Source organism: Leuciscus leuciscus (genome assembly GCF_965113295.1).
Source record: "Leuciscus leuciscus genome assembly, chromosome: 25".
In the NCBI taxonomy this organism is placed as follows: domain Eukaryota; kingdom Metazoa; phylum Chordata; class Actinopteri; order Cypriniformes; family Leuciscidae; genus Leuciscus; species Leuciscus leuciscus.
In genome coordinates this window covers 1,241,766-1,313,854 of record NC_138724.1, presented here as the reverse complement: position 1 = coordinate 1,313,854, position 72,089 = coordinate 1,241,766, and the positions used below count along the sequence as shown (strand labels likewise).

The 72,089-nt window shown below is 39.5% G+C and overlaps 2 protein-coding genes and 3 long non-coding RNA genes across 8 annotated transcripts; 2 read left to right on the top strand and 3 right to left on the bottom strand.

Moving 5' to 3' along the window:
- Positions 1-18,208: 18,208 nt before the first annotated feature.
- On the bottom strand, positions 18,209-22,368 carry LOC309490598. Of its 2 annotated transcripts, XR_014202744.1 has the most exons (4): positions 21,974-22,368; positions 21,409-21,572; positions 20,083-20,177; positions 18,209-19,537 (listed from the first exon to the last, which is right to left on the bottom strand). It is a non-coding gene; the product is annotated as an uncharacterized lncRNA (long non-coding RNA). The 2 variants fall into 2 exon arrangements; XR_014202745.1 differs by lacking the exon at positions 20,083-20,177.
- Positions 22,369-25,616: 3,248 nt separating this feature from the next.
- Positions 25,617-27,618, bottom strand: LOC309490934. Its single transcript, XR_014202885.1, has 2 exons — positions 26,537-27,618; positions 25,617-25,794 (listed from the first exon to the last, which is right to left on the bottom strand). It is a non-coding gene; the product is annotated as an uncharacterized lncRNA (long non-coding RNA).
- Positions 27,619-29,504: 1,886 nt separating this feature from the next.
- LOC309490946 (uncharacterized protein) lies at positions 29,505-35,492 on the bottom strand. Its single transcript, XM_082160274.1, has 8 exons — positions 35,411-35,492; positions 32,805-32,864; positions 32,157-32,378; positions 31,560-31,711; positions 31,152-31,326; positions 30,796-31,013; positions 30,286-30,496; positions 29,505-30,174 (listed from the first exon to the last, which is right to left on the bottom strand). Exons 3-8 carry the CDS (start codon positions 32,371-32,373, stop codon positions 30,053-30,055), a joined length of 1,095 nt encoding a protein of 364 aa, XP_082016400.1. The 5' UTR covers positions 32,374-32,378; positions 32,805-32,864; positions 35,411-35,492; the 3' UTR covers positions 29,505-30,052.
- Positions 34,289-38,193, top strand: LOC309490948 (uncharacterized protein). Of its 3 annotated transcripts, XM_082160280.1 has the most exons (8): positions 34,289-34,459; positions 34,893-35,169; positions 35,799-35,858; positions 36,583-36,642; positions 36,795-36,854; positions 36,953-37,012; positions 37,145-37,204; positions 37,936-38,193. In XM_082160280.1, coding segments are annotated over exons 2-8 (351 nt in total). In that variant the 5' UTR covers positions 34,289-34,459; positions 34,893-35,167; the 3' UTR covers positions 37,985-38,193. The 3 variants fall into 3 exon arrangements, with proteins under 3 accessions (XP_082016406.1, XP_082016407.1, XP_082016408.1); XM_082160281.1 differs by lacking the exons at positions 34,289-34,459; positions 34,893-35,169 and having other exon boundaries at positions 35,781-35,858; XM_082160282.1 differs by lacking the exons at positions 34,289-34,459; positions 34,893-35,169; positions 35,799-35,858 and adding an exon at positions 36,343-36,448.
- Positions 38,194-51,106: 12,913 nt separating this feature from the next.
- On the top strand, positions 51,107-55,376 carry LOC309490615. Its single transcript, XR_014202767.1, has 4 exons — positions 51,107-51,227; positions 53,939-54,040; positions 54,796-54,921; positions 55,076-55,376. It is a non-coding gene; the product is annotated as an uncharacterized lncRNA (long non-coding RNA).
- Positions 55,377-72,089: the final 16,713 nt, after the last annotated feature.

Genomic DNA, 72,089 nt, shown 5'->3' with positions numbered 1-72,089 from the left:
TCTTTTTCTAATCAAACTTTATGTAAGATTTCACTTTCAACCGTGTAATTTATACAGCGGTCCTAGTGTCTATCCAACCCCTCTGGGTTATCTTAATATTTCACTTTTCTCCACTACAAGTACGCGAGGATCACTCGTATTAACTTGAATGAAGAGTCTGGCTCTGTATTAAGGAGGCTTCCTTCCCCTTCACAGAAACCCTGTCTCTTTGGCTTTCCTAGCCTCTCTGAGACCTGCCGTATAAGATTTATCTCACATCTTTATCGGCTAAATAAACCTCCACAGCTCTTTATTGCTTTTAGGGTTTATTATCCTTTCCTATTTAGCTCTACACTCTCGTGTATATTACACGACTATCTTAGTTTTTTGAGCAATTGATCACCGATCTTGGCCAGGGATCGATAATCAATCTGCCCCTTTCACGTTGGGCGCCATGTTTTATGGTGCTTAATTTAACCCCTTGTTCGGGTCTTAACCCTCTGAGGTCGAGAAACGCGCCGACGCGTTTTGCTGGATTTTTTTCACATAGCAGCAACATAAACTTAAATTACTCCGTCATTTATGGTTATACAGAAAAAAGAAATATAAAAAAATAATCTGTGATATTTCTATTTCTTTTGTATGTGTCCACTTACAATCAAATCAAAACATTGTGCTTTTGTAAAATAAAGAAAATAAACAGGGTGTGCGTTCTGCCTCTCCGTCGCGGTGAACTTTTTTTTCTTGAGCACGTCTATAAACTGAAACATAACTCAGCGAATACTTCTCACACATTTATGAGCCATATACCTTTATACACATTTAAGTGTGTACTTTTAAATGATCGGATTCAAACTGAAAACAAATATTCTCTGTTTAAGTAATTTGTATAAAACCAACAGGATGTCCAGTATCTCAAACGCTTGCTAATTACTTTTTAATTCGACACGCCCACTCGCGCAAAAGAGATTCACATGCAAATCTCCACATGGAACGCGAACGCCCTCGTTACCTCAAACACAAAACACCAAAACACTTCACAAGTCTCTGCTTTTCGTCGAGTTTGGAAGACACGTCTGAGCTTACATTGGATTTAACTCAGAAGAAGAAGAACGCGATTTGAAGACAAGAAAGATGTAAGGTAAGAAATTCTTACTTATTAGTTTGTTATTGTTGCATAAATTTCACATTGCAGTTGAACTGTTGCTAGATATATGGTGAATATTATACTATTTAGACCCGTGTTTCCTGTTAAATACTGTTTGTGGATATCTGCTCAAACATAGATATGTATAACCATAATGTTTAATATTTTGGAGCGCGATGGCGTTTGAATGTATCATATTTTGGAGCGCGCTGTGGGTTTGAATGTATCATATTTTGGAGCGCGATTGCGTTTGAAAGGAAAAATGCACCAAACATTAGGCTTTATGTTTGTACTATTATCTCATTTCATATCATCATAACGAATGGAAACATTTGAAGTAACATATGATAATCAATATATTTTTCTCTAGCGTAGTTGTTCTTGAAATCTTTTGGAAGATTTAATTTATTGTTATTATTATTTTATGCAGCACTGCGTAGCCTATGCCTACAAGGCACAACAAACCTGGTGTTCATTATATATATTGTTGGAAACGTGTGTGTGTGTGTGTATTCTGTGAATTTTAAAAAGAAATTTTAACCAGAAAAATCTAAAATCTATTCCCAAAATCGTGCAGCCCTATAGTTTCTCTTGATATCAGTATGTGAACCAGCGTCTGACTTTGACATTCCTTACAATACTTTTTATAGTCCACAGGCCCTCCGCACAGATTCAGTCCTTTACAGACAATCTGTCCAATCCGAAGTCTTGAACTCTCCTCCATTCTGGAAACCCCCTTGCAAACTCCATATATAAAGCTCTTTCCTTTGTTCTTGAAACCCCCTTGCAAACTCCATATATAAAGCTCTTTCCTTTGTTTCTTGCATGTTTCCATTCGGGAGTGGGAGTGGCGCAATGGATAAGACACATGCCTTTGGTGTGAGAGACCTGGGTTCGAATCCACTGTGAGACACCAATGTGTCCCTGAGCAAGACACTTAACCCCTAGTTGCTCCAGAGGCGTGCGACCTCTGACATATATATAGCAATTGTAAGTCGCTTTGGATAAAAAGCGTCAGCTAAATGAATAAATGTAAAAAATGTAAATGTAAATGTTCTCCTTTGCTTTCTGTTCTGGACCCTCTGCCTTTCTCCTGCGCATCATGCTCCTCATCAAACGGGTAATGCTTTCCATTTCTACTTTGCTAAGATACATGCTTTTTACTGCTTAGTGTTACTTCTATCTACTGATTAAATGTTTTAGTATGAGTACATCATTGTCGTTTCTTGCATGCATTACTACAATAAAAGGTTATTACAAAAACAAGTTGTGATGTCTTTCTTAATAAAACAGATTCATAATAAAGACTTTTATAACACAAGTTGTGGTGTCCTTCTTAATAAAACAGATTCTCAATAAAGACTTTTACAAAACCAGTTGCAGTGTCTTTCTTATACAACACTCTTTCTTACTAAATCATAAACTTGGTTAATAACATACATAAGCTTATACATGAAAGTCATTGGTTAATACAGAATAAATTGCATATATATTCCACTTACAAAGTTAAAAGTGTGGATAATATCATGTCAGCCTATATATATGAGGCATTATAAGAGAATAAATTGCATGTTCACTTAAAGCTGCCGTCGGCAAGTCTGGCAGATTGGGTCGATTAGCCAAAATTTTGAATGTTTACAACTCTCATGCCCCTCCCCACTACCAGCGAGCACCCTCCCATCGAGGTCGTGTTCGTCAGTGCGTCACTGTGCGTGTGTACCTGATTTTCTGTGAACGCGTCCGTCTCTTCAGCATCTATCAACACCATGGACTCGGAGGTAGGCTGCCCTGGCTAATCTATCCATAGATAGCAATAACCGAGGAATTGGAAGCTTGTTAGTAGATTTTCTCTCCGCCATCACGCTTCATGCAATCTCCAGGCGAACTTCAGGCGTGGCGTGTGCATGTGATATTAACGTGCGCGAGTGAGGGGGATCTGTGGCGTGTGCACGACCTGTGATTGACAGTCAGATCTCACACCCCCCTGCGCTGATTGGACCTGATGAAGCGGGAGCGCTGGATTTTTGCAAAACAAATAACATGCTCCAGGTGGAGTTAGAAGCTCGGGTTTTTTTCTAAAACCACCTTATTTATGTTGTTCTGTCGGATTATAGTGTCGATTACACTGAATATGATCAAAAAAATGTTGCCGACGGCAGCTTTAACAATGTGTATCGCTTATGTCATGTGAAGTTATGTAACATAAGCTTTTCAGCATTGTTAATACTGACTGAGGTAACGTCATAAAAGGGTTTTTATAAATGGCTATTTGTAATGTTGTTATATATTGTTATATATATATATATATATATAATATATTGTTTAATGTGGCCTTCGGCTTATGTTTGGGTTCGTAAGAGCTAATTTTATGTTATTTATCTGTCCTGTAGCTCTTAAGGTGTTTCAAGAAGAAAAAGGTGTAAGAAAATAAAGGCTTTTTGAAATATCAGTACGCTTCACCATTGTCTGGCTGGGGTTTTGCTACAGTAAGAGCTTGACCCGCATCGATACTGACGACGTGTTGTCTACGACGGGCTACGGAGGGTCTTTACGGCGCCGGCTACAGCTTCTGCTACATCGTGTCAGCATGGACTCATCAAGCTGCATCTTCACGCCTTGCGCCTGACCTACGTTGGACAGCGGTCTCACAGATTCGGTGCAATGGTCAAGTACAGCCTCATTCACGGACATTGATGCAGGACTGTGAGTATTAACCCACTATTATACAGTCTAAGAGTACAGCAATAAGGCGAACAACGGATGAACGGCTTCTCGGACTGAACATTTAATATTTACTGGCTCAGCAACGGGAGTAAAAAAAAAAAAAAGAAACTGTGGTTACATTCGCACTCATGCCTGCGTGCATCCACATGGACTCTTTCTAATTAAGGACAGAGAATTTTTTTGTATTTCTTTTTTGGACTTTGCATTTATCCACTTAGTTAACTGTGTTTTTTGAGGATTTCACATTTTCATTTCTTGCATTTTGGATTTAAGAACCTTGATAATTTTGTTTATTGATAACTTTGTGGTATTTACACAGTTATTACAGTTATTTGAGTGTCTATATGTAAATGCATATGTGCTAGCCACTTTAAACTGATGTTCTGATATTTTATGATTATACAGTTCATAACGAGGGCTTTATTATATCTGCTAAGGGGTCTTCTTCTGCCATTAGAGTTTAAAATTTTTAGATGATAATGTCAGAGTCAGGTAATGAGATAGAGGTGGAGGAGCAGATGGGTGGTTATCAGCATGAAGATTTACAAGGTGAAGCCCACATAATGGTAGACTCCTCAGAGAGACCATGTCTGAAAGAAACAAATGAAGCTAAACAACAAAGTCTAACTGATCTCCAAGGCAAGCTTAATAAGGATGATAATGCTCTTGAAGGTCCAAGACGCTCTGAACGCACACGCCACCCTACCGAGAAGATGCGCGCACATCAATATGAAGAGGCCAAGAAAAAAGAGAAAAGGCTGTATGCCATGTACGAGCAGTGGAAGCTCCACACACGGGAGGCAAGAGATCAGCTAAAGACTTATATATCAGAGAGTCAGCTCTGGCCTCTCATTGAAGAGCTTAAGAAAGACAAAGAAGACGTAATGAACATTTATTATGAAATTCGAAATCTCACCACACCCTCCACCGACATAAGAAGAAGAGTTGATACATGTGAATCGGTGACCACAGAAATCATCAACATTGCCTACAGCAGAGCTATAGATGATGAAAGTGGGTTTAATGAGCAGCAGGAAAGACACCGCCTTCATGAACTGCTCCGCCATGACTATGCAAAGTCTGTCTATGGATCCGCAGCTTCTTTGATAAGTCACAGCCAGTCTGACCACTACTCCATAACTTCAGTCATGACAGCAAAACGCGCAGATGCTGCAGCTGAACTAGCAGTGAAAGAAGCAAATTATCAGATGCTGCTAGAGGAAGAAAGGCAAAAAGAATCCATAAGAGAGTTAGAGGAACAACAACGCAAGGCTCTAGAGGCACAAAGGCGTGAGTTGGAGCGATTGCAGGCAGAGAAAGAGATACGGGCAGCTCAAGCCAAGTTGAAGATTTACGAAAAGGAGACAGAACACAAGGATGCTAACTATGTTAAAAAGGAAAGGAACATGGAAGCAAAGAATGTGCCTGGATCTACCGTGCCCCTCTCTCAAGTTGCATCGCCCCGTTATACAGACATTCCCTCTCTCGCTCAGATCCTTCAAGACAACATAGCCTTAAATAGGCTTCCTGTTCCTGAGCCATTTGTCTTCAATGGCGATCCCATACAATTCATTGAATGGAAGGCAGCATTCACCTCACTCATTGACCAAAGAGTGATCACATCAGCTGAAAAACTATACTACCTGAAAAAATACGTTGGTGGCCCAGCACGGCAGGTTTTAGATGGCAATTTCTACCGAAATGACAATGAAGCATACCAAGACGCATGGGACAAACTGAATCGTCGCTTTGGCCAGCCATTCACCATTCAGAAAGCATTCAGAGAGAAGCTCACCAACTGGCCGAGAATTCCATCAAGGGATGCTGAAGGACTGAGACGCTTCTCAGATTTTCTGAATGCTTGTCAAGATGCCATGCCTTATGTCAAGGGTCTCGACATATTAAATGACTGGGAGGAGAATCGGAAGCTGGTTCACAAATTACCAGACTGGGCAGCTTTAAGCTGGAACCGACAAGTCACGCAAAGCCTAAATGAAAATCAAGAATTCCCAAGTTTCAAGGAGTTTGCTAGGTTCACGTCAAATGAAGCTGAGATTGCTTGCAATCCCATTACGTCCTTTCATGCCCTTCGTTTATCAGATTCTATCACTGAGAAGAGACATCTCAGAGATGTGAAGAAAAACAAGGCTAGTGTTCTTACCACTCAAACAGTCACTGACAATGAGAGCCACAAGCCAGAACAGAGGAAGGTTAAGACTTCATGTATCCTTTGTCAAGATAATAGACACCAGCTTCATGCATGCTCCAAGTTCACTGAGATGGTGTTGGTTGAGCGACGCAACTACATAAAGGAGAAGAAACGCCTCGGTTACGACTGTAACCTCGGTTCCCTGAAGAGGGAACGAGCGTTGCGTCGAATTGACGCTATGGGGAACGCTTTGCGTGATGACGTCTTGAAGCACATGTAAAATCAGTCCAATGGTGTGGCGGAACGTCAGAGGCGGGTGACGTCACGTACCAGGAAGCTATAAAAGCCGGCCCGAAACAGAAAACGAAAGCTTCGTAGAGTCTGAAGTCGTGCTGACAGGCATGAAGGAGATATGGCAAGGTGACGCAACGCTCGTTCCCTCTTCAGGGAACCGAGGTTACAGTCGTAACCGAGGCGTTCCCTTTCAAGGGAACTCGCGTTGCGTCGAATTGACGCTATGGGGAACGTCTATACCAACGCCACCATAGCTACAAATGTCTGTCCTGTGTGAAAGCAATTGCGCAGCACTAGGAAGACAAAACCTGAGACCCTGGAGTAGAGTCTAGGTCTAAAGAGTAGAACCTGACGAAGGTGTGCGGTGAGGACCAGCCTGCCGCATCACAAACGTCCTGTAACGATACTCCTGATATAAGGGCCTTAGAGGCCGCCATACTCCTAGTAGAGTGCGACCGGACAGCCCAAGGAGAAGGCTGTCCAGCCGCCTCATAAGCAAGTGAGATAGCCTCAACCACCCACTTGCTCATCCTTTGCTTAGACACTGGACCTCCTTTGTTAGGGGATCCAAAGCAAACAAACAGTTGATCACTCTTACGCCACAGGGCAGCTCTGTGGACATATGCGTCTAACGCCCGAACAGGGAAAAGCAAATTATTCGCCTCCTGGTCCGCTTTTCGAAAGGGAGGAGGACCTCCAAGTGCCACGAGGGAAACGAGATACCAAAGGGTCTTTCCCCACAGACATTCCACCCAAAGGAATGTGGTAAGCACCTATGGCCGCCACATAAACCTTTTAAAGTGGACGGGGTCAGACCTGCAGTGAACCGGTCCTGCAGGAACTCCAGAACTGTACCAATTGGGCAGTTGACTGGATCCAACCGACGGTCACTACACAAAGAAGTGAATACTCTCCACTTCAGGGCATAAAGTTTCCTCGTGGAGGGAGCTCTGGACTGTAGAATGGTCTCAGCAACCTCAGTTGAGAGACCTGACTCTATGAGCTGGGCCCCCTCAGAGGCCAAGCCCACAGGTTCCACAGTTCTGGCGGGGGTGAAATACTGAGCCCCCTGCTTGGGACAGAAGGTCCCTCCTGACAGGAAGCTCCAGAGGATGCCCGTCGAGGAGGGACACAAGATCGGGAAACCATACTCTGCCCGGCCAGCGCGGGGCTATAAGAAGAAGGCAAACCCGGTCCCTGCGAACTCTCTCCAGAACTCCCGGGAGCAGAGCCACTGGGGGAAAAGCGTACAGACGTAGCCTCGGCCACGTCTGTACCATAGCATCCAGTCCCAGAGGAGCTGGATGCGTGAGGGAGAACCAAAGTGGACAGTGAGACGTCTCTCGAGACGCAAACAGATCCACTTATGCTTGGCCAAACTCCCTCCATATCAGCTCCACCACCTCGGGGGTGGAGCTTCCATTCCCCGGGCCTCGGCCCCTGTCTCGACAGAGTGTCTGCTCCTATATTCTGGACCCCGGGGAGGTAGGCTGCCCTGAGTGACAGCAACTTCCCCTGGGACCACAAGAGGATATGGCGTGCCAGATTGGATAATGGGCGCGAGCGCAAACCCCCTTGGTGGTTGATATAGGCGACTACCGACGTGTTGTCCGTATGTACTAACACATGGTGTCCCCTGAGACCTGTGATAAAGCTCCTCAGAGCCCGGAAGACAGCTAACATCTCTAGGTTATAGAATGCCAGGAACGATGATGGTCTTCCCACAGACCTTGAGATGAGCGACCCTCTAGGATCGCTCCCCAGCCCGTGAGGGAAGCATCCGTCGTTAGCAGTTTGCGACGACAAGGAGCTCCCAGCACTGGGCCCTGGGACAGGAACCAGGGTTTCTTCCACATAACCAAGGCACGTAGGCATCGCCGCGTGACCTTGATTGTGCGAAATGGGTTGCCCCTCGGGGAAAACCCTCTGGTCCTGAGCCACCACTGCAGGGGCCTCATGTGCAGCAGTCCAAAAGGTATCACATTGGAAGCTGCTGCCATGAGACCCAACAGTCTCTGGAACTGTTTGACAGTGAGTAGCTGGCCTAGCTTTACACTTTTCACAGCTGCAAGGATGGAATCTATGCGTGGCGGTGACAGGCGCGCCTGCATCGACACTGAATCCCAAACCACGCCTAAAAAAGTGGTCCTCTGAAATGGAGAAAGCACACTCTTCTCGGCGTTCAGCCGTAACCCCAACTCTTTCATATGGGCGAGAACAACATCTCGATGTTGAACCGCCATCTGATGCGACTGAGCTAAAATCAACCAATCGTCGATGTAGTTCATGATGCGAACACCCTGGAGGCGCAGAGGCGCCAGAGCTGCATCCACGCATTTGGTGAAAGTGCGGGGTGATAAAGCCAGGCCGACTGGATGAACTCGATATTGGCATGCTTTTGCCCCCGAAAGCAAACCTCAGGAACTTCCAATGACACGGACGGATGGAAATATGCGTCCTTGAGGTCTATCGTGACAAACCAGTCCTCGGACTAATCTGTGGCACGATTGTCTCAATGTTAACATTTTGAACTTGAGCTGCATGACTGACTCATTCAGAACTCGAAGATCTAAAATGGGACGCAATCCCCCGTCCTTTTTTGGAACTATGAAGTACCGGCTGTAAAACCCGGTTTCCCTGTCGGAGGGAGGTACATATTCTATGGCCCCTTTCTCTAACAGAGTGTTTACTTCCTGTTCCATAACCAGAACCTGCTCGGGGCCCACCACTGTGGGCAGGACCCCCATAAACCGAGTTGGGCGTTTCTAGAATTGTATCTGATACCCTTTTCCCACGGTCTGCAGGACCCAACGAGAAACATTTGACAGTAGCTTCCACGCTGTCAAAGATTCTACTAAAGGTACCAGCCTCTCGAGACTGGTTTCTGGATTGTGTTGCTGTTGAGTAGTCGGTTCGTCGCCCTGTAACGGCGCACCGGCAGGGAACGACCGAACAGACTGCTCTAGCACCCTCCTCAGAGGGGGCGGGCATCCCGAGGCCACTACGTTTCCGGGTGGACCTTGAGATATGTGCTCGCCGGAGACCGCTGCGCCCTGTAACACCGGAGGCGGCAGGGTTGGCAGAACGGTCCCCTGAGGGCACCGAAGAGAGACGGCACCGTATTTTTCTCCTGCTGTTGAGTAGTCGGTTCGTCGCCCTGTAACGGCGCACCGGCAGGGAACGACCAAACAGACTGCTCTAGCACCCTCCTCAGAGGGGGCGGGCATCCCGAGGCCACTACGTTTCCGGGTGGACCTTGAGATATGTGCTCGCCGGAGACCGCTGCGCCCTGTAACACCGGAGGCGGCAGGGTTGGCAGAACGGTCCCCTGAGGGCACAGAAGAGAGACGGGCACCGTGAAAAGAGGTGTTAACCGCTCTGCTTCGGGGGGACTACCCTCATCTGTCCTGAGCCCTCAGACATCAGGACTTTTTCCCAGCAGCCTTCTTGGCGGTAATAACGGTCCGCAGATCCGTTTTACCCATAGACTGTAAAAAAATATGGACGTAGTGTCCGTGACGTCACCCGTAGGTTTCTGAAGAACATTTTTGAAGCCTAAAGTGGGCGGAGCCGGCCGTCGCCATCTTGGCCTTGCGTCACTCCCGGATAACAGAAAATAGGCAAACAGGCGGGGCGTGAGTGGAGCTAAGAAGCCTGGCCATAGATATGAGCCTGGCTATCTGAAATCACCTAGCTCGACGTGATCGAGTTAGCTGATGATGTAAAGCCAATTAAAAGTTCCTTTTTTTGCCCTTCGAAATATTATAATAGTTAAAAGACATGGCTACAAGTGAGACTGTGTATTACTTCGAGAGTGTTTGTGCGTGACAGTGATTTATGTGCATAACGTTACATGTCAGTCACTCTTTCATGGTCCGTCAGCGCGGCATCGCTCAAGTTCGTAGAGAGCTTATTCAGTCCATTTTAAATTCTGATTTTGGCCGCCTCTCAAATTGGTTAAACCGTTAAACCATAGATATATTGCCTTTGAAGTGCAAGTAAATGCGCTAGAAAATCCGCGCTCATTCATGTGCATTTAATGCACGGACGGAGAAAGCGCCGACGCCTGCATGATTTCATCTGACGGTACATAAGCATATTATAATCCATCTGTTCCATGATAGCAGAACGAACGAGCCTTTATTGACGTTTTAAATTTAAAAACCCCAAAAGGCAAAGAAATTGTCAGACATCCATCCATGTTCACAGAGGAAAACAACTGAAATACAGCGCTGGTTGTTCTTTCAAACGATAACGACGTAATCCAAAGACGTGGGCTTTGTACCCAAGTATTACATTTTATGAAATAATCCCGAAAAAAAGCACAAACACTGCAGAGAAGGCAAGTTCAGCAGCTAACATTTGCTGAGGTGAAGTGACGGCTAGTAACAGCAGACAAACGGCTAGCATTGACAGCGGCAATCCATCTGTCACTCAAGTGGCCACACCCTTAAATTTAAATATTAATCAACTAAACGGACGAGTTATAAAAAAATTCACCCCCCTCACAGTTGTTATGATGGGCAAAATTAGCTGTATAGACCAAAGCCACATAGAGATCCAGGCTGTAAACATGTTTTTTTCTGCTGTAAAGTTGGTCATTTTAACATGAGGGAGATACAGATTTGACTCACTTCTGCAGCCAGGCCAAGCGGCCAGTTAATGAATTGCAGTTTAACTCACTTCCGTGTTGGTTTCAAGAGAGAGACGGGGAGGTTGCCGCTTGGTTTTACCCCTCGAAGACTGCTGGGATTGAGAGCGCCCTCCGTGTCCCCGAGATTTTTGTGGGGGAGCACGGGAGGAAACGCTCTGTTTCTGAGTGGCGCGGTGCTCAGCGCTCTTTTTAGAGGAGTGAGGCTGCTCCCGCTCAGCAGCCTCATAGAAAGAACGGCGGGGGAGAAGTTTCTGAAGTGCAGCTGCCTGTTTTGAAGCTTCTTGTGACTTCGCTACAGCACTATTAACTGCGTCTCCAAATAACCCTTGCGTGGATACTGGTGCATCTAAAAGAACATGTTTTTCTTTGTCCTTTATGTCACTTAAGTTGAGCCACAGATGCCTCTCAGTGGCCACCAGGGCTGCCATAGAGTGGCCGATGGATTTAGCCGTCTCCTTGGTGGCCCTGAGAGACAAATCTGTGGCTCTACGCAGTTCAGACACCGTATCAGCACTAATACCCCCGCCCTCCTCAGAATCACCCAATAACTCAGCCTGGTAAGCCTGCATTATGGACATTGTATGTAAACACGCTGCAGCTTGACCGGCGGCGGCATAAGCTTTATGAACCAGGGAAGATGTAACTTTTACTGGCTTGGATGGAAGTGCAGGAGCCTTAGGAGAAGATGCCGTTGCTGGAGAGAGATAGCTCGCGAGCGTCTCTTCCACCTTCGGCATCTCCCCATAACCATGCTCTTTATAATTGTGAATGGATGAATAGTGTGATGTTTGTGCAGTATACACTCGATATGACACTGGTTTCCCCCACGATCTCGACACCTCGGTGTGGAGATCGGGGAAAAACGGAAGGCTTCTGCACTGAGGCTGTGCACGATATGGCAGGAAACGTTCGTCGAGCTTACTTTTCGAACGAGCGCCCTGCCTATCTTCTGGCCACTCAATAGATAATCGCTCGACAGCTCTATTGATAACATCAAGCAATTCTTCAAACACATGAGACTGAGGTGGCGAATCCTCAGACTCAGCGTCAATACTAACAACGTCCAACTCCTCAGAGCTGGACAATTGCAGTATTGGTGCCTCCATCGGGGGGGAAGAAACCGCAATGCGTGCTTCCACACCCTGATGAGAGGCACTGGATATATCAGAAGGAGGCTGAGATAAGGCAGAGCCCGTCTCAACATCCACTGATAGATCCATTTGCGAACCCCAGGTCTGTGATTGCCGCCGTGCCTCGGCAGAGGCGGGACCAGAGCCCTGGGGAACGCGATCGGGATTGAACCGCGCCAAGCGGGATCGGAGCGTACGCAATGGAAGCGCGTCGCAATGCACACAGTCACCACCCTCGAGTGCTGACTGGGCATGCTCCTCACCCAAACAAACAACACAAAGAGCGTGAGTATCACCTCCCGTTAAATAACGCGGGCAGGGATGGACACACACTCTAAACTGCTGCTTGCTCGCCATACTGAATATATATATATATGATATAGACAGACAACACCAAATATACAGAGACAGATTTCACACAGAGCGCAACTGAAGACTCAGAAAGCTTTCGTTTTCTGTTTCGGGCCGGCTTTTATAGCTTCCTGGTACGTGACGTCACCCGCCTCTGACGTTCCGCCACACCATTGGACTGATTTTACATGTGCTTCAAGACATCATCACGCAAAGCGTTCCCCATAGCGTCAATTCGACGCAACGCGAGTTCCCTTGAAAGGGAACTCTGCTATGGATGCCTGAAACCCGGCCACAGTGTGAAAGACTGTCGTCATCGTCATTTTTGTGACCACTGTAAGGGAAAGCATCCTACAGCCCTGCATGATGACAACTATAAAAGAGAAAGGTCTACAGCAGAACCAGAGACAAATCGAGGCGCTGCTGCAACATCACTCAGTGTAGCAGGTGAAGGCTCATTCAACACATCAATGGTGATACCAGTCTGGGTTTCATCTAAAAATGATCCAACGACTGAGAAACTTGTCTATGCACTACTTGACACTCAAAGCGACACTACGTTTATTGACCAAGAAGTGAGTGATGGTCTTAATGCTGACAAGTATCCAGTGAAACTGAAGTTGATGACTATGAGTGGTAAGGATACAGTGCTCACAAGCGAAGGTGTTTCTGGACTTCGTGTTAGAGGATATAGTTCTGCAGTTCAAGTTGATCTTCCGGTCGCCTATACAAAGGACTGCATACCTGTTAACCGCTCTCACATTCCCACTTGTGAGACGGCTAAACAATGGAGTCATCTTGCAGAAATAGTGGATGAAATCCAACCACTGAAGGACTGTGTAGTAGGTCTTTTGATCGGCTACAACTGCTCAAGAGCTATGGCACCAAGGCAAGTCCTTTTAGGAGAAGATGAGGAACCCTATGCTGTAAGGACGGATTTAGGATGGAGTATTGTAGGGCGCTCACTACAAACCCATGATGCATTGAGCACACATCATCTGTGTCACAGAATTACAGTTAAGGAGCTACCTCTGATAACTCCTACCGACGTCATTCGCATTTTAGAGTCTGACTTCAAAGATGGCAGTGACGACAGCAAAATTGTGTCACAAGACGACATCACATTCCTCAACATACTGGATGAGGGAATAAGGAAAAATATACATGGCCATTATGAAATGCCTCTGCCCTTCAAAACCAGACCCAGCTTGCCTGACAACAAAGGCTCAGCTATGACACGCCTCCTTCACCTTAAAAGGAAATTGCAACGGGATGAAAGGTATAAGAAGCATTATGTTGAGTTCATGGAGGAGGTCATCGGAAAGGGAGATGCTGAGCAGGTCAAGGACAGTGGGAGTGAAGGGGAGAGATGGTACATTCCCCATCATGGTGTGCATCATGCGAAGAAGCCGGATAAACTTTGTGTAGTGTTCGATTGCTTAGCCAGATACAAAGGAACAAGCTTGAATGATCACCTCCTCTCTGGGCCTGACATGTTGAACAACTTGAGTGGAGTTCTCATCCGCTTCCGACAGCACCCCGTTGCATTGATGTGCGACATTCAGAAGATGTTTCATCAGTTTCATGTGTACGAAGCTGATCGCAACTTCCTGCGCTTTCTTTGGTGGAAGCAAGGAGACTTGAACTCACAGCCCAGCGAGTTTCGCATGAAAGTGCATCTGTTCGGTGCAGCTTCCTCTCCGGGATGTGCAAATTATGGGATGAAACATCTAGCTAAGGAGAATCGCGACATCTACACTCAAGGCTCGAGATTTGTCATGAGGGACTTTTATGTAGATGATGGGCTTGCAAGTGTCGAAAACACTGAAGATGCTATTCAGCTTGCCAGGGAAGCTCGTGAACTCTGCGCCATGGGTGGTCTCCGTCTGCATAAGTTTGTGTCTAATGACAGAAAGGTATTAGAGAGTATACCACCCTCTGAACGAGCAACCAACGTGAAGGATATGGATCTTGCATTTGATGATGTGCCACTTGAGAGAGCTCTCGGGATTCAATGGGATGTGGAGTCTGACCGCTTCAGGCTTAATGTCAGCCTCAAGGAACAGCCTGCAACTCGACGCGGCATTTTATCTACAGTGGCTTCTCTGTACGATCCTCTTGGGTTTGTGGCGCCAGTCGTCCTCAAAGCGAAGATCATTCTTCAGGAGATGTGCAGACGGGGCACTGGCTGGGACGATCCTCTCACTGACGAGCTTCGCCCAAAATGGGAACAATGGAGAAGTGATCTAGCCCACTTAGATAATTTCACCATATCCCGTACCTACTCTCCTGCTGGATTTGGAAGGGTCTCAAAGACAGAGCTGCATCACTTTTCTGATGCCAGTATGAAGGGCTACGGCCAGTGTTCATACCTGCGACTCCAAAACGAAGAGGGAGATATTCATTGTGCCTTAGTTGTAGGAAAATCACGTGTCTCTCCAACCAAGGTCACAACCATCCCAAGATTAGAATTAACAGCAGCAGTTGTTTCCGTGAAGATAAGCAACATGCTTAAGGAGGAATTGGGATGTATTAATGCAGAGGAGTTCTTCTGGACCGACTCTAAAGCAGGGCTCCAGACTAACTTTTTGCCTTGGTTGCACTGGTGCGCCTAACTTTTTTATTTAGGTGCACCAGCACAAAATTTGGGTGCACCCAAATTTTTCCTCAGCTTGCGTCACCTTTAACGCCACAATTTCAAGGTCACCTTTTTATCACGCTCTATATACATTCATATTATGTAAATGATTTTAAACAAGAATAAGGTGTAGGTAAATACTTTTTTTATTTGAAGCACAATTTTACTGTATATAAAAATAAAAATATATTTTTTTAAATAAAAAATGTTTAAAGTGTTTCACTGAGCTGCCAAACAAACTATTTTGAGTCTCTAGCTCAGGCGCGGTAGGATCTACCTCCGTCTCTGAGTCGGATGCCATCTCCGACGAAGGACCAGGGCTTGGCATCTTACCAGGGACTGGGGAGAATGGTGGCTGAAGTAGCTCCATGTCTGGGCTGTTGTCGGAGCATTGACCGGGGAGTAAAGGGTTTTAACCCTCTGAGGTCGAGAAACGCGCCGACGCGTTTTGATGGATTTTTTTCACATAGCAGCAACATAAACTTAAATTACTCCGTCATTTATGGTTATACAGAAAAAAGAAATATAAAAAAATAATCTGTGATATTTCTACTTTTGTATGTGTCCACTTACAATCAAATCAAAACATTGTGCTTTTGTAAAATAAAGAAAATAAACAGGGTGTGCGTTCTGCCTCTCCGTCGCGGTGAACTTTTTTTTCTTGAGCACGTCTATAAACTGAAACAAAACGCAGCGAATACTTCTCACACATTTATGAGCCATATACCTTTATGCACATTTAAGTGTGTACTTTTAAATGATCGGATTCAAACTGAAAACAAATATTCTCTGTTTAAGTAATTTGTATAAAACCGACAGGATGTCCAGTATCTCAAACGCTTGCTAATTATTTTTTAATTCGACACGCCCACTCGCGCAAAAGAGATTCACATGCAAATCTCCACATGGAACGCGAACGCCCTCGTTACCTCAAACACAAAACACCAAAAAACTTCACAAGTCTCTGCTTTTCGTCGAGTTTGGAAGACACGTCTGAGCTTACATTGGATTTAGAAGAACGCGATTTGAAGACAAGAAAGATGTAAGGTAAGAAATTCTTACTTATTAGTTTATGGTATTGTTGCATAAACTTCACATTGCAGTTGAACTGTTGCTAGATATATGGTGAATATTATACTATTTAGACCCGTGTTTACTGTTAAATACTGTTTGTGGATATCTGCTCAAAAATAGATATGTATAACCATAATGTTTAATATTTTGGAGCGCGCTGTGCGTTTGAATGCATCATGTTTTGGAGCGCGATCGCGTTTGAATGTATCATATTTTGGAGCGCGCTGTGCGTTTGAATGTATCATATTTTGGAGCGCGATCGCGTTTGAAAGGAAAAATGCACCAAACATTAGGCTTTATGTTTTTACTATTATCTCATTTCATATCATCATAACGAATGGAAACATTTGAAGTAACATATGATAATCAATATATTTTTCTCTAGCGTAGTTGTTCTTGAAATCTTTTGGAAGATTTAATTTATTGTTATTATTATTTTATGCAGCACTGCGTAGCCTATGCCTACAAGGCACAACACACCTGGTGTTCATTATATATTGTTGGAAACGTGTGTGTGTGTGTGTATTCTGTGAATTTTAAAAATAAATTTTAACCAGAAAAATCTAAAATCTATTCCCAAAATCGTGCAGCCCTATAGTTTCTCTTGATATCAGTATGTTTTTTCAGTTTTTTCTTTTTCTTTCAGGGACCAGATGCAACTGAGTCCTGCTGACTTCAACATTCACATGAGTCTCTGTACATGAACATGGTAAAGTGAAAATCAAACACTGTCTTTGGATCATTGTTTTCAATGTGCTCTTTTGTCATTTGTATTTTTGGATTGTGTTGTGTTGTAAATAAATCCAAACAATCTAAAAGCCATTCTTTTTTAAATCTCCTCATTCTTTGTGCAAGGTTGCTCTGAATGACAGGGCCTGATCGCTCCTAATAGGGCAGTTAGGGGAGTGTCTTTGTCGTTCTCAGGTGTTAAAGGCTTACATATTCATGAGATGATCACGCCTTTCCGCATAAGGCTTTTTCACACAAAACACGTCTTAGAAATTTTAAATCAATATATTGTCTTATCTGAATGAGCAGTCAGGGTGATTTTCACATAGTTTTGGAGCAAATATTCTAGGCTACAATTCTTGATACAATTTTCAAAAGTCTTGTGAAGAAATAATCAGTATGGGTTTCATGGCCTTATTTCAGTGAGAATTTCTTTTTGTATTTTCACAAACCACGCATAAATGTCATTATCTCAAAACTACAAACTTTTACATACATGCTGCTGATATATTATTGTAGCAGAGTTTGTGCTGAATACAGTGTAATTAGACTTTAGCCATGAAAATGTCACAAGTAACAGAAAAAAACACAAATGTCAGAGCATGTCAGACCACCTCCAGGGCCCAGAAAACAGCTCAGACCTCAGAGGGTTAACGGTATTCCTACTCTTACCGATACTGCTTATCGATCCGGTACTTTAACTGTATTCTTCTCGGTTCTTTTTGTTTTATATATATATATATATATTAAACAAAGATAAACAATAGATAAAAAAAGATAAACAATTAAACAAAGATACACATTATATAGGCCTACACAGTGCTTTAATTTCAGTAAGGTCTACTAACATTACTCTTCAGGTATGGCCTAAAAAGAACTCTAATAAAAGTAATCAAATGAAAAATAACACTGCGTAATTTTTCATAAATAAATTAATGCTTAATAAAGCTGAAGTTATTCTTTCAAGAGCTTTGTAGTGATTTCTCTCTTGTTGTTTGATTCGCAGTAATGGCGCAATCGTCCGCATGTTTATTAGACTGCGGCCCCTTTAAGACCGAGTGCAGATCTGCTACTGATCTGATGCACCATATTCTCCCAACTATTTCGATAACTACGTCCATTTAAGACATAAACTGTTTTTAGTGAATCTCCAAGCCGGTCATTTTGACATACTTTTGTGTACATTTGATCGTTTAGACGCGCACATGAAACCCAAAGTAGGCTATAATTTGCTTGTCTCGGTCTCGGTTTCGGAGCGCGCGCTGCCTTGCGAACATCTCTTATGCAGATTTTTGTGCTTTTAATAGCTCTTTTAATTATTTAACGCGTCCCGCCCCATACAGAAATGTAATATATGTCAATATATGTAAATTACATATATAATGTTAGTGCCCATGTATGTCTGCTGCATATATGAGAATATATGCAAAATTCATATATGTAAAACACATACACATATATGAAACATATATTTCAAAATATAGCAAAAATGGCCGTTTTCATGTAAGTGCCATATATTTTCCCGTATATGCACATAAATGTGAAATATATGTAAGACGCATATATGTATCCATGCATATATGACGCATATATGTATCCATGCATATATGACGCATATATGTATCCATGCATATATGACGCATATATGTATCCATGCATATATGACGCATATATGTATCCATGCATATATGTACTTATTTCTATAGTACATACTTTCACATATATTAGGGATACAAATCTTATATCTGAATGCCTTGAAATTAAATGCCTATAGTCGGAGATTTTGTCTATTGTGTAAATACCAAATATAGTATTTTAATACAATAATGCAGTGTTTTCTTTGTCATTTTTGACAAATACATCCACAAAGTACCATAACCATATGCCACAGCTTTAAAAATGCATCAGTATCACATGCATGTACACTGTAAAACTTTTCACTGTAAATTTACAGTAAAATACTGGCAGCTGGGTTGCCATCCACATACTGTATTTTTACAACACTACTACAGTAAACAGCATTTACAGTACTCCACTGTAATTACCAAATACAGTATATACCACATTTTACAATATTAAACTTGTCGACAGCAATAAATTGTATTTTTACAGGGAATACTGCTTTTATTATTACATAATTAAAATATTATACTTTAAGGTTTCATAAGAGTAGTCACACTAGGAAAAAGAAAACAACATTTTCTGGGTTTTAAAACATTTATTTAGTTAAAATGCCATCTGTGAACATGTTGGCTGAATTACTTTTTAAACATAAAATGCAATTTTAACACTTAACAACAAACAGGTAACAGTTAGCACTTAAAGGAATAGTTCACCCACAAATTTAAATTAGCCCATGATTTACTCACCCTCAAGTCATCCTAGGTCTATATGACATTCTTCTTTCAGACGAATACAATCAGAGTTCTATTAATAAATGTCCTGGCTCTTCCAAGCTTTATAACGACAGTGAAATGCTGTTTCTTTTTTGAAGTCCATAAAAGTGCAAACGAAATCCCATTCAAAGTCTGCAAGTTTTCACAGAAGTGAGGACACCTGTAGGCTTACAGTGGTGGTCTTGTTTTGCACAACTTGGCCAGTTTTCTTTGAAGTTACTTGTCCTTTCTTTGTTTTTGATCCACGTTCAGGATTGATGTCAAGAAAGCGTCTAAAAGGCAGAAAAAAACAACAATTAAATATTATTAACTGAGTGTATATATTTTGACAAAGAGAGACAGCACAAAAGCTGTCTAAAACTGAACATGAAAAAAAAAAAAATGCAATGTTGGATGTTGTGAAAAAAAAAAATGCAATGTTGGATGTTGTGATCAATAACTGATATTTTTTCTGCCCTGGTAAAATACATCAACTCAATGTGTCTGTTTACATGCACACTGTCAACTAACAAAATTTTTGGAAGTGGGGTTGCCAGATTTAAAGTTTTATTCTACAACTTTTGTCTACTCATCACCCAGCTCATTAACAATATCATCCCCTCATCCGGTGCCATCAGAGTATCAGTGGAAAGGCCGTCTTTAGACTCTCCGTTTATATAGAGCACACACTGCCAGAATCCAGCCCAAACCTTTGTGACAGAAATAATTTAACTTAATTGCAAGCCTTGCAATGTTTATTGCATATATGACAACATGATTTACCAGACTAAAATGCATGTTTGCACCCAAAAATTTAAATTCTGTCATTATTACTCACCCTCAAGACTTTTGTTCATCTTCGGGACACAAATGAAGATATTTTTGATGAAATCTGATAGTTTTGTCCTTCCATTGATATCAATATCATTGCAACTGTCAAAGCCCAGAAAAGTGGTAAAAACATTGGTAAATATATAGCTACAGTGGTTCAACCTAAATATTATGAAGCAGGGTTTCTGCACATTTTTTAAAGTCAAATTTAAGGCTTTTTAAGACCCGAAGAAATCAAAATTAATACCATGCATTAGGGGTGTGCAATATTGACAAAATATGTCTCGATCGATATTTTCAAAGTTTTCTTGATAATAATTAGATAACATTTTACTGATTGTGTTTCTGTGCTTGGTGCCATGGCTTGTTTAGGCCTGTTGACAGCTGACTGACAAAGATATTCATATTTTTCATATTCTATGCAGTGGTCAGTTTACAGCAGTGACAGAAATTAAAAATATTTATTAAGGGGTAATATTTGCCACCTTAAATTGATTTCAAGGGGCATTTTCACCTATATATGGACATTTGTAGATGTTTCAACAAGATATCTTTCACATCTACTGCAGTCAGACTCACCCGTGTTCACGCTGAAGGAATCACTCACATGGCTGGGCACTTGTAATGACACATCAAGGATATTAAGAGGCTAAAAGCAGGTTTAAAACTTGCCCCATTGAAGTCAACAGGGTGCAAATTTTAAAAAGAGGATAACACGGTGTAGGCAACACCGATTTTTGTCGTTGTTCTCTGTATTGACAGCACTCCAAATTTACAAAAAAATGAGCTCAATGTTAAAATTGACCGGAGTTCTCCTTTAAGGTTGCACTAGTTACATGGATTATTTAAACAATGTTTTTACTAGCTTTCTGGGCCTTAAAAGTTGCAAAGACGTTGCTGTCTATGGGTGGTTCAGAAACCTCTCAGATTTCATCAAAAATATCTTAATTTGTGTTCTGAAGATGAACGAAGGTCTTACAGGTTTGGAACGACATGAGGGTGAGTAATTAATGACAGAATTTTCACTAATCCTTCAACTGAAAACAACTTGCACTGACATATCTTAAAATATATGACTGCCACTGTCTTATCTCAAGATGCACACCAGTAATGTTTTTTTTTTTTTTATGATACATTATTATAAAAGCTGCTTAAATACCCTAATTTTATTAAGGCCTAGACCTGGCTTAAGCTAAGCCCTGTATGGAAACCAGGGCCATATTGTTCATACCAGTAGTCAACATAATAAATACTGTCAAGTCAAGGTTAGTGACACAATTCAGTCTAATATATATATATATATATATGAATGGCAAATAAGCCAATGACTAACCTCTGAACAAACTCAAGGTGCTGCCTCTTCCTGGTACTGCAAGCTGAAGTTATAGGAGGAGGCAAACAGCGCTGCCAGGCCAGTGATGAAGTCAGGCTGTGATCCTTCACACACACCTTGACCTTCCAAACTTAATATCCAGCACTGGTTGCTTAGAGATTGACCTGTAATGGAATAAAATAAAAATTAAAAAAAGGAATAAATAAATAATATTAATAATTAAAATAACTACTGTGGGTTCCACTGTGGTTCGATGTAGTTGTCTATTCATAGTTCTATGAATTACATTTTTCAACTAAAAATTTAAATTGGTTAGAATGCTAAAATGCACTGGCATATAATTTTGTTTGTTTTAAGCATAAACTCACTTAATTTTGACTTATTCTTTCAGAAAACAAGACAATTTTTACGTGTCTATTAAATGCTTCTTCATGTAAGAATTGTAGATATCTGGACTGGAAACAAAATAAAAACACTAATTAAGAAAAACATATTTTGCAGTGGGGTGAGTGGAAATGATGGCTTTTCATTTTAGGTTTCATCTACCCCTTTAATGTTTACATACCAGGAAATAAGTCGTGGACTTTCTGGCAAATGTAGATTGCTGGACATCAGCGATGCAAATTCCTGAAACAATTTTTAAAAAGGACAGCACAACCTTGATCAACAGAACCAAAACATAAAACATATTACAAATTAATGAGATTTGCTGAATAATCTCTATTATCTGCTTGAAGGATAACACCGTCTAACTTCTTTGAATTAGGGAGTAACGTTAGTTGTAGGACCATGGGATGGCAATCAGGAATAGGCCCACTACATTTGAAAACAGCATTAGGAACATGGATTTTCATGTGCTAGCAAAATTCTGACAACGATTCAAAAGCACGATCACAGAACTGACAGAATTTGACAGCATTTTTTTTTTACCACATAGACTATAACTGTAACACTACTTAAAAGCACTTACATTAACAATGGCAATCAGATTACAAAGCCTAAAACGAAAAAAATATATATATCAAATGCACGTCATGCAAATAGCATGGTAAAGGTTGCCTATTATATGAAATGTCGAAGTTAACGTTACTTGGTAAACAGGTGAACAGAGTCAGTGAATTGCTAGCGCGGCCACGGTAGTAAACCGCGTTCATCAAACCAAATACGTGAAAACAACCCAGATAGCAATGAGTCGGCGGCCCACCGTCGGCGCTCCGGCGGCAGTAGAAGCGGCAGAATGGCGACATCGCAAACACGTTGGACGGCGCACCGCCGGCGGCAGCCGCTTTTTAAAAGCGGCAGCCGCCTTCCTACCGCCTTCGTTCCGCGGCTGGCCCGCGGGCCAACCGCCGTCCCGCCGCCGTTATATTTAAGGCGGCCCTTCCGCGGCCCGCTGGAGGCAAGCGCTATTTTCGAGCGATCTGCCGCCGCTTATTCTGGCTATATATAATATTTAATATTTATAGCATGCAGTTTATCAAGAATAATGATTGCTCAAACCATACAAATATCCATTTGGCATTTTTATTCCACATTTCAAAGTACATTAACTGTCATTTAAACAAGATGTGTCAGATCACTGAAACATAACAGAAAAATAAATAAATCAATATACAAACATGAAGGTTTCTTATTAAATTTTGGTAAAAAAAACCAAACAAACAAAAAACAGCCTTACAAGCAAATTACAACTCTTACAATAATTGTTCATATAAAGAGGACAGCTCTAGGGTGAAACAAATTACCTGTAAACATTATGACAAGTAAAGAGAATACTTGATACGAAATAATGTGCAGGATACCAAATAAATCAAAGTATGACATCACATTTACAAGCCATTTCTAACAATAGGTTAAGTGGTAGTAATTTATAGTAAAGCTCTGGAGTAAAATAGACCATTATAACTGCAATGCTGACCTGTGGCACAAGGACTTACAAGCATTATTTGAAAAAAGAAAAAAAAGAAAGTAATTTCCACAGTTAGTGAGTATAGTGTGACACTTCTGACTTCTTTAGGGGTCTTGATGTTACTGACTGCAAGATAAAGAAAGGATTCCAGTTGTCAGTGATTCTGGGGTGTCAGTAGTCAGCCTAAGTGGTCGGCTGTGGGTCCCTCTCAGCTGTGCGGTGCCTTTTTCTGCCTTTACGGTCAGATGCTCCTTTCAGGTAACGCGAAACGTTAACCTAGACCGCTTCATCAGTGGCATCCTGGGTTGCCAGGTTCTTCCGGATGGCTAATTTAGAAAATACAGATCTGTCATTTCATTTGAATTGCATGAGGCCATACACATCTACTTAAATATCATTTAAAAAATATCCAACTTACTTTGAACAATGGTCTAAAGGAACATGTCTCTAAAACATGCTTTATCCCCTACACCGAGCTGAAAATCCAAAAAAGTGTTACAAATTACATTTCTCTGAAGCTTCTCATAAATAAATAAAAAATGTGAAAGGCTAAGGATTCAGACTGTAATATATGCAGTATACAATCTTAAATTTTACTTTTTAGATTACTCTATGGCGTTATAATCAGCAAACTTACAAATTGTTCCTGGAGCTTTTTATCCTGCTTCAAACTGTTGTCAAGACACGGCAAATCTTCCTGGGTGTGTAGGGGGAGTAACAGATCCCCTGACAGGGATAACTCCAACAGACACAACATCGCCAAACTCTGCAAGACGTCACAGCATAAGGGGCTGATCTGCACATACAGGGTTTCCCAGAATAAAATAGTCAGTCCTGGTCCCTCAACTACTAAACTATAACATTTATATCTAGGTCTACTACATGTACAGGTAGCCCCAGTGGGAATTAAACCAACAACCACAGGTGCTGTTTGCAAGTTGTACCTGATTGCCCAGTGCAAGCAAACGTCTTCAACATTGTTTGTTGAACTTGCTTCACCTGCTCTTGAAGTAAGCCGCTGTCATCCGAAGCTACAAAATGAAAGGCATATGGTAATTTTGGACTTACATCACACACAAAAAAGTACAATTTAAGAAACAGTGCAAGTTCTCACCTGCTTGTGCATTGCTTTCCCTCAGGGCTTGGTTCTACATTTAAAAAATAAAATAAAGCAAACAACTAAAGGCACTATTTGCAATACTGTTAAAACACTGGACATTAAGACATAGGGCTAGAATATACCTTCACAGCTGAAAACTTCATGCTTGACACGAGATGCCATTGGAGTACAAGGGCCAACAATAGAGCAATGACTTTCTCCCTCCTATTGATAATCATTGACATGTAAAAATATGTTTGAAGTTATTGCATACATTTAATGAATTGGACTTAAATGTAACACTTAGTTAAGCGCAACGTATTACATACCTCCAGAGTTTTCACCCATATGCTGCCAGGGTAAATTTGCTGCCGGTGGTGTAAAGCTTAGTACTTGATGAGCTGGGGGAGCAAACATAACAGCTTTCATTTCAATGCAGAGTATTGCATATTCAGTAATGAAACAATAATTGAACTGTGCAAAGCTAATGGAATGTACAACACACCTCAACACCTTTCATCCAGAAACTGCTGCAGCGAATCCCATCAAGTGTCCTAGTGAAAAACAGATTATGATTAAAGGATTCATCATCTTAAAGTCAGCATGAAATCAAATTTTACAATTTGTATTTTTATATGTAATATTGTAGTGTTTATGTAAATGATTCATCTGTGCACTTCATTTTTTTTTTTATTCATGTACCCTTATAATATTTAATCAAATACGTTACCCTTCCCTCCCCCCTCTAAACGACTTCTCTTCCGGTCATGTGCAATGGCGTGAGGGCGTAGCAACTCCCCTCAAACCATTAGTCTGCTATAAGCAGAGATGGAGAGGAGGAGCGCTAGAGTAAAACCCTGCTCCTCTATTCAATATTCCCTTTCACTTGGAAATACGTCACAACACTGGAGAAAAGTCGTTTGTAACTTCCAGTTCATGCCAACTTTAAATAGAAGCAATAGTTTCCAAGACAAAAAAACTTCACAAATAACATCTCTTACTTGTACTCAAACTCTTGGTGGATTCTGGATTACTGGGGAGAAACCTGGTTCTAAGAAAGAGGAAACAGAAATTTTATGATAATAATGAATGAAAGATTCCGTTATCCACAATAAACAGACAAATAAATTACACAGATGAAATAAAGGAAAATCAAATGTACAAGTCAGACCCATTTGCCTGCTCCCTTCATGAACTTAAAATGATGTTTCTCCCAGGTGCTGTGTGGAGGTGTGCAGCGGATGGCTAAATTGTTCCTTTGTCTTTTTTGCGGAGGTTAAATGGGGGCCAATGGCACATGCCCTTCGCTGAGCCACTCTTGCGGAACCACTGCAAATGGCAGATCCTCCTTGTTGATAAACTGAACAATGTGAAGCATCTAAAATAGAAGAAACATTAGCATAATGTATACTTTTTGATAAAAAAAAAATTCAGGCAAAATCAACAACATTAAAATGCTCACCCCTTCGAAAAAGCAGTAATTTTCACAAGTGGATCAACAGAAAACCATGTTCAGACAAACAAAATCATATAAACAACCTACATCGTTATTTTTGTAAGAAAACACCAAAAGTTAAACTAGTCTTTCTAGATGTAAAGTTTGGCTACCTACTGTAACTAGATACATTTAACATGTAACGTTAGAACATGCTTGAACTCAGTGTGTAAAAAAGGTGAAACAGCATGTGGTAGCGAACACTGTAATCTAGACTAGCAGCATAATCATGTTTAGTTAGAAAACAACACAAGTTATACTGATCAGTCTTTCTTGTCGTGAAGATTTTGCTAACGTTACCATTCCCACCGTAGTTCAGGAACTGTAACGTTAGTTAATTCGACTGACCAATACTATCTTAAACCACATGTACTCACACTTGTATAAACATACATAACAGTTAAACATACTTAGAAGAAGAAAAAAAACTCAACGCCAGGAAGAAACTAAGTAACGTTAGCCTAGCTATGTCAGAAGCATGGCGGAAACTTTGCAAACAAGGCTAACTTACTTTAGCTTGACTAGTTACGTTAGGCAAGAACAGATTTTAAGAAGAAGAACTAAAAACAATGTCAAAAATGAACATAGTAATATTGCGTTAAACAAAAAGGAAAAATGTACTTACTTAAAAGATCGTATATTTCCTCTCTCCAAATACTGAAACCGTGTGACGAGACGAGTAAATCTGCTTCAGTTTTTTAGGTGCTGCCCCTCTCGACCGGTGGAGGTACTTCTCTGTTTGTGCTTTAACACTTTCTTAAACATTTGTACAGGTCGCAAAACTCGCAATTGCAAACTGCAAAGTAATCCCTTATACATGTAAAAGGTAAAATAAATAAAAAAAATTGAGCTTGTAAAACAATGAAAGACATAACCACAATTTCCTGGAGTGACAGAGAGACAAAATATTTATAAATATTTCACTTTATCCTTCAGGTCAAAACAGGGATTTTCATGTTTCTCATAGACATTACCATGGTTGCAAATTAATAAAAAATATATAAAGCAAACCCAAGATTTTGGCCAAGTTGCAGATGTCTTTCACTGTTCACTGATTTCAAGCATTGGTGAAAAATCTAACTTCATCCATTTATTCTGCTAAATTGTTCATACCATGAATGAAATATTTATTTTAAAAACTAATCAGAATCAGAAAGATATTTATTGCCAAGTAAGTTTTACAAAAGGAATTCTTTTTGGTCTATTGGTGCATCTCAAATTGTGCATAAATCAAAGAAATGTAAAGAATTGTCACCTTAAGTGAATAAAATAATTCTATATATTTTACATATTATCGCTTCAGAGTTTCAAAGTAATTTAAATGTAATTTCCTAAACCTTATCATGGAATCAGAGTCAAATCTGTTATAACCCCTAATGGCTTTGGAGCAACAACAAAAATTGATATAATTCACATAATAATTATAATCGCTTTAAATGTGAAAAGTAGTTAAGATGCTGTCAGTTTCAATGGCTGGTCGATTTCAAAGCGGCTTGCCGCCAGCCGGCCGCGGTTCATTTAGACGGCGGCAACCGCCAGAGAGAATGAAGTCGGCGGCCCGGCGGCTGTTCGCCGGCGGCATCTCGCAAGAAATGGGAGTGACGTATTCGGCGGCAAACGTTTCATCGCCGCCAGCGGGCCGCACCTATAGCCGACAGCTTGGGGCCGGCGGCAAAAAGAAGCCGTGCCGATATTTTTTGCTATCTGGGAATGTAGAAATGCGAACGCAAAAAGTAATAATAATAATATGGCTTACCGTATCACTCAGTTGAACAATTCTCCATCTTCTCAAACTCTAAATCCCACTTATCGTCACGCGCAGGTTAGATTATTCAATGACAAATTCTTCCATCCGTCTTCAGGTAACATAGCTGCCTGCAACCGTTAACGTCGTCCATTTTCTGCTGCGTCACAGGCAACTGTTTGAAATACGAACCGAACCGAACCTCAAAAAAGCTTTAAAATTGCTCACAGATTCGCAGAAATTGTTTATCTTGATAACAAGAATGATTATTTGTTCAGTTGAATCCCGCTGACAAAACAAGTTTGCCTGTTGTAGCTGCCTAACGTTACTGTCTGCTCGCATGTCGCGTCACATTTGAACTGAATTAAGCGCGAAAGAAATCAATCCCACAATGCAATGCCTTTTCAGTCAGTATGATGGTATGATCCTATATAACGAATTTATCAGGATGAAAACAGAAATGTGCTGTATATTTACAGCTGTTCTGTAAAAGATACAGCTTAATACTGTATTATGGAAATACAGTACAATTCTGTAAGAAATTCGTTGTAAATTTACAGTAAAGGGTTACAGTGTATGTTTACATACATTTATTAAATATGTGGAAAACAAATATGTATGTCACATATTTATAATTAATGTTGTCCATATATGCGAGAAACCAATACTGTAATATATGCAGATATATGGTATCATATATGGATGAACTCAAATATTTTCTTCACATATGTTTGGACACATAAATGTTCATATATGTTGCAGGCATATATTGTGTTTTCAGATAAGTCAAATATATGTATAGATATATGTTGCAGTCATATATTGTGTTCTCAAATAAGTCAAATATATATATAGATATGTTGCAGTCATATATTGTGTTCTCAGATAAGTCAAATATATGTATAGATACATGTTGCCGGCATATATTGTGTTCTCATATAAGTCAAATATATGTATAGATATATGTTGCAGTCATATATTGTGTTCTCAGATAAGTCAAATATATGTATAGATATATGTTGCAGTCATATATTGTGTTCTCAGATAAGTCAAATATATGTATACCCATATGGAAAAGAAACAGAAAAAACTTGTAAGAATTTCCTATTGCCTACAATAGTAAATGTTTATGTTTTATATGCATTATATGTCTTATGAGAGTTATATGTCTCATATTATGATTTACTCATGAAAGTGGCCACTTTCGCATTTTTCTCATACAACGTAATTATATGAATTAAGTATGAATCAAACAAACAATATATATGCTGTTTATAAGGATAGTACATGGCAAACTATGTTTTTCGTATATGTTCCATATCATTTTTGCATTTTTAATTACTATGTAAAACATGTCTTAGTTATAAAGACATATAAAATTTATATATTAATATTTACAATTACATACATCTTTCTTGTACGTAAAGTATATCTAATTTAAACGTAAACTATGCTTTCTTTATATGTTTTTTATAAGTTTGTTATATGTCAGCCAAGTAAAAGCATATACTTTTTATATATGATTATATACCATTCTATATAGGTTTTTTGTATGTAATGTCTATTAATATTTTCATGTAAACTATGCTGCATATATGTTTTTTAAATAAAATTCTTACGTCAGCCAATGAATATAGCAGCATTAAAAACATACTTTTTATGTATGAAATTATATAATTTCATATGAGTTTCTACAGTCAAAAACATTTGATGAAGCAGAGTTAAAACTGGCAAGGGTTTGGTCAACACCCAGATCAACTACTTTCTACCACACAATGACATAAATGCAGTCCGAATACATCTGTAATATTAAAAACAAAGCTGCTAGGATATCTTTTCAATGGTCTTTATTAACAGTTAAACTCTTCTGGGATTACAGTGCTGACAGCAGTAAACCCTAATCCTAAGAACAATGTTTTCAAATATTAGATTTAAATGAACTTGTGACTACATAGGAATATCTTTCACAATTTGATATTTTCACACACTACAAGCCTGCATACAAACCTGAGGAGCACATGCTTATCCTATTCCTATTCTAACATGGGAACAGTGTCACCAACAACTAAACATTGTCAACAGGTGTATTCACATTCAAGGAACGAGGCATGGGGCTTAAGTGCAATCAATCGCTCTGAGCATAACGCTAATACTGCCTATACTGTTTACTTAGATATTTTGAGTATACTCGATTTTGAAATTGCAAAGTACACAAACAAAAACATTTTAGAATGTAAACTTAAAATGCCTTAATGGCTTACATATATGCCAGTTTTGTTCTTCTGCACACTGGATACCTCAGAATAAACAGGCACTATAAGCAGTAAATACCTGTTTTGCCCCAGGGCCAAGGACTATGTGATACACCTGTGTGAAACTCAGAGCAAACAAAACAGTTTAATGTGGAGCTGTGTACACACCAACATTTTTACTTTTTGACCGGAGTTCTGTAATCTTGGCATTGATCGTACTTCCAATGCTGGAAAGCTGGGTCCCTGGCCACTTCTCAAGAGTTGCACCTAAACATGAACAAAAAAACAATGCAAAAATGATTACAGTAGGCTGGAATCAGGAAACACACAAAAGCAGAGACTATTGGTCAAACACCCATTAAAAAGAAGAAAACATACTGTAAATGGCATCCAATTTATTTTTGTCTAATGGTTGACGAGCCTCTCCTCCGCCTCGTTTGTTCCCCCGAAGATTGCTCACCAGCAGTATTTCCACTGGAAAGACTGCGGTGAGCAGATGCCTCACAAAGACTGTTGCCGAATTGGCATTGATGGCATAGGCCCACGCCAGTTTCTCAACCATGACTCCGGTCCCAGGATGGATCTCAACCTGGACACAAGGTGAGCATTAAAGTTTAAAATACCAGTATGTCTGACTTCTTCAGCCCAACAGACTTTAGACATAAGCACATTAGATCTGCCATACTCATTACTTTACACTGTAATTACTTGTTTAATGAAATGTATGGGGTTGATTGTTTTTATGTGGTTTGTGGGACGCTTTGGCAATATTGTTGTTACATTCATGCCAATAAAGCAAATTTGAATTGAATTGAATTAAAAGCAAGTCTGGCAAGCAGTAGATCTATTTTATATGCTGTATTTATTTATTCTTTAAAAAACAATTACCTTAGAAGACTGGGAGCCAGTCAGGGATGGAGACACAGATGTGGAACTGGACAGCGTAGATCTGGGGAGGGACAGCGAAGAGGCACATGGAGAACTGGACCTGGACTGCGGAGACCCTGGAAGGGCCGGTAATGCTTTGGTAGGCTCCACCCTGGATCTCTTAGGAGGTGCAGCCGAATCTATTATATTCCTCAAGCTCAGTAGGAGTCCTGGCACATCTAGACACAGTACATCAAAAACAAATAATTTATTATTATCACTCCTTTAGGACAATACAGCCAATTCAGCCTACAGTCATTTAGAGAAAGGTTTATTACTTGTCTGATGGTTCAATATTTGATATGAATCAATGATACCTTGAAGAACAATCTCCTTCAACTTCGCGTTCTCTTCTTTCAGGTCCTTGATCTCCTGCTTTAATTCAACCACAGTCTGAGTCGGACTGTTGTGATTATCTGAAGAAGGCTGTGATTGACCGTATAGCCTAAGAAACTCTTCTGCAGGGTCTGTCCTCCTGGGAGCCTTTGACTTCTGGGTGTCAAGAGATAGGAAAAAAACAAATCCAAAATAAAAAGACAGGTATTGCTGGTGTTGAGCAGCCATTATGTACAAGAGAATCAATATCAAGAATCAAGAATCCTTACAGATTTAGCTAGAGAGCAATGCCTATTACACAATAGTGCCAACTCCTTACACATTCTATGTACATTGTACCACTGGGAAATATGGTCATTGCATAGGAGCTAAAAGTAAATTAACGTCACCTTTGCTTGCTGAGACTGAGTTTCAATATCAGTTGAGGAATCTGAATCGTCCCCATATTTTTGGGGGGCCACTGAGGCCCTCTTTGTCAGCTCTGTAGGTTCTTCTTCCTTCAGCAGTGAGTTCAGTTTACGGATTGTCTCAAAACGAGTAGCTAGAAAACAAAAGCAAATAGACCAGAGTTATACTCAAACAGCTGATTACACCAGATCACCCTCTTGTAACACTAAGACTGAAAATATACTTGAAGTTAGTGATGTGTGCTCCAAAATAAGTGCAAGCACTGCATGCATGCTCTGTATGCATTGCTCATATACTTGTATACTTGCATACCCTATGTATACTCTACGCAAATATTCAGGGGGTTATGCATAAGGCATACATGACACCTGACATAAACAACTATTCAAAAAGCTTTATTCAACCTGGTTTCAACTGTCAAAGTGTTATTATCTCATCTCATTTTTAACATAGTTAAATTTTTAGTTCATGTTTGACATAGTTGTCAGATGACATACTGATTGTGGCACTTACAGCGTCAAAACCACATAGTACTTGTGTTTGTGTGAATTAGAGTAAGTTAGTAACTCTTAACTTACCACTAACAAAAATGACAGTGCCTCTGTAGTGAGGCCAGCCTCCTCGTTGTTTCCTCCCATGGCGCCATTCAATTACGGCTGAGTAGGTGGCAAAGGGATTCCCATCCTGGTCCATCTTGGAATCATCATACCCCCTTATGGCATCAGTTTTTATGTCACTGAGCTTCCCCAAATCCTCCCCTTCACTCCACCGCACCACTGCAAACTTCCTCTCCATGTGTTCTAAAATTATCAAATAAATAAAAATCATTGTTTAGCTTAGCAATCAATAAATGACTGGCAGACAGAAACTGTTATTAAGCTAACATTTAACATCAGTATTCTGACAAAAAACACTTCTACTATTAGGTATCTGCACAGTTAGGCAAGACATATTTAAGACTTTATTGCCACTCAAAATGAAATTTAAGACCCATTTTGAATATATTGTGATACACAATTATGTTATCTAAATTGATAATATCAAGCACATATTAAACACATTTCTTTCTTAATTTGATTTGAAATATCCAAAGGAATATAATCTGAAAATTGCAGATTAGGTTATTGATAGGTTAAGTGATTTAATAGAGGTGAGCAGATAATGTGATATGTCTTTATGATTATTGTGATATTAATTTCTTTCATATAACGTTAGCCCAGTCCTACCTGACAGGTGCCTCTATAGCCTACAACCAACCAGAAAGGGTCCGGTGGGTCCGGTGTTTCCTATTAACAGACAGTAACGTTAGAGAAATACTGAAAGCACATTAACGTTAACTTACTGACTACAAGATGTTCTTGAACATGGATATTTTGGCCAAAGGCTGTGCAACCAAATGTAGTAAACATATAAATAACCATTCTATTTACTGGTTTAAAAACCTTAGAATCAAAAACAAAGGTTCTGTAATATTGACATGAAAATAAAATGGTGGAGACCAAATATTTATGCAGACATTGAAAAAATATTAACTTTGCCATGCTATCTTTGCCTTCTGTATTGTTTGTTTTTAAAGCTCTTAACGGCCTTGCCCCATCTTACATATCAGACATGCTGACCATTCGGAATTGCGGAAGGACTTTGAGGTCGTCCAATCAACTCATGTTGGAAGTGCCCAGGTCAAAACTTAAACACTGGGGAGACCGTGCTTTTTCAGTTTCTGGACCTAAGCTCTGGAATAAGCTCCCCAGTGAGATGCGTATCGTTACTGACCTGGGCCTTTTTAAATCAAGACTTAAAACGTATCTTTTCAAAATGGCTTTTAGTACCCAGTAGTGTGGTGGCACTTTTATATTTTATATTTTATATTTATCTTTATTCTATTTTATCTTTACTTTTTATTTCTTCATTTATTACTGTACTGGTTTTTCGGTGTGTTGTTTTAAATTGTTGTTTAATCTGTTGTAAAGCACCTTGGTTCACCTATCGGCTGATGTAAGGTGCTATATAAATAAAGTACATTTACATTTACATTTACATTCTGGCAATGCGTTACTGGATCTGTTATAATCTAAGACTCATCCAACGTTACACTTGTGTTATTATCATATAAATATTATTAAAATAAGGATAATTAACGTTAACTTAACTAATCTTGCTAAAATGCACCACTTTGGGTAATATAAGCTGAAAGTGACTGTGAGCTAACTTAATTTAGCTAACTACAACTGTAACATGTAATGTTAAACCAGTTAACGTTCGCCATTAAAAAAAATCAGTTGCTACTTAAATAAATGTATTTCAAATTTAAGCTCAAACATTTAAGCTTAAATCGTAATGTTAACTCTAGATTCACCAAACTATGTCGTCTGTTGGCCGTTCGTCGGTCGTGATTCAAAAGATGCCTTCTTTTTCAACCTTCTACTTTTTTCCCTCCATGTCCATGTCCCTCTACGGTGTTCTAGTGTACTCGCTCTCTCTCTCTCTCTATCGCTATCTATCTATCTAGCGGCCCTGCGCATGCGCATTACCCACAACCTCGCACTGCTCTGTAGTCATTATTTTCGAGGAACGGGAACGTTAGCTAGCTGAAGTTTCCGGTAACTTTCTAGCGGTAAAATGGTCACATCGTGTTGACAAGGACATTAGCTAGCTTCACCAGCAACCCTAATAGACATTATGTCGAAAAGAAAGCACAACGTTACTGCTAACACGAAAGAAAAGGTTTGGTTGAGAGAAAATGTTCCTATACGTACTTCGACAAGATGGAAGAAAAGGTTTGTACTAAATTACACGTGTTTCCTAATCCAGCTCGTAACTTCTGGTTAAAGGAGAACTCCGGTCAATTTTAACATTGAGCTAATTTTTTTGTAAATTTGGAGTGCTGTCAGTACAGAGAACAACGACAAAAATCGGTGTTGCCTACACCATGTTATCCTCTTTTTAAAATGTGCACCCTGTTGACTTCAATGGGCACGTTTAAACCTGTATTAATAAAATTGATGTTAATTCTGCCAGCGAAAATACCTGAAAAACTTCCTGTTTTCAGTTGAAGTCCACAGTAGTCAATTGTCGAGTTCACCCGCGCGATCATTGGTAACTAAGCAATTCAAGAGAACGCGCCTGAACTTGACAATCGACTACTGTGGACTTCGACCGAAAACAGGAAGTTTTTCAGGTATTTTCGCTGGCAGAATTAACATCAATTTTATTAATATCTTTCACATCTACTGCAGTCAGATTCACTGTGTTCACTCTAAATAAACTCACTCACATGGCTGGTGCACTTGTAATGACACATCAAGGATGTTAAGAGGCAAAACGCAGGTTTAAACGTGCCCCATTGAAGTCAACAGGGTGCACATTTTAAAAAGAGGATAACACGGTGTAGGAAACACCGATTTTTGTCGTTGTTCTCTGTACTGACAGCACTCCAAATTTAAAATGTTAAAATTGAATGGAGTTCTCCATTAAGGTTGCAGTGATTCGTTCCCAGTTAGCGTTAGTTACCGTAACGTTACTGTCCACTGTTTCTTTAGGAAAATCAACAGAACTTTGACTGACATCGAAAAACATACTGCGCAACAACATGTAAGTGTTATCCGGTTCATGTCCTCTTGATCTTATTAGTGATAGTTACATTGTAAAAGTTATGTAGCTTATACGATGATACTTATTACTAACTATTTTACCTTTGCATTTAAAATATATTTGCAGCTCATATCTGTTGTGAACAACTTTGATGTGTGAAATTCCTATGTGATTGTATCGCATTTCTGTGTTGTTAAAGGGATAGTTCACTTTTGATCATTTTTTATATGTTTTAGCTTACCTCAAGGGCATCCAAGATGTAGGTGTCTTTGTTTCCGCAGCATTTTCAATTTTGATATTTTTTGGTCAAACCGTTCTTGTCTGTCAGTCATATAATGCAGGTCTATGGTCACCACCTCAAAGAGCAAGCACAGAGAAGTCCAAATTAAACATGATTTAATGACTCGTAAATGTAAGTACACATTGATGGCCTAAGACACGAAACGAGCGGTTTGTGTGAGACAACAAACAGTATTTATATCGTTTTACCTCTTTTAACCACAGCCACGTCCAAGTACTCTGAGGGCGCGAGCGCTTCTGTCTGCACAAGCGCCGGAAAGCCCCGGAAGTGATCTCTCGCGCGTGTACTCCTGTCTATCTAATAATTTGTTAATTTGTATCCTTCCTAGGAAAGTGATGAAGATTCCCAAAGAGAAGAGCAGAGTGCAGAACCTTTCACATTGGCACAGGTGAGACAAAACTACAGTATTCTGTCTCTCTATTTCTCTCTCTCTCTCTCTCTCTCTCTCTCTCTCTCTCTCTCTCTCTCTCAATCTATCTATCTAACAAGTTGTTGATTTGTGTCCTTCATAGGAAAGTGATGAAGATTCCCAAAGAGAAGAGCAGAGTGGAGAACCTTTCACATTGGCACAGGTGAGACAAAACTACAGTATTCTGTCTCTCTATTTCTCTCTCTCTCTCTCTCTCTCTCTCTCTCTCTCTCTCTCTCTCTCTCTCTCAATCTATCTATCTAACAAGTTGTTGATTTGTGTCCTTCATAGGAAAGTGATGAAGATTCCCAAAGAGAAGAGCAGAGTGGAGAACCTTTCACATTGGCACAGGTGAGACAAAACTACAGTATTCTCTCTCTCTCTCTCTCTCTCTCTCTCTCTCTCTCTCTCTCTCTCTCTCTCTCTCTCTCTCTCTCTCTCTCTCTCTCTCTCTCTCTCACTCTGTCAATCTATCTATCTAACAAGTTGTTGATTTGTGTCCTTCATAGGAAAGTGATGAAGATGCACAAAGAGAAGAGCAGAGTGGAGAACCTTTCACATTGGCACAGGTGAGACAAAACTACAGTATTCTGTCTCTCTATTTATATGTCTCTCTCTCTCTCTCTCTCTCTCTCTCTCTCTCTCTCACTCTCACTCTGTCAATCTATCTATCTAACAAGTTGTTGATTTGTGTCCTTCATAGGAAAGTGATGAAGATGCCCAAAGAGAAGAGCAGAGTGGAGAACCTTTCACATTGGCACAGGTGAGACAAAACTACAGTATTCTGTGTCTCTATTTATATGTATCTCTCTCTCTCTCTCTCTCTCTCTCTCTCTCTCTCTCTCTCTCTCTCTCTCTCTCTCTCACTCTGTCAATCTATCTATCTAACAAGTTGTTGATTTGTGTCCTTCATAGGAAAGTGATGAAGATTCCCAAAGAGAAGAGCAGAGTGGAGAACCTTTCACATTGGCACAGGTGAGACAAAACTACAGTATTCTCTCTCTCTCTCTCTCTCTCTCTCTCTCTCTGTCAATCTATCTATCCAACAAGTTGTTGATTTGTGTCCTTCATAGGAAAGTGATGAAGATGCCCAAAGAGAAGAGCAGAGTGGAGAACCTTTCACATTGGCACAGGTGAGACAAAACTACAGTATTCTGTCTCTCTCTCTCTCTCTCTCTCTCTCTCTCTCTCTCTCTCTCTCTCTCTCTCTCTATCACTCTGTCAATCTATCTATCCAACAAGTTGTTGATTTGTGTCCTTCATAGGAAAGTGATGAAGATGCCCAAAGAGAAGAGCAGAGAGCAGAACCTTTCACATTGGCACAGGTGAGACAAAACTACAGTAAACACATTTATGAAGTTAATTACATAATTTGATATGACATTAAATAATCATGAGACAAACAATGCTATGACAAAATGCACAGATTATCTCTGCAGCTCATGGAACTAATAATAATAGTAATAATAATAATAATAATCATAACTTTATTTGTATAGCACTTTTCAAAAACAAGTTACAAAGTGCTGTACAGTGAAACAAACATGATCCATACTTAAAAATGTAAATGAAAATGAAAAATCAACAATAAAATCAGAAAATACAATAACAACAATAATATAATGTTTATAAAAATGCCATACAGCAAAGGCTCGGTCACCTTTAGTGACAAGACTGCACGCAGTAAATCATTGGTGACCTTGATCAGAGCAGTCTCAGTACTATGCAGGGAACGGAAACCTGATTGAAATTTTTCAAAAATGTCATTATTGTTCAAAAAGGAGATTAACTGAGTTGAAACGATTTTTTATCAAATTTTAGATAAAAATGGCAGCTTGGAAATGGGTCGAAAATTATTTAAAACAGAGGCATCTAAAGAGGGCTTTAGATGTGTACAGACACTGTCTGTCTTTCCTCTTTTTGTTTGTTTCTTGCATGTGTTGTGGCTTCCATTAAATTTTTTGTGCTAAGTACAGTAGAGCAAAACAAGGTTACCTTTATGGTAAAGCAGAACCTTATAAGTTTTAATATGGTGCTTCTTTTTTTGTAATTTTAGGAAAATGCCCCTCAAGAAATACGTGATGATATCCACTCTCATGGACTAACGGAAGGGCAAAGTTGCATCTCTATTTTCTCCTTTGCATTGAGACACAACACTACTGGTGTATTGATGGAAGACCTGCTGAAACTTCTAAAGTTACATTCTGCTGGGACAAATGCAGTACCAGCAAGCAAGTATTTTTTGGAGAAACCATTAGCTGGTATTATAGATCAATTAAAACGCCATCATTACTGCAGAGTATGTACTAAGTACCTTGGCACTTCACAATCACAAGAAGAAACACTTGCATGTGTGTCATGTTCCTCGTCCATAACAGTAAAAGACAGTTTACAGGAAGGACATTTCTTTATCAGTATTCCATTAAAGGATCAACTGAAGGATGTTCTTGAGAATCAAGGTATGCACGATCTCTGTTTTCATCCTGATGACAGTAGTAGGCATGTAATAAGTGATATATGTGATGGCACCTTATATCAGACCTTGAAATCAAACAGTGAAGAGGATTTCCTCTCCCTTACATTTAATTGTGATGGTGTACCAGTCTTTCAGTCCTCTAAATTTAGTATTTGGCCTATACTGTGTTGCGTTAATGAGATACCCCCTGAGAGTAGAGATAAGCATGTGCTTTTATGTGCTTTATGGTTTGGAGCAAAAAAGCCAGACATGACCTGCTACTTCCAACCATTTGTAGAGGAATGTGCCAATCTTTCACAAGCTGGCTTTGAGTGGCAACATCCTAGTGATCAGTCATGGAGACACGTGAAGGTGCACCCATTGTGCTGTGTGTGTGATGCAGTAGCAAGGCCATTACTACAAAATTTTAAGCAATTTAATGGTGAATATGGCTGCGGAGTCTGCCTTCACCCTGGGGTGCAGATGAGGAAAGGAAAAGGAAAGTCAAGGGTTTACACATGTGCAGATGAAAAACCAAGTGACAGAAATCATAAAACCACAGTAGAGATAGGACAAATTGCTGAAAGAGAAGGGACAACAATATTGGGCATAAAGGGCCCATCTGCCATTGTAGATTTACCAAACTTTGATGTAATCAATGGGATGGTCCCTGACTATATGCATTGTGTGTTGCTTGGCGTGTGCAGACAAATGGCAACTTTATGGATCGATTCAAAAAACTATTCTGAGCCATGGTACATTGGCACACAAACAGCTATCTTGGACAGACACCTCTTGTCTATAAAACCTCCAGGTATTGTTGCTCGAGTTCCAAGATCTCTGACTGAACGCAAATTCTGGAAAGCCCATGAGTGGCAACACTGGCTTCTGTACTATAGCTTGCCAGTTCTAAAAGGCATACTTCCACAGAAGTATCACTGTCATTGGGCATTACTGATAGAGGGCATTAGCATTCTGTTGGGATCTGAAATAAATACAGAACAGATAAATCATGCCCATGAGGCATTAGTGTACTTTGTTGGAGGTGTGCAGTCGCTGTATGGGGAAGAGCACATGACATTCAATGTTCATTCACTTCTGCATTTGAGCAAAAGTGTTGTGCATTGTGGTCCTTTGTGGGCGCACTCAGCCTTTATGTTTGAAGATTTCAATGGATACCTCCTGAAACAAGTAAAAAGTAGCCAAGCTGTACCACAACAAATATGCAAACGAGTTCTGTTTTCCCGAGCTTTTCCCCGTTTAGCAAAGCAATTTTTAACAAATGCACCTGCAGAAGTTACAGATTTCTGTAATGAAATGAGAACCGAAAAGCATCATGTCAAGAAGTTTGCGAAGTTCACTGAGGTAACTGCCCTTGGTCCACCAAATGTAAGATTAATGTCTGTTAGTGATCAAGCTGCCCTCCACACAGTGAGAGAGGTTTCCCCAAACTCTGTGGTAAATTACTACAAGAGAATTGCTGTAAATGGAGAGGTTGTTCATGGTCATACCTACAGCAAAACAAAACAAAGAAACAACTCTATTGTGCTTTTGAAGGATGGGAGTATTTTTAGAGTGTCCCACTTTATTGACATGGGTGATCAGTGTTTATATGCCATAGGAAACTATGGTAATTGCACAGTGCAGAAGTTAGCCAGAGGTTCTCTTATCAAAACTCCACTGAGCTACATGTCAACTGTCCTCTTTCCCACAGGCTTTCACAAAGCCATAAACACTGCTCAGATAGTTAGACCATGTATGTATATTCAGTGTCCACAGTCCAGCTCAATTGTTTGTCGGCTACTTAAGACATATTACTGTAAATGAACTAAATGTGAAGATGGTCACTTATTCATTCAAGGTTGCTGAGCTGGAATGTGAACTAATTGCTTCTACTGTTACTGTAATCTAATGTGAGAATCTGTCAAAATTATAATGAAAAAGCACACAGCAGTGTGAAAAGTTTACTACAAAATGTAAATGTATTCTTCTTTAATACATTTTGCAATGCATGTCATCAACATTTATGTATTTCATTGTAACATCCAAAAGGACACAAGTGCAAGGTATGATTTCAAAACAATTATTAAAGTAGCATCTTAATAAACTTAGCTAATTTAAAAATATGTATTGCCACTTAAATTTAAAATGTAAATATGCAACTTGTATAATGTCATATACTAATTAAGTGCAAAATTAAATCTTTCTACGGCAAGAAATGAGTGACTGTGTCTTTTTTATTTTTACATTACAATTTTGAATATTTGCTGCATACACAAGAACTTGAAAATCTAACTGTAAATAAAAAATAATTTTTGACTATTTTATTGGATAGAATTACTCAAAAAATCTTAAATAACAAATATAACCCATGTAATAATTTTTGGAAAAATTCACTAATTGAGATTGAAGAAAGTGTGATCTAAAAACCTGAGACAATGCTAGTGTCATAAAATCTTAGAAATGCCATAAATTATTTTTGGTAATCTCATCATGTGCTTTTCCATGTACTTTAATGGCCCATATATGTGACATCTTACATATGTCTATTGTCTTGTAAGGTTTTTATACAAAATACCAAGATTTTGGTTTCACTAATGATTGCCCAACTCATATAACTTTGATGTTACGTGTATCTACTAAGAATATTGTATGTGGATTTACTGTCATATATAGTAATTATAAGTTCCCAAATTATCTTACATCTCATATTACACAATTTTACTAAGGATTTTGTGTCTTGTTTGACTGTTATATATATTACTTACAAATTTCAGATAAAATATATAAACATTTAGTAAAATTTATCTATATCTTTTCCATATGGGTAGATATATGTTGCAGTCATATATTGTGTTCTCAGATAAGTCAAATATATGTATATATATGTTGCAGTCATATATTGTGTTCTCAGATAAGTCAAATATATGTATAGATATATGTTGCAGTCATATATTGTGTTCTCAGATAAGTCAAATATATGTATAGATATATGTCATGCTATTTAAAATATAAGTACATATATGGCCATATATTACATTTTTGTATGGGGCAAGTTAGCAACAGTAACTAGACTTCATTTTACAACAATCACCGATCGTGCTGATTCTGTCGTTAGGTTTGAGTTTTAGGGAGAAATGACAGTGTAATGCTGCGAAGGGAAGAAGTTGCACCAGATAGAATGCGGCTATAGTTTTTAATGGTTTTACCTCAATATATTATTTTTTATAATCTTTGGAAGCCGAAATCTAAAATAAAATCAGACTAATATCACAGACCTTAAGTGTAACCAGGCTTAGGCTACGTTTGAATGTTTAATTCTGTCCTCCGTCATCACTCATTAAGCGTGAGAGAAGAGTGTGAGTTCCCATGAGTGTGAGTTCCGTCAAAGGAGAACAAACGATTAGTTCATGGAGAGGCAGCGGATGCGAGGACGTTAGGTGCACCGGTGCGACCTAGGAAAAATTTTAGTCGCACCCTTACAAAATCTGGTCGCATGTGCGACCAAATTGGTCGCACTCTAGAGCCCTGTAAAGTGGTCTTAGGTTATATAAGAAACGAAGCACGACGATTTCACACGTTTGTGGCTAACCGGGTTCAGAAGATTCAGCTCAGCTCAGCCCCACAACAGTGGCGATATGTCCCAACAAATGAGAATCCTGCTGACCATGCTTCTCGGGGCTTAACTGCCAGTGAGCTTTTGTCATCTAACTGGCTCACTGGGCCCAAGTTCCTATGGAACAAGGAAATAAAGCTGGCTACAGATGAAGTACCAGAGTTAACAGTCGGAGATCCAGAGGTCAGGAGTGTTCTAGCGCTCAGTACCAAAACTACTGAATGCGTGAGCCTCGTTGATCGCTTGTCTAAGTTCTCATCATGGTCGCTAGCTACGCGAGCGGTTGCACGCATTCTCAGGCGCATAAGCAAGAATAGATCAAACAGTCTCACCACTGTAACAGAACGAGAAGAGGCAGAACATTGCTTAATCAAAGATCTGCAGAAAAATGTGTATCAAGAAGAGTTGAAACTGCTGAGCAAAGGGATCCCTCTACCACATCACAATCCGTTACATGCTCTTGACGCTTTTCTCCACGACGACGGTGTCCTCAGGGTGGGAGGGAGGCTGTGCAACTCCTCTCTTCCCAACTTCATCAAGCACCCTGCAATCATTCCCAAAGATCATCACATCATGAGGATGATTATTGCCTATCACCATGAGAAGATGAAACATCAAGGTAAAGGTCTTACCATTAATGAAATAAGGCGCAGCGGCTACTGGATTACAGGAATCAACCGGGCAGTTGCATCCTACATTCGTCAATGTGTCACCTGTAGACGGCAACGCAAACCCATGGAAGAGCAAAGGATGGCCGATCTACCCCCTGAACGGTTGGAGCCATCACCTCCCTTCACTTTCTGCGGCATGGACTGCTTCGGGCCATTCCTTACAAAACAAGGAAGAAAAGAGAACAAGAGATACGGTCTTCTTTTCACTTGCCTTAGCTCCCGTGCTGTTCATATTGAGAGTCTTGAAGACATGTCGACAGATGCCTTCATAAATGGCCTTCGATGTTTCATCGCCATACGTGGTGCTGTTCGTCAGATCAAGTCTGATCAAGGAAGCAACTTCGTTGGAGCCAAAAATGAGTTCAGAGAAGCTCTAAAGGAAGTCGATGCAGACCGTCTGGCTGTATTTCTTGCAGAAAAGCAGTGTGATTTTAGCATGAACGCACCCCATTCTAGCCATGCAGGAGGGGTGTGGGAAAGACAAATAAGGACAGTCAGAAGCGTTCTAAGGTCCACTCTTGCCCTTTCCTCTGGTAGACTAAATGATGCTTCGCTACGGGCCTTTTTCTATGAGGCTATGGCTATAGTCAACAGTCGTCCTCTGACTGTTGACAATCTCAGTGACCCCCATACCCTCGAACCACTCACCCCTAATCATCTTCTGACGATGAAATCTGTCCAGGCCTTGCCTCCCCCTGGTGAATTCGTCAGAGAAGATGTGTATGGCAAGAAAAGGTGGAGACATGTTCAATACCTCGCAGAACAGTTTTGGAGTCGATGGCGAAAGGAATACCTTGCCAACATTGCTCTCAGACAGCGCTGGCATGCTCCAAGAAGAAATTTACAAGTTGGAGATGTTGTAATCATAAAAGGAGAGGATGTGCACAGGAACGAGTGGAGATTGGGTAGAGTTTCAGAAACCACTACTGACAAGGATGGACTTGTACGGAGAGTTAAAATCCAACTTGGTGACAGTAAGCTTGGCAAGAAAGGGGAGCGTCTTCACAAGGTGTCCGAAGTTGAGCGCCCAGTCCAGAAGCTTGTTCTGCTGCTGGAGACTAACTAAATCTGCTCCTTCCCTCCATAGCGCAAAATATTACATAGTTATAGTTAAGTTTCCAACATTGGCATAAGTTGTCTTTGTTCTTAAACAGGCTCAGGGAAGGCAATTTTCAGTTAAAATCATTCGTGCCTAATGCAGTCTGTGTACCGTTCCATTATTCACTCATGATTGGTGGGAGTGTAACTAACTCTAAGGAAAGAGTAAATAAGTAATAATTACTTTTGAGTTTTATTTATTAGTCTCCTCTGTTAATGTAATGAGTCCTTTATTTCCGCCTCCATAGTGGAACGTTAATTTCGCATCTAGAAAGGTGGGACTGGTTAGTGAGACGCACACACGGAAGAAAAAGGGTAGGGGAAAGAACAAGGTATTGTGTTTGGTTTGTTTAATGTTTATGTGCATTAATATGTAGGTTAATTTATTCGACTTGAAGTGTTTAAATGTGTATCGCTTATGTCATGTGAAGTTATGTTAACATAAGCTTTTCAGCATGACTGAGGTAACGTCATAAAAGGGTTTTTATAAATGGCTATTTGTAATGTTGTTATATATTGTTATATATATATATAATATATTGTTTAATGTGGCCTTCGGCTTATGTTTGGGTTCGTAAGAGCTAATTTTATGTTATTTATCTGTCCTGTAGCTCTTACGGTGTTTCAAGAAGAAAAAGGTGTAAGAAAATAAAGGCTTTTTGAAATATCAGTACGCTTCACCATTGTCTGGCTGGGGTTTTGCTACAAGGCCTACACTGAAGTGTAATTTTAAGTATATTTCTGAGAAGTACATAAAATGTAGACTGAAAGTATACTTTCTTATTTTAAGTTTAAAAGAAGTATACTAAGTGTGAAAAACACCACGCTTACATTAGCTACTGCTACTATTCTGCTACTATTCCCCACCAATTCACAAGCACAAGAGAAAAAGTATTTTGTACTTACATTTAATACCCCTGGAACTCAATGGAAGTTGTTTGAAGATGGCATAGTTGGTAGTGTTGTTATAACCAGTCAACTGAACCAACAATTTTTTCACAAAACTGACAAAACCTTGTCAAACTTTCAAAATCCATCAACATTCCGTGCATGAGCTACTTTCTGACATTCTAACTGAAAGTGGGTGAATATCAAAATACATAGAAACATTTTGTTAAACCACTCACAAGTGTTATGTTGACAACACCATTGATTACACTATTGAAAAAAAATACTTTTTATTACAACTGTACATGAATAAATAGGCCATTTGTCCCTGGACTAATAGGGTATTCTATTTGTCCATTCTATTGGCTCTATTCTATTATTCTATGTGCTGGCTGCACAAGTCTAATTTAAGGCTCTCACAAATAAATAGTATGGGTATATTATACATTTTCTGAGTCATCAGAGTGCCTTGAGTATTGAAGTTGTTGAGTTTTGTGTCCGTGGTGTTCTTTCATGCCACATACAGTTTAGGCGGAAATTGGGAAAAAATGTGTGTTATTTCTGGTTTAAAGAAGTCTTGTGACCTCTGTGTTTGTCAGACAGATTCAGTACTGGGCTTAAATGAAAGCCTAAAAGGTCCCCTTTCCAACGATACCAAGCACCATATTATAGAATATTGACAATATCCCTAGCAGGTCACCGTGATTTTGCCAAGTAAGATGTGTTCCTGGATCAACAAATTTTGTTGATCCTGGATCAACATTTAATCAACCAATCACAAGCCTCTGATGTCATCAGTGTGTGCCGACCAAATCCAATCAGTCCATTTTGAACGTTCCCTCCTCTCTTCCCTCGGCTGACTGACAAAAGGTAAGTTATTTTGTCTGTCCTCTTTCTTTGACCCTCTCTGCAACTAAAAATCTGACTTTGTAAATGTATTTATTCACTAAAAAATCCTGAAATAGAACACTTAAATGGCCTAATGTAATGCAACTCTGAACATACATACAAAAGCCATGTGCTGTTTAGCTAATAGCTAAGCTTACTTTACTCCACAACCCCTAAAAGTCTTCTTTCTCTCATACCTTTACACACAAATACACATTAAATATTTCATAAAATGTTATAATGATGTTTAAAAATTTCAATAAATTCCAGGTCTTTAAAACAGATTACTATGATTTTAGCCTGAATAAAGTGTGCAAAAAGTATATGACATTTAAAAAAACAGTAGAATAATTGCTTTTTGAATCTGATTGTAATAAATATATTTTGATAATTGCTATCGTCATCATTTCAATATGGGGTAGATTCGCTAATGTTTATCCAGGACCATCATAACCATTTCAATATGGGGTAGATTCGCTAATGTTGATCCAGGACATTCATGACCATTTCAATATGGGGTATATTCGCTAATGTTGATCCAGGACCATCATGACCATTTCAATACGGGGTAGATTCGCTAATGTTGATCCAGGACCATCATGACCATTTCAATACAGGGTAGATTCGCTAATTTTGATCCAGGACCATCATGACCATTTCAATATGGAGTAGATTCGCTAATGTTAATCCAGGACCATCATGACCATTTCAATATGGGGTATATTCGCTAATGTTGATCCAGGACCATCATGACCATTTCAATATGGAGTAGATTCGCTAATGTTGATCCAGGACCATCATGACCATTTCAATATGGGGTAGATTCGCTAATGTTGATCCAGGACCATCATGACCATTTCACTATGGAGTAGATTCGCTAATTTTGATCCAGGACCATCATGACCATTTCAATATGGAGTAGATTCGCTAATGTTGATCCAGGACCATCATGACCATTTCACTATGGAGTAGATTCGCTAATGTTGATCCAGGACCATCATGACCATTTCAATACGGGGTAGATTCGCTAATGTTGATCCAGGACCATCATGACCATTTCAATATGGGGTATATTCGCTAATGTTGATCCAGGACCATCATGACCATTTCAATATGGAGTAGATTCGCTAATGTTGATCCAGGACCATCATGACCATTTCAATATGGGGTAGATTCGCTAATGTTGATCCAGGACCATCATGACCATTTCAATATGGGGTAGATTCGCTAATGTTGATCCAGGACCATCATGACCATTTCAATATGGAGTAGATTCACTAATGTTGATCCAGGACCATCATGACCATTTCAATATGGGGTAGATTCGCTAATGTTGATCCAGGACCATCATGACCATTTCAATATGGGGTAGATTCGCTAATGTTGATCCAGGACCATCATGACCATTTCAATATGGAGTAGATTCGCTAATTTTGATCCAGGACCATCATGACCATTTCAATATGGAGTAGATTCGCTAATGTTGATCCAGGACCATCATGACCATTCAAATATGGGGTAGATTCGCTAATGTTGATCCAGGACCATCATGACCATTTCAATATGGAGTAGATTCGTTAATGTTGATCCAGGACCATCATGACCATTTCAATATGGAATAGATCCGCTAATGTTGATCCAGGACCATCATGACCATTTCAATACGGGGTAGATTCGCTAATGTTGATCCAGGACCATCATGACCATTTCAATTCGGGGTATATTCGCTAATGTTGATCCAGGACCATCATGACCATTTCAATATGGGGTAGATTCGCTAATGTTGATCCAGGACCATCATGACCATTTCAATATGGGGTAGATTCGCTAATGTTGATCCAGGACCATCATGACCATTTCAATATGGGGTAGATTCGCTAATGTTGATCCAGGACCATCATGACCATTTCAATATGGGGTATATTCGCTAATGTTGATCCAGGACCATCATGACCATTTCAATATGGAGTAGATTCGCTAATGTTGATCCAGGACCATCATGACCATTTCAATATGGGGTAGATTCGCTAATGTTGATCCAGGACCATCATGACCATTTCAATATGGGGTAGATTCGCTAATGTTGATCCAGGACCATCATGACCATTTCAATATGGAGTAGATTCACTAATGTTGATCCAGGACCATCATGACCATTTCAATATGGGGTAGATTCGCTAATGTTGATCCAGGACCATCATGACCATTTCAATATGGGGTAGATTCGCTAATGTTGATCCAGGACCATCATGACCATTTCAATATGGAGTAGATTCGCTAATTTTGATCCAGGACCATCATGACCATTTCAATATGGAGTAGATTCGCTAATGTTGATCCAGGACCATCATGACCATTCAAATATGGGGTAGATTCGCTAATGTTGATCCAGGACCATCATGACCATTTCAATATGGAGTAGATTCGTTAATGTTGATCCAGGACCATCATGACCATTTCAATATGGAATAGATCCGCTAATGTTGATCCAGGACCATCATGACCATTTCAATACGGGGTAGATTCGCTAATGTTGATCCAGGACCATCATGACCATTTCAATTCGGGGTATATTCGCTAATGTTGATCCAGGACCATCATGACCATTTCAATATGGGGTAGATTCGCTAATGTTGATCCAGGACCATCATGACCATTTCAATATGGGGTAGATTCGCTAATGTTGATCCAGGACCATCATGACCATTTCAATATGGGGTAGATTCGCTAATGTTGATCCAGGACCATCATGACCATTTCAATATGGGGTAGATTCGCTAATGTTGATCCAGGACCATCATGACCATTTCAATATGGAGTAGATTCGCTAATGTTGATCCAGGACCATCATGACCATTTAAATATGGGGTAGATTCGCTAATGTTGATCCAGGACCATCATGACCATTTAAATATGGGGTAGATTCGCTAATGTTGATCCAGGACCATCATGACCATTTCAATATGGAGTAGATTCGCTAATGTTGATCCAGGACCATCATGACCATTTCAATATGGGGTAGATTCGCTAATGTTGATCCAGGACCATCATGACCATTTCAATATGGGGTAGATTCGCTAATGTTGATCCAGGACCATCATGACCATTTCAATACGGGGTATATTTGCTAATGTTGATCCAGGACCATCATGACCATTTCAATATGGAGTAGATTCGCTAATGTTGATCCAGGACCATCATGACCATTTCAATATGGAGTAGATTCGCTAATGTTGATCCAGGACCATCATGACCATTTCAATACGGGGTAGATTCGCTAATGTTGATCCAGGACCATCATGACCATTTCAATACGGGGTATATTCGCTAATGTTGATCCAGGACCATCATGACCATTTCAATATGGGGTAGATTTGCTAATGTTGATCCAGGACCATCATGACCATTTCAATATGGAGTAGATTCACTAATGTTAATCCAGGACCATCATGACCATTTCAATATGGAGTAGATTCGCTAATGTTAATCCAGGACCATCATGACCATTTCAATATGGGGTAGATTCGCTAATGTTGATCCAGGACCATCATGACCATTTCAATATGGGGTAGATTCGCTAATGTTGATCCAGGACCATCATGACCATTTCAATATGGAGTAGATTCGCTAATGTTGATCCAGGACCATCATGACCATTTCAATACAGAGTAGATTCGCTAATGTTGATCCAGGACCATCATGACCATTTAAATATGGGGTAGGTTCGCTAATGTTGATCCAGGACCATCATGACCATTTCAATATGGAGTAGATTCGCTAATGTTGATCCAGGACCATCATGACCATTTCAATATGGGGTAGATTCGCTAATGTTGATCCAGGACCATCATGACCATTTCAATATGGAGTAGATTCGCTAATGTTGATCCAGGACCATCATGACCATTTCAATACGGGGTAGATTCGCTAATGTTGATCCAGGACCATCATGACCATTTCAATACGGGGTATATTCGCTAATGTTGATCCAGGACCATCATGACCATTTCAATATGGGGTAGATTCGCTAATGTTGATCCAGGACTATCATGACCATTTCAATATGTGGTAGATTCGCTAATGTTGATCCAGGACCATCATGACCATTTCAATACGGGGTAGATTCGCTAATATTGCTCCAGGACCATCATGACCATTTTAATACGGGGTAGATTCACTAATGTTGATCCAGGACCATCATGACCATTTCAATATGGAGTAGATTCACTAATGTTTATTCAGGACCATCATGACCATTTCAATACGGGGTAGATTCGCTAATGTTGCTCCAGGACCATCATGACCATTTTAATACGGGGTAGATTCACTAATGTTGATCCAGGACCATCATGACCATTTCAATACGGGGTAGATTCACTAATGTTTATTCAGGACCATCATGATCATTTCAATACAGGGTAGATTCGCTAATGTTGATCCAGGACCATCATGACCATTTCAATATGGAGTAGATTCGCTAATGTTGACCCAGGACCACCATTCACTAATGTTGATCCAGGACCATCATGACCATTTCAATATGGGGTAGATTCGCTAATGTTGATCCAGGACCATCATGACCATTTCAATATGGAGTAGATTCGCTAATGTTGATCCAGGACCATCATGACCATTTCAATATGGGGTAGATTTGCTAATGTTGATCCAGGACCATCATGTCCATTTCAAAATGGGGTAGATTCGCTAATGTTGATCCAGGACCACCATTCACTAATGTTGATCCAGGACCATCATGACCATTTCAATACAGGGTAGATTTGCTAATGTTGATCCAGGACCATCATGACCATTTCAATATGGAGTAGATTCACTAATGTTGATCCAGGACCACCATTCACTAATGTTGATCCAGGACCATCATGACCATTTCAATATGGAGTAGATTCGCTAATGTTGATCCAGGACCATCATGACCATTTCAATACGGGGTAGATTTGCTAATGTTGATCCAGGACCATCATGTCCATTTCAAAATGGGGTAGATTCGCTAATGTTGATCCAGGACCATCATGACCATTTCAATACGGGGTAGATTCACTAATGTTGATCCAGGACCATCATGACCATTTCAATACGGGGTAGATTCACTAATGTTGATCCAGGACCATCATGACCATTTCAATACGGGGTAGATTCGCTAATGTTGATCCAGGACCATCATGACCATTTCAATAGGGGGTAGATTCGCTAATGTTGATCCAGGACCATCATGACCATTTCAATACTGGGTAGATTCACTAATATTGATCCAGGACCATCATGACCATTTCAATACGGGGTAGATTCGCTAATGTTGATCCAGGACCATCCAACCCAGTCTCACGGCAGTTCGTGAAATGGTCAAGTAATTTAATCTATTGATTCGTGACACAGACACGGACACGTTTATTTCGTTATTTTCATAATATCAGCACGTTTTTTAAAGTAATGTATTTCAATGGGAAGCATCTTTCGTGATCACAGCACGATTCTTTCTGCCTGTCGGGCTGCAGCAGAGAAGCTGTTTAATCAACATTTATTCACGAGATCTTATCTTATCATGGTTTATGTATTTCTTTGAATGTTATTATTTCGGTCTTAGGTAAGCTGGATTGCTTTGCTGTTTATTGATATTTTTTTAATTATATTTTATCAGTAGGAAATCGCGCTGAAGAAGTCTCGTTCCGAACACATTGCGATATTTGGCATCAGTTCACGTGTGTCAGATGTTGGTAAGTAGTAAATACGCTGTCCTAATAATGTGTGATATAATGTCTTTTCTGTTTGTCGATATTAACCCTCTGAGGTCTGAGCTGTTTTCTGGGCCCTGGAGGTGTTCTGACATGCTCTGACATTTGTGTTTTTTTCTGTTACTAGTGACATTTTCATGGTCTAATTACACTGTATTTAGCACAAACTCTGCTACAATAATATATCAGCAGCATGTATGTAAAAGTTTGTAGTTTTGAGATAATGACATTTATGCGTGGTTTGTGAAAATACAAAAAAAAAATTGTCACTGAAATAAGGCCATGAAACCCATACTGATTATTTCTTCACAAGACTTTTGAAAATTGTATCACGTAGCCTAGAATATTTGCTCCAAACCTATGTGAAAATCACCCTGACTGCTCATTCAGATAAGACAATATATTGATTTTAAATTTCTAAGACGTGTTTTGTGTGAAAAAGCCTTATGCGAAAAGGCGTGATCATCTCATGAATATGTAAGCCTTCAACACCTGAGAAAGACAAAGACACTCCCCTAACGGCCCTATTAGGAGCGATCAGGCCCTGTCATTCAGAGCAACCTTGCACAAAGAATAAGGAGATTTAAAAAATAATGGCTTTTAGATTGTTTGGATTTATTTACAACACAACATAATCCAAAAATACACAACAAATGACAAAAGAGCACATTGAAAACAATGATCCAAAGACAGAGACCTTTGTGCCATTCCTAAAAACATTGTACATACCTTTCATTTCCAAGGTGTTTGATTTTCACTTTACCATGTTCATGTACAGAGACTCATGTGAATGTTGAAGTCAGCAGGACTCAGTTGCATCTGGTCCCTGAAAGAAAAGAAAAAAAGTGAACATACTGGTATCAAGAGAAACTAGGCCTGCACGATTTTGGGAATACATTTTAAAATTTTCTGGTTAAAATTGCTTTTTAAAATTCACAGAATACACACACACACACACACACACACACACACACACACACAAATGTTTCCAACAATATATAATATAAAGAACACCATATTTGTTGTGCCTTGTAGGCATAAGCTATGTGCAGTACTGCATAAAATAATTTTATTTTACAAAGCAGCCTATAAATCTTCCAAAAGATTTCAGTAACAATGCTAGAGAAAAATATATTCAAATGTTTCCATTCGTTATGATGATATGAAATGAGATAATAGTAAAAACATAAAGCCTAATGTTAGGTGCATTTTTCCTTTCAAACGCAATCGCGCTCCAAAATATGATGCATTCAAACCCACAGCGCGCTCCAAAATATGATACATTCAAACGCGATTGCGCTCCAAAATATGATACATTCAAACGCACAGCGCTCCAAAATATGATACATTCAAACCCACAGCGCGCTCCAAAATATGATACATTCAAGCGCCATCGCGCTCCAAAATATTAAACATTATGGTTATACATATCTATGTTTGAGCAGATATCCACAAACAGTATTTAACAGTAAACACGGGTCTAAATAGTATAATATTCACCATATATCTAGCAACAGTTCAACTGCAATGTGAAGTTTATGCAACAATACCATAAACTAATAAGTAAGAATTTCTTACCTTACATCTTTCTTGTCTTCAAATCGCGTTCTTCTTCTTCTGAGGTAAATCCATGTAAGCTCAGACGTGTCTTCCAAACTCGACGAAAAGCAGAGACTTGTGAAGTGTTTTGGTGTTTTGTGTTTGAGGTAACGAGGGCGTTCGCGTTCCATGTGGAGATTTGCATGTGAATCACTTTTGCGCGAGTGGGCGTGGCCGAATTAAAAGTAATTAGCAAGCGTTTGAGATACTGGACATCCTGTTGGTTTTATACAAATTACTTAAACAGAGAATATTTGTTTTCAGTTTGAATCCGATCATTTAAAAGTACACACTTAAATGTGTATAAAGGTATATGGCTCATAAATGTGTGACAAGTATTCGCTGAGTTTTGTTTCAGTTTATAGACGTGCTCAAGAAAAAAAAGTTCACCGCGATGGAGAGGCAGAACGCACACCCTGTTTATTTTCTTTATTTTACAAAAGCACAATGTTTTGATTTGATTGTAAGTGGACACATACAAAAATAGAAATATCACAGATTCTTTTTTTATATTTATTTTTTCTGTATAACCATAAATGACGGAGTAATTTAAGTTTATTGTACTACAATGTGAAGAAAATCCAGCAAAACGCGGGGGCGCGTTTGCCGACCTCAGAGGGTTAATCAGATTAGCTCACGTTCAGTCACTGCATTATATTTGTCATCTCCACGGAGGCTTTGCGTTTCATTGCTTTCTAATTCAAAACAGGGTGATTAAACACTGTCTGTCACGTGACGTGCTATAGGCCAAGACCTTCAATCAGTTAATCATATTCATATCAGATTTAAAGTAGTACAATTAGTTCCAAAGTTGTATTTGTAGTGGAAGCACATTAAAAACAACACTTACCATGCTTTTACCACAGTAACATTAATTTTACTGTGATTGGTGTAGTAAAGGACAGTAATCACAAAACTTCAGTATTGATAGTTTTAAAGTGATATTTGTTGTAAATGCATATTAACCACAACACTTGCCATGCTTTTAATGCTTTATAATGTAACATCCAATATTTGTCAGGTAAATCAGTACTTTTCCCTTTAAATAATCCTATATATTATACATAATGATATTTTCTTTTCTCTTTTTTCAGCTGAAAAGACCAAAAGGACCTTTCGGACTCAGTCAGCCCATTATTGTTTGAGGACAAGTAAACGGAGGAGACGGAAAGCTGCAAAGGCAAATATTCGCAATGGTATGTATGTGTTGGCTTTAACCCTAAATCAAACATTTTATCAAGCATTTGTTGTTTCTTAAACCTTTTCTCACAAAACCCATAGCCCAATCAGTATGAACAAAGTCTGAAAGTCTTAATAATTCACAAGATTTAACAAGTTGTCAAATTCGTACGATACTCGTACATATTTGTATACTCGTACATAATCCTGCAGCTTTTACTCCTAGTCCTAGTGCTGTCATTGGCCACTGCCTCAATTCCTGTACATATTTATCGCGATATTTGTAAATCAGTTGCGCCCCTTCTTGGAAAGTAGTCGGATGTCCCACACACTGTCAGAAAGTTGATATTAATTGCACTGTATTTATTAGAAAAATGAATTATAAATTGGTCCCCGTCTGTTTATGTTCCAGTGATACATGATGTCTCTCCACACCTCATAACCTACCTCGGTTTGCAAGAGTGGAAAAGCTAATCTGACTTGTCACATGACATCAGATACTCGATTATTTTGTCATAATCAGATCAGTTACACTGCTGATAACTGTCCTGTTTGCATGTAAAGCATGTTATTTTTAAACAAGTTCATATGATTATTGCTTGCTATTAAAGACATACTTTTATTCATAGAAATGCCCACATATCAGTGAACTTATTACATAAAAATGCTTTTAACATTTAATTATGCAACACTCTTTACAGAAGAAAATATCCTACAGTTATATATAAACTGCAAGTAATGTATTAAAATTACCTTCCTTTCTGTTTTGCAGGATTACTTAGTCGTTTTTTTTTTTTAAAGCTCTACAATATCAAACTCAACAGCTCTTTTAAGAGCCAACCCTCACAAGAGCTACTAGTGAGTCGCAGCGAATCTTGCTTTGATCAGCCCTTCCCAGGTAAAGTTTCTAGAATATTTCAATCGGTATTTACTCATCAAATGCTCTCTCCTGAATCGTATGGTAAATTAACTTATTTATAACTGTCTTAATTTATGTTTCAAGAGCAATAGTAATTGCACATAGAGTAAGTCGAGACTTTCTTGTTTTACAGCAGAGAAGGAAGACCAGTCCTTATATCAACGCAAGCTAATCGAATAAGTCCTTTGTTTCGGGTGAGGAAGGAACGGCTGGTGCCCAAAGAAGACAGAAAGCTGCGCGAGTCCATTGGTATGTCTTGTATTGAAACAATGCTGTAATATGTAGTACATAATTTGATGTTGACAATTTTACATTGTTCAGGTTATCACTTGGTTTTTGACCAAGTGAAGCTCTTGAAACAAGTGACAGAAGAGTATTTTTTCTTGAAATTATCAAGCATCACTAGCAAAGGCTCAAAAGAGACCATGCCTTTCTTAAAGATCTTTTAAAATAGGTTGCTGTTGATTATGGGTAAAACTGTTTTTCAGTACTTAGCTTATATTATGTGCTGCAATATTATACATATATATATATATATATATATATATATGTATACAGTACAGGTCAAAAGTTTGGAAACATTACATTTTTTTTTTATATTTTTGAAAGAAGTCTCTAATGCTTATCAAGGCTGCGTTTATTTTATCAAAAATACAGAAAAAAACAGTAATATTGTGAAATATTATTACAACTTAAAATAATAGTTTTCTATTTGAATATACTTTAAAAAATAATTTATTCCTGTGATGCAAAGCTGAATTTTCAGGATCATTACTCCAGTCTTCAGTGTCACATGTGACATCCAGTCTATCACATGATCCTTTAGAAATCATTCTAATATTCTGATTTATTATGAGTGTTGGAAACAGTTCTGCTGCCTAATATATTTGATGAATAAAAGGTTAAAAAGAACTGCATTTATTCAAAATAAAAAAATATTTTCTAATAATATAAATCTTATTTACTATCACTTTTTATCAATTTAACACATCCTTGCTGAATAAAAGTATTGATTTATTTAAAAAAAAAAGAAAGATAAAAAATTACTGACCCCAAATTACTGACCAGTAGTGTATATTGTTGTTACAAAAGATTTCTATTTTCTTTAAATTTGCTTCTTTTTTATTTTTTTTATTTGTATTTTTATATTTATATTTTTAAAAATAGTAAGCAGCAGAACTGTTTCCAACTTTGATAATGAATCATCATATTAGAATGATTTCTAAAGGATCATGTGATGGACTGGAGTAATGATCCTGAAAATTCAGCTTTGCATCACAGAAATAAATGATAATTTAAAGTATAATAAATTGAAAACCAATTATTTTAAATTGTAATAATATATCACAATATTTCTTTTTTTTTCTGTATTTTTGATCAAATAAATGCAGGCTTGATGAGCAGAAGAAACTTCTTTCAAAAACATTAAAAATAGTAATGTTTCCAAACGTTTGACCTGTACTGTGTGTGTGTGTGTGTGTGTGTATATATATATAAAATACTTCAATGTGTATATTATATAATGTACTGACTGCTGCTTTGTAAATGTATTTATATATATATACACACACACACACACACACACACAGTACAGGTCAAACGTTTGGAAACATTACTATTTTTAATGTTTTTGAAAGAAGTTTCTTCTGCTCATCAAATTTACAAAGCAGCAGTCAGTACATTATATAATATACACATTGAAGTATTTTATATATATATATATATATATATATATATATATATATATAAAATACTTCAATGTGTATATTATATAATGTACTGACTGCTGCTTTGTAAATTTATATAAGGGACAGGCAACTCTGGCCCTTTTGCATTCTACTTTTTGAGGTAGAGAGTTAACCTCCAACCCTAATTGAGCACATCTGAAAATTTTAACCAAAGTCTTCAGGTTTACTTCTAGACTATAGGCAGGAGGGTTTGAGGTTGGAGCTAAATCTGCAGGACAGTGGACGCTGAGGGCCAGAGTAAACCATCACTGCTTTAAATAACTCAGAACATAAGCTGACCCGACTGTCCATTAAACAACTTATTTTTAATGGTTTGTGTTTTTGTTTTACTTTCAGACCAGGACTGGAGAATGCCTGACAATGGGATTCTCTGGCACTCATTTTGTGGCTTCAGCAGCTGTGAATGGATTAATATGAAGTTAATGTATTTTTGAAGACACATTTTTATTGATAAATAATAAAGTGTTGTTTAATAAAGTCCTCCAATAAAGTGTTGTTTAATAAAGTATGGTGAATATTGTGTATTGAAAGTGGTGTTTGGTACAGTAAATAGAATTTTTTTATTTGAGAAATTTTAATTTCTTATTCCTTTAGTTTAGTTCATAATTTAAAAACAACTACATATAATTAATTACCCTGATTCTTTTACTCAGGACATACAAATTTAGATCTGGTTAATGATATTTGGGACAACAATGCAACATAAGTTGCACATACTTGCATGTATGTCAGTTTTCAGTGAAATAAAGAGGAAACTGAATTAAAAGAGGCTGCAGTGGCTATATTGCTATAAACACTTCAAGCATAATTGAAGATGATCCATGTTGATCATTCTAGCACATCTACTACTGCATTTCAAATGAAAGCATAGACATTACTGATGTCAGCAGCAATCAGAGGGAGTGAAAAGGAAATTCTGGCACTGTTTTTTTGTTGTTTTACTGAATGTTGCATTATCCTTGTGTAATAGTAATAGTGTGCGTAGATCTGTGTAGATTGTACTGCCCTTCCACCCCCAGGGGCCAAGCAATGGCCCCCAGAAGAGCAAACAAATGCACATTTCAAATGGCTGTAACTCAAAGTCTGGATAGTGTATCAAAGAGAAAGTCGGCAGGACAACTGCTTATGCTATGTTTAATAAATAATGTTGGCCACAGTTTTCAGACATATATGGAAAGCAGGCATAAAGGTTTTTTAAAAGTGCTCACAGTAAAATATAAAATTTCAGCCTGTCCCTCATATATGTCATAAATGTTTGCACAATGAACAAATTTAGATATCCAGTTGTCCATTAAAGATATTATTTAACATTTATTGTTTCATTACTAAACGTTTTAAACTACATAACCCACATATCTCTGCCATTCTATCAGTGGAACAGGAAACATGGTGCTGTGGTTCATTGAAATGTGCAGACATGCTTAGGGTTAGGGTTAGGATCTCGGTAAAGGAGTAATTTCTCACAACACAGAGACACTTTATAGTTAGCTTAATGTATAACTAACGTAATAATAACACCAAAACATACTTTGTAACATGAAGCGCCATTTTATATGGGTTAAACGATTGTCCAATCACAGCGAGCTCTGCGATAAAGTCACAGCCAATAACAACCCAGCTGAACAGATGCGTCACACTTACATGCCCATTTATGGTAAATGATGACAGATCTCTTCTGGTTCCGGCTGCAGGGATAGATACCTTAAATATTTTATATTTAGGCTGTTAAACATGTGTTCCTTCTAATTAAATTATAAAACTCATATTTAAAAACAAAAGATTTCTTTGTGTGGTTACCATCCAAAAACGAGTTCACATGATCAATGACACAAATTTGCTTATTTGATTAGACTGATGCATAAATTTGAAAGGGAAACTTTTTTCAAAGCAATGGCCTACAGCAGGGGTAGTTTTGCAGTATTTTATTTAAAGATAATTACATGTACTAAAGTGCTTCTAACATTTACAGTTTATGTAAATATATTAAAGGTATATCAATTCTATTCAAATAAATGTAACAAAAGCACAATGAATGCACACAATTTTGAAAGCATATTCCAATATTTAATGCCAAACTGTTTAAAGACAAATGTAGCGCCAAAACATTTGCACAACAGTATAAAAATCAGTTAATTAAAAATATCCAGATACAGGGGCAATCTATTATAGTGACACATACAATAACGTTAAAAAAATTGCTATGATGAAGTTATATATTACAAACCAAGAGATGAGATTCAACTTTGTTATGTGAAAATACATTTGTTTCTTCGCTTTAAAGAACAAATAGGCAAAAACATAAGCACAACATTTTACATTCTCAACTTTCATTCTGTATCCGTGTGATTATTGGTCACTTTTATTGTAACTATGCAATGAATATGTCCTTTAGCAAAACACCTGATGAGCACTGACCCTTTTTTGATAAAGGCATTAGGCAGACATCAAGTACAGTTTATGAAGCTGAAAAGAGAAAACAACATGCTTTAACAATATGGAAAAAGATAAATCACTATTTTTAATATTGGTTCTGCATATATCAAAGAGATCCTTTGGAGGAGTGGGACTCCACATGAAGACTTTAAGAAACTGAGACAGAGCAAAGGGTGCACCTCGCTGGACACACTACTTACTACTTACCAACATCTGACACACGTGAACTGATGCCAAATATCGCAATGTGTTCGGAACGAGACTTCTTCAGCGCGATTTCCTACTGATAAAATATAATTTTAAAAATATCAATAAACAGCAAAGCAATCCAGCTTACCTGGCAATAAGACCGAAATAATAACATTAAAAGAAATACATAAACCATGATAAGATAAGATCTTGTGAATAAATGTTGATTAAACAGCTTCTCTGCTGCAGCCCGACAGGCAGAAAGAATCGTGCTGTGATCACGAAAGATGCTTCCCATTGAAATACATTACTTTAAAAAACGTGCTGATATTATGAAAATAACGAAATCAACGTGTCCGTGTCCGTGTCACGAATCAATAGATTAAATTACGTGACCATTTCACGAACTGCCGTGAGACTGGGTTGGATGGTCCTGGATCAACATTAGCGAATCTACCCTATATTGAAATGGTCATGATGGTCCTGGATCAACATTAGCGAATCTACCCCGTATTGAAATGGTCATGATGGTCCTGGATCAACATTAGCGAATCTACCCTGTATTGAAATGGTCATGATGGTCCTGGATCAACATTAGCGAATCTACCCTGTATTGAAATGGTCATGATGGTCCTGGATCAACATTAGCGAATATATCCCATATTGAAATGATCATGATTGTCCTGGATCAACATTAGCGAATCTACCCCATATTGAAATGGTCATGATGGTCCTGGATCAACATTAGCGAATCTACTCCATATTGAAATGGTCATGATGGTCCTGGATCAACATTAGCGAATATACCCCATATTGAAATGATCATGATGGTCCTGGATCAACATTAGCGAATCTACTCCATATTGAAATGATCATGATTGTCCTGGATCAACATTAGTGAATCTACTCCATATTGAAATCATCATGATTGTCCTGGATCAACATTAGTGAATCTACTCCATATTGAAATCATCATGATTGTCCTGGATCAACATTAGCGAATCTACTCCATATTGAAATGGTCATGATGGTCCTGGATCAACATTAGTGAATCGACTCCATTTTGAAATGATCATGATTGTCCTGGATCAACATTAGTGAATCTACTCCATATTGAAATGATCATGATGGTCCTGGATCAACATTAGCGAATCTACTCCATATTGAAATGGTCATTATGGTCCTGGATCAACATTAGCGAATATACCCCGTATTGAAATGACCATGATGGTCCTGGATCAATATTAGCGAATCTACCCCATATTAAAATGGTCATGATGGTCCTGGATCAACATTAGCAAATCTACCCCATATTGAAATGGTCATGATGGTCCTGGATCAACATTAGTGAATCTACCCCGTATTAAAGTGGTCATGATTGTCCTGGATCAACATTAGCGAATCTACCCCATATTGAAATTATCATAATGGTCCTGGATCAACATTAGCGAATCTACCCCATATTGAAATTATCATAATGGTCCTGGATCGACATTAGCGAATCTACCCCATATTGAAATTATCATAATGGTCCTGGATCAACATTAGTGAATATACCCCATATTGAACTGACCATGATGGTCACGGATCAACATTAGCAAATCTATCCCATATTGAACTGACCATGATGGTCCTGGATCAACATTAGCGAATCTACCCTGTATTGAAATGGTCATGATGGTCCTGGATCAACATTAGCGAATCTACTCCATATTGAAATGATCATGATGGTCCTGGATCAACATTCGCGAATCTACTCCATATTGAAATGATCATGATTGTCCTGGATCAACATTAGCGAATCTTCCCCATATTGAACTGGTCATGATGGTCCTGGATCAACATTAGCGAATCTACCCCGTACTGAAATGGTCATGATGGTCCTGGATCAACATTAGCGAATCTACCCCGTATTGAAATGGTCATTATGGTCCTGGATCAACATTAGCGAATCTAGCCCGTATTGAAATGACCATGATGGTCCTGGATCAACATTAGCGAATCTACCCCATATTGAAATGGTCATGATGGTCCTGGATCAACATTGGTGAATCTACCCCATATTGAAATGGTCATGATGGTCCTGGATCAACATTAGTGAATCTACCCCATATTGAAATGGTCATGATGGTCCTGGATCAACATTAGTGAATCTACCCCATATTAAAATGGTCATGATGGTCCTAGATCAACATTAGCAAATCTACCCCATATTGAAATGGTCATGATTGTCCTGGATCAACATTAGTGAATATACCCCATATTGAACTGACCATGATGGTCCTGGATCAACATTAGCGAATATACCCCATATTGAAATGGTCATGATAGTCCTGGATCAACATTAGTGAATCTACCCCATATTGAAATTATCATAATGGTCCTGGATCAACATTAGCAAATCTACCCCATATTGAACTGACCATTATGGTCCTGGATTAACATTAGCGAATATACCCCATATTGAAATGGTCATGATGGTCCTGGATCAACATTAGTGAATCTACCCCATATTGAAATGGTCATGATGGTCCTGGATCAACATTAGCAAATCTACCCCATATTGAAATGGTCATGATGGTCCTGGATCAACATTAGTGAATCTACCCCATATTGAAATGGTCATGATGGTCCTGGATCAACATTAGTGAATCTACCCCATATTGAAATGGTCATGATGGTCCTGGATCAACATTAGCAAATCTACCCCATATTGAACTGACCATTATGGTCCTGGATCAACATTAGCGAATATACCCCATATTGAAATGGTCATGATGGTCCTGGATCAACATTAGCGAATCTACCCCATATTGAAATGATGACGATAGCAATTATCAAAATATATTTATTACAATCAGAATTAAAAAAGCAATTATTCTACTGTTTTTTTTAAAATGTCATATACTTTTTGCACACTTTATTCAGACTAAAATCATAGTAATCTGTTTTAAAGACCTGGAATGTATTGACATTTTTAAACATCATTATAACATTTTATTATCTATTTAATGTGTATTTGTGTGTAAAGGTATGAGAGAAAGAAGACTTTTAGGGGTTGTGGAGTAAAGTAAGCTTAGCTATTAGCTAAACAGCACATGGCTTTTGTATGTATGTTCAGAGTTGCATTACATTAGGCCATTTAAGTGTTCTATTTCAGGATTTTTTAGTGCATACATACATTTACAAAGTCAGATTTTTAGTTGCAGAGAGGGTCAAAGAAAGAGGACAGACAAAATAACTTACCTTTTGTCAGTCAGCCGAGGGAAGAGAGGAGGGAACGTTCAAAATGGACTGATTGGATTTGGTCGGCACACACTGATGACATCAGAGGCTTGTGATTGGTTGATTAAATGTTGATCCAGGATCAACAAAATTTGTTGATCCAGGAACGCATCTTACTTGGCAAAATCACGGTGACCATCCCTAGCATGAGCCTAAACCAGATATACAGTACACCAGATTTCAAAAACGGATTTTATTTTAGGGGGTTAGTAACTTCATGAGCTCAAAAAAGTGATTTCGCTACCACCGCTGCACTGCTATCGTGATTTTTCTAATACTAGGGGTGTATACCTTGCCAAAAAACAATGATAGCATTTGCCCCCCCGTTGATACCGATGGACCAAATTTGGGGCCCTGGCTCATGGACTAAATGTGCTCGCGTGTCGTCGGAAGAACGGTAAAAACTTGTAACCACTTTAATTATTTATTGTGTTCATCCATTTGAATCTTGTAAAGAAAGAGTTTACATTGTGATTTAATTTATTTTTGTATTGCTCGTACATTTTATTTTTTAAGAGCTCCGAACTGTGATGGTGTGTCGAGCTAGAGAGCATGGTAGCTGATGGCAGAAACTCTTTGAATTAGCGCCCTTGGAGAAGCGGAATGAGGTATGAAGGAAAATGTGTGGAGTTTGTATTATCAAAAAGAGATTTTGTTTTAGGAAAAGAGAATGTCAATACTTCATTTGTTTATGGGTTTATTGCACATGTCATCAATATAAAAACATATTTCTGTGAACAATTATAATATATTGTGTTTCATTTAAAAGAAGCATGTGATATTTCATTTGTCATAAAGGCTTAAAAACATTTCATTTCATATGTGAACATAATTTGTGCAAATTATTTGTGAAGCTACATAGAAGCATTTTGTATTCTGTTTCTTCTGTAGTTTTCACGGTGTTCATGGTGCATGGTGCTCGTTGAGAGGAAGAAATAAAATGACACCCGTTTGATACTCTCTGCGTCTTGATATATCCAAGTGGCCGCTACAGTGAAAACTCATCGCTGCACCAGCCCTGCCGTCCCTGGTGAGAAACTGACGCCATCACATCTGAGGTCCATCCACCAACCTAATACCAGCCAGTTTACTTCGATTGCATCCAACTCATGCACCCAGGCAAGACTTAAAATGGACAGCATGCTTAAAGGAACTCCGACTTTTTGGGACTTTAGCTTATTCACAGTATCCCCCAGAGTTAGATAAGTCCAAACATACCTTTTTCATTTCTGTGCATTCTAGGGATGCACCGAATGTTCGGCAACCGAAATTATTCGGCCGAAAATAGCCAAAAAAAAGCACTTTCGGTGTTAATAAGTAAAAAGGCCGAATAAATTTTGCCGAACAATGACGTTTTTAATGATGCGATCAAATAGTAACCCGCGTAGAGTGAGAGGCGCGCGCTTTATGCAGCAAACATGTCAGCAGTGTGGAAGCACTTTAAAGTGTCAGAGAAAGAGGCAAAAATGGCCGTTTGCAGACATTGTTTTGCTAAATTGTCCAGAGGGGGTGCATCTGCAAAAACGTACAGCACTTCAAGTTTAATTTATCACTTAAAATCAAGAAATCCCCCCGAACATCATGCAGAGTACGAGAAAGACACGGTGGCGGCTACGGCAACAGCAGCAGCGAAAAGGAAAGTAGCTCCCAGTCCTAGGACACCCACTCCATCTGTGGCTGACTTCTTAGAAAAGGCAAAAAAGTTTGCCAATGACAGTGCCAAAGCTAAAGGTATTACTAAAAGGTTACTAAAAGGATAATGGAATTCATCGCATTGGATGATCAACCATTCTCTGTTGTAGAGGATGTTGGATTTCGCAGGCTTATAGACCATATTGAGCCCCGTTACACCATCCCTAGTAGACGGCATTTCTCAGACGTGTGCTTACCTGAGATGTATAACGTCGTTTCAACTAACGTCCATGAGCTTTTGGCTACAGATATTGCAGCCCTCAGCTTCACGACTGATATTTGGAGCTCGGATGTGAGCCCCACCAGTATGCTGAGTTTAACTGCGCAGTGGATCGACACAGATTTCAAGCTGCAAAAGATTGTGCTTCACTCACAAGAGTTTAGAGGGTCCCATACAGCTGTAGCCATATCCGAGGCGTTCGCCAACATGTTTGACACTTGGCGTATCGACCGATCTAAAGTGCATGTGGTAGTCAGTGACAACGCAAGAAATATGGCTAAAGCCATGGAAGATAGCAATCTGAAAGGCATACGGTGTATGGCACACACAATTCAACTGGCGGTCAACGAGGGATTGTTGAGTCAGCGCAGTATAGCAGATGTGATAGCGATAGGCAGGAAAATTGTTGGCCATTTTAAACATTCACCGCTTGCCTATGCGCGCCTACAATCTATCCAAGAACAGTTCGGAATGCCAAAAAAACGTTTCCAACAAGATGTGAGCACAAGGTGGAACAGTACATATTATATGCTGGAAAGCCTTTTTGCGCAAAAGTGAGTCTTGGCTACATACATAGCAGATCATGACCTGCCCGCGACATTCACCGCATACCAGTGGGTGTTAATCGAGAACGTTCTCTCTCTTCTCGCCCCCTTTGAGCAGATAACAAAAGAGATAAGCTCATCTGATGCATCTGTGGCAGACGTCATACCCTTACTTGCAGCACTAAAGCGTCTTTTAAACAAAGAGGCTGAAACAGACCACGGAGTGAAAACAACTAAAAGTGCGCTCTTAGAAGCTGTCAGCACACGATTTATTCAGGCGGACTCAGAACCCCTGTACTGCGTCGCGACTGTGCTTGATCCACGATATAAAGATCATTACTTGGATGTGGGGAAAAAGCTGCGCACACGAGAAATGATCCAGGCCGAGTTGGATTTGGGAAAGCCGCTAGGTGATGGAGACGGTCAGGTGATGCACAGCGCAGGAGATGAAAACAGCGCAGAGAGTAAACGGGCTCGTACTACAGATGAGCCGCGCACAGTCTCGCTGTCTGACATGTTCGATGAGATCCTCCAAGAGAATAACCCATTTGCAAGACAGAGGACAAGCTCGACCGCTCAACAGTTAGATGGTTATCTCTCAGAAGTCCCCATCCCCAGGAGCAATAACCCTCTCGAATTTTGGAGGACCAATCAAGGCCGCTTTCCCGACCTGGCGTAGATGGCACGCAGGTGGGCTACTTGTATGGGAAATTAATTTAAGATTTTATTTATATTTTGGATTATGGTAACACTTTATAAGTAGTTTCTATTTTTAACATTAACTAACAATGAAAAACCCTTATTAAAAGCATTTATTAATCTTAATGTTAACATTTACTAATACAGTATTAAAATTAAGTATCACATTTGTAATTTTTGAATTAAAAAGTATCAAAAGTGGTAGGCCTATTTGTTAAAATTGTTAATGCACTTATACTAACATGAACTAAATATTTTTTATTATCTTACATTAACGAAGATTAATAAATACCATAACAAATGTATTGCTCATTGTTAGTAATGCAATAATGTTAACAAAAGGAAACATTGTAAAGTGTTACTACCTATATTTTATATTATGTATTTTGTGAAAATTTAACTATTTTCAGTGTAGTAAAATAGTATAGTAGGCCTACACTGGGTTTCAACCATTTCATTATCTTGAAGACATTGTTTGTTTTGAAATGAGCAACTGTCAGAAAACTGCAATAAAATGTTCAACTATTCTGCAGGTACTTGTCTGCTCCATGCACAAGCACCGACAGTGAGAGACTGTTTAGTGCTGCATCTCATGTCATCGATGAGAAGAGGAACCGACTTTCATGTGAGAAAGCAGAGAAGCTACTTTTCATAAAGAAGAACCTGCCACTTTTCCTGAAGAAGTAGGCTAAGTAGGCTTATGTCTAGGACAGTTATTCATTTGTTGTGGGTTCATCCACATTTTTTGCACTATTCAATGCACATTTGTTGTTGTAGACATACAGAGTTACATTCTTTCAGCAGTCAGTTATAGGCCTAACATAGGCTATTCAAGAAGGGGGGCTTCAAAGATGGCTGAAAAAAAAAAAAGATATATTTTACTAATTTATTTATTTTAAGTTATATTGTGCTTTGTTTGTATAATATCTGCTGGAATGTTCAAAAAATGTTCAGTGTTAAATAAATATTTTGAAATTGTATTTTTGTTATTTGATTTATTTATCTGAAAAGCAACACAAAATAGTAAAAAGCAAATTTTTACTATTTAATTATTGTAATGGTGAAAAAATTGGCAAAATAAATGGGAAAAATGCGAAACACCGCGTTCGGTATTCGGCCTTCGGCCAAGCATTTCATTATTATTCGGCTTCGGCTTCGGCCAAGAATTTCATTTCGGTGCATCCCTAGTGCGTTCTGTAAGTATTATTTGACGCACCCACCGCTAGCCTAGCTTAGCACAAAGACTGGATATAAATGGATATGGTAGCATACTAATCCCAATAAGTAACAAAATAATGCAAACATTTTCCTATTTACATGTTGTGATCTGTATAGTCACAGACACAGCGTATACAAATAACAAGGCTATATGAGACAGAGACCATTTTTAATCGTATAAATACTGGGAACTATATTCTCACTAAGCGTAGGAGCACAGCTAACGTTACTTGGGCGGAGTGATTAGCGCAGCACACGAGACGCCCTGTGGTGAGGAGCAGAGAGTTCGCTCAGAGTTGGAGTAATAGAGTCAGCAATTACTATATAGTAAATTTATAGTTTACAATCATGGGTGTTCGCTGTATTGTAAAGAGCTGCGGCAATAAACAGGGGAGACCAGGTAATACTATGATGTTTCATAGAATTCCAACCAAAAACGCTGACCTGATGAATCGATGGCTACTTGTTCTGGGTGTAGATTTAAAAATCTTGTTTTCCCCTGTTGTTTGATTTCATGGAAACAGACACCAGTGATTTTGCCAAGAGATCTCTTATTTATTTTATATAAGACATAGGAAGAAGAGACAATGGATAAAACGAAGGTCTTGATTCAGCAGCCTTTCCATCTCTTCCATCTCTTCCTGATTTCCGAACAGAAGGGCTTGGTTTTTATACCATTAGCATCTCTCTGCCGTAGACAAAGACTATCAGTTATTGTATATGTTGACCAGAAAACTGCATTATCAGAAAAACACATGATGTGAAACACATGATTATAATGTGACTAAAACAGTACATCACCAGAGAAACATGTGGTTCCCATTAACGTATGAATGTATCTCCTTATACTATGCTCGGTGAAAACACTGCACATACATTTCAGTCTAACTTCAACACGCACTCACCCAAAGTCTCTTCTCCATGATTCACAAAACACAATGATTACAAATGATTATAAATGTATATAAAAATTATAACACAGATACATAATACTACTGATTAATAATGCTAATAAAAGTAATAATAATACTAAAAACAATATTAGATAAAAATCTTCTTAGATAAAAATTTGAGTCTTCATGGGTATAGATCCAAACACACCTGTAAACAGCATCAAGAAGTATTTCGTTTGCTCTGAACATTTTACTATAGACGACTATTTTGAAAAAATGCAAGTTGCCACACGGACCATGAAACGTGTGCTAAAGGATACAGCCATCCCATTGATAATAAAGACAGGACAAATTGGATCACCTGTTGCTGCGGTAAGTGTTCCGTTATGTTTTGAGATGACTAACATTAGCCATACTGTAACAGTGCCATGCTAATGTAATGTAACCTTTGTAGTGACACTATTACGTGAATAGGGGCTCCGTGTATCCCCGTTCTGATTCTCCCTTCGACATCAATCTGTTCGGCATCTTGTCTTACAGCTTCCAAAGTTTGTAACTCCTCGTCTGTGTATTCTGGCTCAAAACTATATGGTTCTGGATCTTGGTTTGATACACAGTAAAATTCCTCTGACAATTCCTCAAAGTCAGCCATGATCACGAGTCACGTTCGCTACTAGCTAGTTTGTTTTGTTTACGGAACCATCAACAGGGCGTCTTGTGCGCTGCGCTAATCACTCCGCCCAAGTAGCTGTGCTCCTACGCCTAGTGAGAATATAGTGAGAGTATTTATACGATTAAAAATGGTCTCTGTCTCATATAGCCTTGTTATTTGTACACGCTGTGACTATACAGATCACAACATGTAAATAGGAAAATGTTTGCATTATTTTGTCACTTATTTGGATTAGTATGCTACCTTATCCATTTACATCCAGTCTTTGTGCTAAGCTAGGCTAGCGGTGGGTGCGTCAAATAATACTTACAGAATGCACAGAAATGAAAAAGGAAAATCCAGGCATTGGACAATCAAAGGCTGCACTCGACTTAAAGCAGCAGCACAAACAAACAAGATGTAACTTAAAGACACCCCATGCAGGTCTAGCTCACGTGAAAGAAAGCTAACAGAGAAAGGCCAAGAGATGCATGACCGAGACACCAGAAAACGTGAGAAAGCATTTAACAAGTCCTATGACGCTTGGAAGCTTGTAGCAAGGGAGACTTGGACAAAATTAAAAACCCTCTGTTCATCAGAAGACCTTATTGAATTACAGCAAGACATTCAAGCAAAGCGTGATGACGTAAGCAAGCAGTATGAACCTATACTTCGTAACAGTAACACCACACCAGAGATTGCAAAGAAAATGGACGCCTGTGTTACGCTAACAATAGACATTTGTGACCTCATAAGTATCCGTCTAGAGACCGTTAACTAAGATTATAATGATCAACTTGAGAAGGAAAGGGTAAGAGAAACATTAAACAAAGTTGAATATGGGTCTGTCTTTGGCCACACTAAAACTGAAACGGTGAGCTCAGTGGAGTCACCGGAGAGATTGAGCAACCACTCCAGCTCAGCCAGTACCCACAGCAGTAGAGTAGATGCACAAGTCGAGCTTGAGGCTAAGCTGGAACAATCAAAAGCCATGAAAGAAATCCAAGCACAGCAAGCACATCTTCAAAAGTTAGAAGGTGAATGGAAACTTAAAGAGTCGAAAATGTTAGTAGAAATGAAACAAAAAGAGGTGGAAATGTAACAACAGTTGGAACAAGAGAGAACCAAATTGCAGCAGTTACAAGCAGCAAAAGATGTTGCCATAGCAGCAGCTCGTGTGAGAGCATATGACGATTTTGAAGGGTTTGAGAACCATGATGAGGTGATTAATGACGCAACTAACTCTGCTTGCTACAGAAAGGAAACTGAACCTTGATTAAATCCTGATGCTGCATCATTCCAACCTCACCAAACTGCTCCGGAGGTGACAATGTCCCAGGAGTCTGTCAGTCTAGCACAAGCAATCGCCAGCTCATTAAGCATGAACCGCTTACCTGTCCCTGAACCAACCATGTTCCGTGGTGACTCTTTACAGTTTACAGATTGGAAGATGTCATTCATAGCTCTTATTGACAGAAAACCCCTCCCACCAAGTGAGAAGATGTTTTATCTAAAAAATTATCTTGCTGAAGAGGCGCGTGTGGCGAGGGGGCCGTGGTTTTGCGGAGTCTGTAGCGGGAGAGAGAGGACGGAGCAGAGCGGAGCGTAAGTAGGTCAAGTGCAGATGATGAACACCTGTGTCTGATTTCAGTAATTGGCGTGGAGAGACCGGATGTAAGCCGGAGCGCGACAGAGAGAGGGAGAGAGAGACGAGCTGGGACCTCGTTGTGTGCTGCTGGGAGCTGAGAAAAATCACCAAAGAGAATTCTGAGTTATTGTTTGTTGTTGCTGTGCATGTGCATGGTGAACGCGCTTTGTGCGCACCTTTTGTTTATTTCTAAAGAAACGTGAATAAACAAAAGTCCCAGCTGAAGCCGACCCCTGTCTTCTTCCTTCCTTTTCAATATTGAACTGAACCTCATCACACTGGTGCCGAAACCCGGGAAGGAAGAAGATCGCCGCCGCCGTCATGCAGTCCCCGCCAGGAACACCATTTGCGGACATCATCCAGTCACTCGCCGTTCTTCACCAAGAGCAACACCAACATCTGCTGGCGATCAAGGAGGAGCAAGATAAACGCTTCAAGGCGCTCCTCCGATCCCAGCATGAAGACCGCGAGCTGTTCCGGAGCTGGGTAGACCGGGAGGTTCGGGCCATCCCCTCATCTAAGGACAGTACATCTCCTCTGTCGCTTAACAAGATGGGACCTCATGATGATCCGGAGGCATTCCTGGATTTATTTGAGAAATCGGCAGAGGCTCTGGGATGGCCCACTAGGGACTGGCCAATGCGGCTTATCCCCCTGCTGTCAGGAGAAGCGCAGGTAGCCGCCCACCAACTGCCAGTCCAAAACCTCCTGGTCTACCAGGACCTCAAGCGTGCCATCCTCCAGCGGGTCGGTCGGACACCGGAGCAAGATCACCAGCGGTTCAGGACCCTGACCCTGGAAGAGTCCGGCCGACCCTTCATGATGGCACAGCAGCTCCGGGACTCCTGCCACAAATGGTTGATGGCCGACAGTAGCGACGTCGAGGATGTGATCGATCGTGTGGTACTGGAGCAGTTCGTGGCCAGGCTGCCAAGGAAGACTGCGCAGTGGGTCCAGTGCCACCGCCCGACGTCGCTGAACCAGGCCATCCAGCTGGCCATCACCGCTCTCTCCACGCCAATCGCTTGACCCGCTTCCTGCCGCCAGGGCGGCGGTAAAGTCTGGGCCGGCCTGTTGGCGCTGTGGGGACCAGGACATTTTATTGATCCGGGTCCCCGACGCACCACAGGCTGCCCTCGACCAAGCTGGCCTATACCAAATATCAGTGAGTATCAAGGGGGGTACATATCAGGCTCTGGTGGACTCAGGATGTAACCAATCCTCCATCTATCAAAGTCTGATTCAACCTAGGGCATTGGATAATAGCCGCATGGTTAAGGTTCGGTGTGTGCACGGGGAAGTGGTGTATTATCCTATTTTGCCTGTGGATATTCAATTCAGGGGAGAAAAGCATAGAATAGAGGTGGCAGTTAATCCGCACCTCCGGCATCCGATAATTTTGGGTACTAATTGGCCCTCATTTAATAAATTATTGGGATATTTATGTTCGGATGCCTCTTGGGGGAAAAGAGAGAAGAGTAGAATAGCGGTTGCACAGTTGGGAGAAGCTGAACCGGAACCTCCGGAGCCTGTTTCAGGGGAACAGAGTGCTCTGGAGCGAAACATCCTCCCTGAGCATGATGATTTTCCCCTGGAACAGTCCCGGGATGAAACGCTGAAAAATGCCTTTGATCAGGTTCGTTCTATCGACGGTCAGCTTCTTCATCCTGATCAACCACTCTCCTATCCTTATTTTTCAATTTGAAAAGATAAGTTGTATCGGGTGACCCAAGACGCCCAGACAAAGCAAGATACAACTCAGTTACTGATACCTACAAGCCGTCGGGAAATGCTTTTCCAGGCGGCTCATTGTAATCCAATGGCCGGGCATTTAGGACAAACTGCGACACTAAACCGTCTCATGGCCCGGTTCTTTTGGCCGGGCATTCACGAGAATGTGCGCAGGTGGTGCGCGTCTTGTCGTG

Bases quoted from the DNA above. Each gene is read 5' to 3' on its own strand.
- LOC309490946 (XM_082160274.1), bottom strand. From the start codon at position 32,373: ATGGAGAGGAAGTTTGCAGTGGTGCGGTGGAGTGAAGGGGAGGATTTG. The intron at 31,327-31,559 runs GTGACGTTAATT...CTTGACACCCAG, and splicing joins CTCAGTCTCAGCAAGCAAAG to AAGTCAAAGGCTCCCAGGAG. The intron at 30,175-30,285 runs GTATGTTTTCTT...GTTCATGTTTAG, and splicing joins TAAATTGGATGCCATTTACA to GTGCAACTCTTGAGAAGTGG.
- LOC309490948 (XM_082160280.1), top strand. The intron at 36,643-36,794 runs GTGAGACAAAAC...TGTCCTTCATAG, and splicing joins AACCTTTCACATTGGCACAG to GAAAGTGATGAAGATTCCCA. The intron at 37,205-37,935 runs GTGAGACAAAAC...TTGTAATTTTAG, and splicing joins AACCTTTCACATTGGCACAG to GAAAATGCCCCTCAAGAAAT.